This window comes from Lactuca sativa, chromosome 4 (assembly GCF_002870075.4).
Source record: "Lactuca sativa cultivar Salinas chromosome 4, Lsat_Salinas_v11, whole genome shotgun sequence".
Classification (NCBI taxonomy): Eukaryota; Viridiplantae; Streptophyta; class Magnoliopsida; order Asterales; family Asteraceae; genus Lactuca; species Lactuca sativa.
The window spans coordinates 233,753,753-233,825,841 of record NC_056626.2 but is presented as its reverse complement, the minus strand read 5'-3'; the positions used below and the strand labels follow the sequence as shown (position 1 = coordinate 233,825,841).

At 36.5% G+C, this 72,089-nt stretch overlaps 2 protein-coding genes across 3 annotated transcripts; both read left to right on the top strand.

The window, feature by feature from the left end:
* The first annotated feature begins 4,105 nt into the window (after positions 1 to 4,105).
* On the top strand, positions 4,106 to 4,931 carry LOC111917448 (probable serine/threonine protein kinase IREH1). The gene is made up of 3 exons (XM_042901710.2): positions 4,106 to 4,111; positions 4,207 to 4,695; positions 4,755 to 4,931. The coding sequence occupies exons 1-3, from the start codon at positions 4,106 to 4,108 to the stop codon at positions 4,929 to 4,931; spliced, it is 672 nt and encodes a 223-aa protein (XP_042757644.1).
* Positions 4,932 to 36,682: 31,751 nt separating this feature from the next.
* LOC111917445 (inactive protein kinase SELMODRAFT_444075) lies at positions 36,683 to 41,998 on the top strand. Of its 2 annotated transcripts, none has more exons than XM_023913136.3 (8): positions 36,683 to 37,040; positions 37,158 to 37,300; positions 38,315 to 38,409; positions 38,506 to 39,329; positions 40,158 to 40,318; positions 40,405 to 40,481; positions 40,584 to 40,707; positions 41,636 to 41,998. In XM_023913136.3, the coding sequence occupies exons 1-8, from the start codon at positions 36,839 to 36,841 to the stop codon at positions 41,780 to 41,782; spliced, it is 1,773 nt and encodes a 590-aa protein (XP_023768904.1). In that variant the 5' UTR covers positions 36,683 to 36,838; the 3' UTR covers positions 41,783 to 41,998. The 2 variants fall into 2 exon arrangements, with proteins under 2 accessions (XP_023768904.1, XP_023768903.2); XM_023913135.3 differs by having other exon boundaries at positions 40,584 to 40,905.
* Positions 41,999 to 72,089: the final 30,091 nt, after the last annotated feature.

Here is a 72,089-nt window from a genome sequence, read left to right as displayed (position 1 = left end):
AGAATTCCAAGAAAGGAGAATTGCCAATCCAAAGCAATGCCAAACTGAGTAAGATTCAGAGTCCGAGTACAGAGGATGAGATAGTTGAGATGAGTCAAATATCGTATTCTTCTGCTGTCGGCTCTATCATGTATGCTATGACTTGTACTCGCCCTGATGTGGCTTTTTCTTTGATCATGGTCAGTAGATATCAGGGGAATCCTGGTAAGGCTCATTGGACTGCGGTGAAGAATATTCTTAAGTACCTACGAAGGACTAAGGATTGGATCCTTACCATTGGTGGGAGTGATGACTTGAGGGTAATGGGGTATAGTGATGCTAGCTTTCAAACTGACAGAGATAAATTCTGCTCTCAGTCGGGCTGGGTATTTACCCTAAATGGACAGGAAATCACTTGGAAGAGTTCCAAACATGAGACAGTAGCTGATTCAACTTTTGAATCAGATTACATAGCAGCGAGTGAAGCGGCAAAGGAGGCGATATGGCTGAAGAACTTCATCGGAGATCTTCGAGTTGTACCAGCTATTAAGGGGCCTATGGAGATTTTCTGTGACATCAATAGTGCGGTTGCCTTAGCTAAGGAACCAAGAGATCATGGAAGGTCCCGACACATTGACAGAAAATATCACTTCATAAGACACAAGATAGAAGAAGGACTCCTCGTGGAAAAGAGGGTATCGTCATATGAGAACCCTGTGGATCCCCTTAGGAAGGGTCTGACGAGGGTTAAGCATTTGCAGCATGCAAGACGCATCGGGTTGAGGGACGATATTAGTTTTACAGATTAGATAGTTATTTCTAAAACTTGTAAAATGTAATCGACATTTTATGATAAATAAAAGTTGTGATTTATTTATGAGTAAGGTGTTGCTATCATTGTCAATTATTTACTATTGTTTCAGTTTTGCATGTTTTGACTTCCAGAATAATAAATTTATTCAAACTTTCCACATCGGTCATACGTCGGAAGTAGGTATGAATCAAGATTGTCATGAATTGGGATTGTAGATGGCTAAAGGAGTTCAGACATGGTAATGGTTGCAACAACATTCATGTGTGCTCATAAGTTATGAGTATTGGAATAAACCCACGCTCACTTGCATCACTTCATGGAATTTGTATCGAGTGATCGTGAGACGGTAATATCATACACTACTAGAAAACAGACCTTTAATGAAACGCTTTTTACGACACACACTGATTAATGATATGCATAAGGGCGTGCCCTAAAAATAATGTTAGATCTTTAGAAATTTGAAAAATTTAGGACGCGTATTTTTAAGTGCCCTAAAATTAGTGTCTGACAAAACAAAAAAAAACACGTAGGGTGCTTATGTTCAACGCATGTCGTCTAGAAATGTCTCTTTATAATTTACAAACGCGCGTTCCTATTAAGAAATGGGGACTAAAACTAGGGTTTTTTTTTTCAAGAACGTCATTTTGAGGTCTAACCTCTTATTCTTCTCCTCCGTCTCCCTCAAAAACCCTAGTTTCCATCTCCATTAATCTTCCCTCACCGGCGATCTCATCTAAAACCTCGTTCTTACGATCCTCATCTTATAATTCTTAAACCTCGCTTCAACGCCCCTTCTCACAAAATCAAAAAAATTAACGAAGAAATAGGGCTTTTTACCCCTGAAATCGGACCTCACAAAATCCTTCATAGAGTCGGCGATTGGGGCTCTGTGACTACTTACGCTCACAACAACAATGATTTTAAGGTTTTTATCCCTGAAGGGAACAATGGTGAAGGTATTACATCAGATGGTTGACTTCTAGGGCGTCGTCACCTGTTTCGTGCGTAAGGAGGGTTAGCGGATGAAGAGGTGGAAGATTTTTTAAACATGAGGCTAAAGAAAGATAAGAAGATTAAACGGTACGTATTTATTTTTATATTCATCTTCTTCATTTTTTTACGTATTTGAGCTCGTTTTTCATCCATGTTTGATTCAAACTTCAATCTATCTTACCCGATTTGTTTGCTTATGTTTTATTCTTCAGCACACTTGCTATCGCCATTATTGATTTCATGGTTAGTTAACTGATGGGTTCAAACTTGTCACATTCTAACATTAAAAATTAACCTTTCGTGTAAGATTTGCATTCTTTATGAAATTGAGTATAATGTTGGTATTGAATTTCCAACCTCTATAATAAATCTTTTGGATCACTACTGCAAATAAATGAAATTTTCATTTTTTTAACCAAACATCCGATTCATCATATGGATCTAAAGCTACATCTGCATCATATTGGATTTATAATAAGATCAGGATAAGAAGTTAATTTCAATCTAAAAATCCTATGCTTTGACCAAAAACTAACAAGAACCAGTGATCAAAGGCTAGCTGTTGGTTACTCTTCTTTTACCAAATGAAATTGGGGCATGTTAAGCATACATAGAGGTATACATTGGATTAAACATATATACTTTGAAGGCTTTTTTAAATGTTGTATAAACCATTCTGCATCATGAAATGTTTGTAGCTGTAAAATCATGTTTTTAGATAATCAATGGATCTGATACTGATTCTTATGAACTTACGGATGACAACTATTAAAAGGGCACTTTAGGATGACAATGAACCAAATTCTGTTCAATTTATTTATAAGTTATTATCAAGGTTGATGTTAATATAATAGATTTTATTATCAGTCTAGTAATGGAGATATTATTTATGACTCAATAACTAAATAATAATATGTTTTAAAATTTTAGGAAGAGTAAAAAGAAGCTTGAAGAACTGTTACATCAATGGTCAGAATGGCATACTCTAGAATGCTCTTTATCTAAGGCAAAATTTATTTTTCCAACAACAATTAAGTTTAAGAAATTCTCACAGTTATTTCAGAATGAATCAACTTGTTGAATCTTTTTAGGGTTCTAATGAAGATCTTTTTCGGTAATAATTGTTTTGTGTTTTGTGAGCAGTTAATAGATTTTGGGCTGTCAAAGGTGGGTCTAATTAATAGTACAAACGATTTATCTGGTCCAGCAGTGAGTGGCACATCACTATTGGGTGATAATGGGACTCAGTCATCTCTCTCATCTCCATCTCTGTCTGCTACTAGGACTCAGAAAGAAAGATGCAAAAACCGCTCTGCTGTTGGACAGCTCCAGACTATTTGGCACCCGAGATTCTTCTGGGAAATGTACATGGTTTGTTCACAACTAACTTGATATAATAATGACACGAATTGCTTATAAAATCTCATGCATTAAAATGTTTTATTCAAATATCTTTCAGGTACATCAGCGGATTAGTGGTCTGTTGGTGTAATACTATTTGAGCTGATTGTTGGCATTCCTCCTTTCAATGCAGAGCACCCTCAGGTGGGGTTGGGGTTGGGGTTCTACTTTCATTTCTTTGTTAGTTGCTATAATCTTACCTTTTCTTCACTGTTTTTTCAGATGATATTTGACAACATTCTCAACCGTAACATACCCTGGCCTGCAGTGCCTGATGAAATGAGCCCTAATGCCCAGGATCTCATTGATCAATAAGAGAAACTTTTTAATTATCATCTTTAAAATTTAAATACATTTTTCTGAGTTCAATCATTATGAAGATTACTGACAGAAGATCCCAACCAGAGACTTGGAGCTAGGGGAGAAACTGAGGTCTACTTTCTTCTTTTTCTTGACCAACATTAATCATTGTGAATAGGAAGCTGAATAATTTGATAAATGCAGGTGAAACAGCATCCATATTTTAGGGATATTAACTGGGATACCCTTGCCAAGCAAAAGGTGCATGAAATACATTAACTATTAAACTTTGCTTGATCTAATCATTTAAAAAAAAGTAGAAAATAGAAACAAAGTTAGTTATTTCATATTATTTTGTATTATTTGTTAGGGCAGCAAAACTCGTAATATTTCTGGTACATCTGGTGGCCTGTGGAAATTCTAGCTGTTAGAGATACTTGGTTTAAAGCATATGATAATTTTATATGTTTGTAGTTTATTGAGCATTTGTTGAAATGCTGATACGTCTAGCTTTCTAATACTTACTAGAAGACGATCATTCAATAAATTATTGTTTGAATCAATTATGATGATAGGGCGTCTAAAGTCAAGGGGATACTCTGGAGTACACCAGAGATGAAGGTAATAATGATACTTAATTTAACATTATCTTACTTAGTTAGTTAGTTGTTTATGTGTAAGTGTAACTGAAACATTATATTTTTCTGTGTTTGTAGACATCATATGATTGTGAGAACCCTAAGGAACTGGACGACAGGCGCCAAGAGCTCCCCATGGGTATCTTGAAACAGCTTCACACCCGAATGCTCTTCATACTCACAAGATGTACAAGGCTCCTGCAGTTCCATAAAGAAAGCAGATTGGCTGAAGATGAACTTGTTCTTCAACTCCGTCAATCCCTTCATTCAGCAGATAAACGTATTCCTCCAAGACCCTCAAAACCACCATCATCATCATCATCAAGAAAATATTTCAGTCAGGAACAACACGGGATGCTGGAACCCAAGAAAGAAAAACCCATACTTAAAGCTCACCCCTCCATGTCATGTAGGACCCACTTTGGTCCTAAATCTGACCAAGGAATGACCACATCATCTGTTGGCAGCATGACTCCTTGGTCGCCATTGATGACACCAAAAACCAGCCAGATAGACTTGTTATTGGCAGGGAAGGGTGCCTATTCTGAACATGATGACCTTCCACAGGTAGGTAATAGGTTCTTACTTGTTATGAGATATAGGTACTGATATTGAAATATTTGTAGATGAATGAGCTTGCTGATATTGCTCGATGTGCTGGCAATACGCCATTGGATGATGACCGATCTTTGTCGTATCTGCTGATGTGTCTTGATGACTTAAGAGTCGTGATCGACCGGAGAAAGTTTGATGCCCTGACCGTCGAGACATTTGGAGCACGCATAGAGAACCTTATTCGGTGATAACATTTTTATAATAAACATGTTTTTTATGAGGTGTGTGTTTGTTAAATCATAAATCATAAATCATAAATGTTAACTATTAGTCGTTACAAGCAGGGAGAAGTATTTGCAGATGTGTGAGATGGTTGATGATGAAAAAGTTGACATCGCAAGCACGGTTATCGATGAAGATGCTCCATTGGAGGATGATGTGATACGGAGCTTGAGAACCAGCCCTATACATTCCGAAAATAAGGACCGCACTTCCATTGATGACTTTGAGATTATAAAACCGATTAGTCATGGAGCATTTGGGCGCGTCTTTTTAGCCAAAAAGAGAACCACATGAGATCTTTTCGCTATAAAGGTACCTCACCCTTTCATTCTTCAATTGTTTATTATATATTTATATTTATGAATTTTTTTTTTTTGGCAGGTTCTTAAGAAAGCTGACATGATCTGGAAGAATGCGGTCGAGAGTATATTGGCAGAGCGTGATATTTTGATATCAGTCCTCAATCCTTTTGTGGTAATAATATATAATTTTTTTGGTCTTTCTTTAGAAAATATAATCAAATATGAAATACTTAAATTGTGACAAGTCCGTTTCTTTTATTCTTTTACTTGTCGCGAAAATTTGTACCTTGTCATGGAATACTTGAATGGCGGTGATTTATATTCGTTATTGAGAAACTTAGGCTGCTTGGATGAAGATGTTGCTCGTATATACATTGCAGAAGTGGTATGTTTTTATTTTCATTTCATTTCTTATCAAGACATCGTACCCTGAAAAATCTATCCAATGCCAATTATATGATATAAACTGGCTAATAGAAAGTAAAATTATAGGTCTATAGTTCAACAAGTAGTAAATTCAATTTCTGCTCACCAAATCCCTAACCCTAACACCCTATATATAATATTATTCTAACTTGCTAACCAAAAAACTTAGTCAATAGGTTGTTACGAAAGAATAAAAATAACACTAAGCCCCCTACAATGCAAAATGTTATTCTAACAACCTTTTAGTGCTTTAAATAATAAACCTCTTCCATAATGCAAATTTGTATCATTACTTCCATTTTTTTTCTTTTGTGGGGGATATTGCTATAAATATAATTGGGTAGAATAGATTTTTGAAAGTAGGATGCAATAAATTATAATAGACAGACAAATTAATGGAAGTTTGTTGAATTTAAATTAGTTTGAGTTTTGATATAGTGTGCACTGCAGGTTCTTGCTTTGGAGTATCTACATTCTCTGTGTGTGGTTCACCGTGAGACAGCCTGACCCTTCAACTCCCAACTTAAAGGTTCGTTGTGTTTTTCTTTTCTTATTCATAGTATAATTAATTGTAACTTTCAGTGATAATTATTGATTTTTTATTATTATTATTTTAATTATTCAGATTGATCTGCTAGCTGAGATTGGTCGGTCACCTTGCATTCTGTCGGAAGTTGATGCATCTCTGAAAACTAAGCGAATGAAAAAAGATGTGGACGAGTATCTAAATGTACTTTAAAACTAAAACAAACTATTAACAATTCTAATTCATTTCAGACTCTTAATTAACTTATAATTTTGTTTTATTATACTTATACAGAAAAGGCCATAAGGGACTTCTTTTGTCTGAACTAAAGCAGAAACTTCTTATTTCACCAAGTGAGGCAGCAAGGGCAGGAACACGATACAATGTGACATTAATTAATTCCCTTGTTCTTTATGTTGGAATGCAGTTATTTTTTTTTGGTTAATATAAATTTTTTTGGTATGCAGTTCCTGTCATAGTTGCTTCAACTGCTCCTTTTGACAAACAACCAGAAGTTGATGTTAGTGATGAAGAGTTTCTACAATTTGACACAGTTGCAATTCCTGTCAAAGTTACTTTAAACAAGGTGTCCCCTAATAGAAATGTAGTATTAGGTTATATATAGTTAGGGAAAACCTCTTAATAACGTTGTACAGTCAGATCCCCTTTACACTTTGTTACTTCTTATTTATGATTATATTGGATTTAAAATTAGTTTTCATGCTTTATCAGGGTGCTGCAAATATAAAAGTGGCAGGAACAGATATGAACAACAAGAGCAGCCGGTCACATAGTGTTTTCACCTGCTGGTTCTCAAAGGTAATTTGGTAGCTTAAACCATTGAGCTAATGATGATGCGATCCTTTGTTTATTTGTTTTCAGAGGTCAAGTATTGCTATCAACCAATTAAAATTTCGTTCACCAATGGCGTAATTAAGGTATCAATATCATCACTCTTACTTATTTGTTTATATCATTTTCATGAAAATGTTTATGTTGCGTATTATATATTCATATGCCCAGTTGTGCTTTCTATATAGCAAATGTTAAACTTGGTCTTTGTGTTTTTTATTCATAGATTACAAACACCAATTTCTTTCAAACAACAGAAGATCTAGAGTTTAATTGGGTGATTAAAGGTGATGGATGTAAACTTGATTCTGGAACTCTCAGTCTACCAACATTAGAGTTTAATTGGGTGATTGAAGGTGATTTTGGTTCTTGAAACGAGACTCAAGATATCATATTTTGGCATGGCTAGATGCTTTGGAGGAAACGAGACTCAAGCAAAAGTAAACATACAGAGAGTTGTTGGCACATAGTAAGCTAGATGATGCAATTGTATATAAATAAGTTCATTTTTTATAACATTTATTCACTTTTGGAATAATTATTTGTATTTGACATATTAGTGAAATGAATTATCTTTGTTATTTGTTGTATTTTATTTTGTATTATGATATTTTTAATGTATTATTTAATTTAAAAATTAGTAAATCTATAAATAATATTTTTTTTAAACATTTAAAATTATGATACGCAAAAATATGTGTCATCTTCATTTATGACATGGCCTTTCTTGACAGGGGCTTTCTTGATACGCATTGCGTGTCATTAACACGCGCGTCGTAAGGTTACGACACACGAATGCGTGTCGTCTTCCTTTATGACATGGCCTTCCTTGATACGCATTGCGTGGCGTAAAGGCGCGTCGTCATTGCGCGTCGTAAATGAGCGTCGTAAATGTGCGACGTCTATAGACGACGCGCAAAAGCACGTCGTCTCTCTTTATGACAGGGCCTTCCTTGACGCGCATTTGCGCATCGTCTGAGCCTTTTATGATGCGCAATGAGCGTCATAAAAGGCTGTTTTTCTAGTAGTGATATAAGTATTCAAACCTAGAGATATGAGTTATTGCCTATGAGTTGGTTGTGCATTAATTGCACGAAAACGCATCAGTAACTAGGAGTTATAAAACGTGATTTTGTGTATAATTCAACAAGTAGTAGAACAAGCATATGAGTCAAAGTTTATCTGTTCCTTCTAGAAATAGAAGCGATATCTGGGCCCCTCGATGATTTTGTTTTGACCCATGTACCGGGCCCGGTCAGAACTAAATCGATGTGTTCGATTAAGTTCTTTGTCAAACAAATCAGAAATCAAGAAACAAACTGTTGGATAATAAGTAAGACATTGTTCCATGTATTTTTCCGGCTGATATCATGAGAATAGAGGATTATATGATCACTTATCTAAAATGGTGCTTCATTGTTCAACAAAGTTTTCGAGAGCTACGATTTCCGGTTGGTTCCTGATGTAATATAAGCAAATACAGTTATCAGACTTATCTAAGTGGGAGACTGTTGGATAAGTTGTCTAAGTCCATAACTTATTTGGTATATACTTGACCTCACCCGACATGGTCCATTTGGTTTGCACTTCACCCGAACTATTTATATGGGTGATATTTATGAGAATAGTATGTTTATGATTTATTAATATATTATAAGTTATAATATATTAATATGAAATCATATTATTTATATGTATTGATCTTAAATTAATTATGAATTAATTTAGTGATAAAAAAGGAGACTAATTAAACATGGGCTATTATATTTATATAGTGTGGGCTAACACTCGTTAGAAAATGGGCTAAGCTTAAATGGGAGTCCATGGATGGTCCGTGGAGCTTTTAACCCATGGATCCTTGGAAGAGGAAAAGACATGGGTTATTAGCGATTACCCTAATCATCTACACTATATAAAAAGGCTTGTGATGCTTGAAATGACATTAAGTGTGTGTGCATAAGAGTGGCCGATTTCTAGAAGCTAGACATACTCTCTCATAAAGTTTTCCAAGTTTGTGGTGTTTTGTGATTTCCATTTAAGGCGTTCACATTATTGGTGTTTGGCTCTCAAATTCCAAAGGAATCAACTCACAATCAAAGGTATGTAATTCTTCTAATTCTTTTACGTTTAAAAGTACCCCATGCCATGCTAGATAGGTTATGAATCTTGGAAAAATTATTTTGCATGTATCATAGTCAAACATAGATCCAAGGTTTCTAGGGTTGCATGAAAACCTTAGGAGTGTTAGTTTGCTCAAAACCCAACGAAACAATGGTTAAAACAGATAAGATAAAGATTCAATATATGTAACACCCCACAATGAGGTATAACTCTTCGGACCTTAACCTTTTTATTTATGTCAAGGCTAATCCTTATTATGAAAAATGTGGCATTTGAGTATGTCGGGCGCATGCATGTGTACGCACAGTGTACTCATGTACTTAGCATGATCGTAGAGGCCACCTAGTACTCTGGGCGTACTAGGCTCAGAATGAAACCCTAATATCTTCTTGTGTCCCTATTTAAAGAACATGATGGCCTCATTTCTAGCCACCATTATCTGCATCAAACATTTTCCAAACCCTAATCTCGTTCCTTTTGCTTGTGTGAGTGTTTGTGGCTCATTTGAGTGTTCTTGTGAAGCTTTTGGTGGAGAAGGAACCTTAAAGGAAGGATAGTGTGTGCTTCTAGCTCTTGGATTTGAGTTCCACTTCAGTTAGGGCATCTTCCATTGGTATCAAGTTTAAAATTTGTTCATAGTTTGTTCTAGTTCTTGTTTTGGGTCCTTTTTAGGGTTTTACGTCCCAAGTTTTAAACTTTGTGAGATTGGTGAACTCCAGAGCTATTCTTTTATCCTTTTAGGTGTATTAGAGTGTCTGAACCCATAAAAATGAGAGCTTGGTCGTCTAGATCTCTCCATGAATGAGTTATATGGACTTTTGTGTTGAGAAAGTTAGGGTTTTTGGGTTTGGGTCTTGACCAGCCATGCTAAGGCTTAAAGTCAGCAACTTTACGAATCAAGAGGCCTTATTTAGCTCGGATCAATAGTTGGAATGATTGTCTTAAAGGATTAAGACCAAGTGAAGTGGAAAAGGGAGTCAGAGGAGTGAGCCGTGCATACTCCCTGCTACGCGCAGCATAGCACTGACAATCCTCGTCGCATGCTTAGCCCGTAGTACACCCTACGTAGAGGGTTATACACCTAATGTCCTCATTGAGCGTTGACTTTCGTTGACTTTTGAGGTTTTGGTCAATTTGTGGACTTTTGGCGAAGGAGGGGCAAAATGGTCTTTTTACCCTCCTAAGATTTAGTAGAGAGGCTCGGTCTACCATTTTATGGTTATTAATATTAACTATTAATTAGAGTTAAATGTGACATATTTTAGGCGGAGCCTAAACCGGCAGTTCGGGTGCAAGATTTGTTACTTTTCTGCGTGACGTAAGTCTTCTCATTACACTTACGTATGTGGTAGTTTATGTGTGACCGGATGGTCTTATTTGTGTTATTGACCGGAGGGTCTTATTCATGTTATTGACCGGAGGGTCTTATCTGCTTATACTGATATATATGTTTTATGCATTCGGTCTTTGTGACTTATGTTGTTATATTATTTTGTGCATATATATTGAGTTATGATCGGAGTGTCCATACCGAGACGCGAGACCGGAGGGTCTTCACTAAGACAAATGATCGGAGGGTCCTTATTGAGATATAGAAACAATAGGCTAATTACTTGTATATGTGGTACTTTTAGGGAACTCACTAAGCTTCATGGTTACAGTATTGATTAAATGTGTTTCAGGTACATCTCAGGATCATGGGAAGGCACCGGTATGATTTTACACACCCGCTTGATGATAATGGTTTATGTGGATTCTGGGATACTCTGACTTTTTTTATGATATTATGTATTTGACAATTATATTTTGACATGGGTTGATGTGATGCACAATGTCTTTGGGAAGTTTAAAATAAAAAATTTGTTTGATAATTTGAGTTGATACAAGTTGGTATCAGAGCCTTGGTTTGAGGGATTCGGGCACGCCCTCAGGTATGTCTAGACTTAAACTAAGGAGTTGATAAATTTTCAAAAGAAATGATTTTTTAAATAGATTTTTCCAAAAGAGTAAAGGACTTTAAGAGAAAAGCAGGTTGGGGCTGTGTGTACAAACAACCAGAGCCCGAGCGGTGATTTCCCAAAACACCCTTACTTGATTTTATTATGAGATGAGCTGTTATTTCAACTGTTAGAACTGCATGCTAGATTATAGGCTAGGTATCTTCAGGATGTATGAGCTAGATTTGCCTGATTTGTGATGCCTTAGCCTAGGGAGTTGTGTCCTAATTTGAGCAGTATATGATGAGTGCCTAGATGTTATTTTGAGAATTCTATAGAGTGAATAAATAGATATCCATGTTGGATAGGGTACTTGTGACTTAGGGTATTAAGAGGAGGACTTGGTACAAATACAGATTGGCATGGAAGGTAATATTGGGCTCGTACTACTGAAAGCACCTGATTCGTATGCGACTCAAGAAGAAATATTAGGATGCTAAGGAGCTTGCAGGAGTGTATAAGTGTTGGGTGTGTGCACTTTATCCTACTTCTAATGAATTTCATGTTTATGTTTCAGAGAGAGTATGGTAGTTACCCGAGGTTCAGGCTCCAGCGACCCCGAGAGGCCGAGTGCCAGTGATGCGGAGATCTGCAGGATCATTGTTAAGGAGGTGGCCACAGCTGTCAGGGAGGCTATCCCTGAGATGTTCGGGTTTATTAAGACTATGTTGATCGAGACTTTTGAAGAGAGTTATGCTTCCGTCTCTGATATTGCCACTGTCACAGCCACCGCAGTCGTGTTTGTTGTGAGGCCACAGATAGGTAATTCATTGATGTTTCGGGAGTTCAGCAACACGAAGCCATATAGTTTGATAGGACCCAGGACCCGATTGTTGTGATGAGATGGATCATTGATTTTCAAGGAATGTTTTTATACTTGTTCATGCATAGACAATTGCATACACAAATTCATTTATTCATGTTCACCGATTCCTAAAATGATTAGATTCGTGTTCACTATTACTAATCCTTTAGCAAACAAGTTAATTCAAACAGTGATCAGTTGATTAAACTAACATGCTTCCTAGTGTTCAGTTCGTATCAATCAAGACTTGTAATAATAGTTAATCAAATTACTAATTCAATTAACCTCTTGTTGATGGTTTATCACACAAGGCTCACACATTAACTTACTTATTTACGAGTTAATCCTAGTTTCACATTCGTTATTCCTAGACATATAATCTTGATGGTCATCAAAATCATAAGAGACAAGCAATCAAGCAGATGTTCATACAACTCAATTTACTTGACAATTAATAGCAAATAATTATCATTAACACGTAAGGATCTTTTAACAAGCTTGTCAAGATAAATTAAACATGAATAAACAATCCAGTATAGCAATTAATCCAATAATCAAGGTTTCATTCAATCATAAACACAAAGTAAAAGGTTTTTACACCTAAATCAGAAAGTAAACACATAATAGTATCACAGTGGAATGCTAAGCATGATCACGTTAACAACCCACGTGATTACCGACATGAATCCGCTCTCCAATCCCTTAGATCTTTGCTCCTTTTAGCTTTACGGCCTTCCGGCCGCCTTCTAGACCCTCAAAACGGCAGCTATGAAGTTTTCTTGTCGCACAAGTCGAAGTGAAATATCCTAGATTATGAAAAATGGTGGAATGATATTGGGTATTTATAGTTGAATGGAGATGGAATTAATATGGAATATTAGAGTTGGATTGGAATTAGGAAACTAATGTGGCTTAGAGATTAAGCAAATAAAAATAAGGTAAGTGGTGCTTGGGGAACAAGTAACTTGGAGGGAATGTCCGTCCAGCTTTTATGCTTCATCTTCAAGGCCGATTTTGAATAAGATAAGTTCCGAATTAGCAAAAAGGCCCTCTCACATAAGTCGTAGGAAATTTCATCTAGTTTCCAGAACATTTTGAATCTTGTCAATTGGACTTATGAGTCGTCAGATATACCCGAAAGACTGAAGAGGGGTCAATCTGCCAGCAATTTTTTTTTTTTTTTGCATCTTTTCAGCTTCATTCTCTTTCTTTTGCATTCCATCTCCCATTTTAACTATAATTAAATATTTCAAAGCTTATTAAGTATATTTTAGTTCTAAATAATAATAATAAAGGCTAAAATATTAAGATATGTTATACATAAATATATATAAAAATACGCATATCAACATGTCTACGGAGTAGGCACGTGTGAGTTGGTACTTGAGCATTTTGAGAAGGGATATTTGGGATTTTGTGGCGAACTCATCATATCAGACATTGGCTAAGCTGTAGACCAATTCCAAGAGGGGGGAATTGAGCTGGAGTCCCAAACGAGAGAGGAGGGAGACAGGAAGCTAGTTCAGTCGTAGCCGGCGACTAAGCGACCTATGCCCGCTGACTTTAGTGCAGGAGGCCAGAAGGACCTCACTTGTGGCAAGTGTGGTAAGAGTCACGAGGGATCTTGCCGATCTGGGATTTGCTTCAAATGTGGCAAGGAGGGACACATGGCAAAGGATTTCCCCAAGGGATTTTCGGTTTGCTTTCATTGCAACCAGACTGTCCACAGCTCACTAAGGGCTTAGTCCAGACCCCTGATCCTGCTACTTTTCATATTACTGAGGGTCATCCGGTGAAGGGCAAGGCTCCAAGAGCTAATGGGAAAGCTTTTCAGCTGACTACAGATGGGGTCCGCGAAGCACTTGATGTTATTGTTGGTATTTATCTCTTTATTTTGTTGTTGATTTGAATTGTTTATGCTTATATTGTGTTTCTTGTTAGGTACTTTCCTTGTGAATTTTGTGTCTGCTTTAGTCTTATTTGACTCGGGTGTGAGTCGATCCTTTGTGTCCTTATCCTTTAGTCATTGTTTTAGCACCAGGTGCGAGGCCTTGAGTTGTCCATTGATGGTTTCCATGGCTGACGAGCATGCAGTTTTTGCTACTGGTATCTTTTAGGGCTGTGTTTTGGAGATTTTTGGTGTCGAGTTTCTGATTCATCTGATGCCGATAGTGATGGGGATGTATGTGTTATAATAGGCATTGATTGGTTGAGCCGTTTTAGGGCTTTGATTGATTGCGAGCGATATATGGTGACGATTCGAGACTTAAGTGAAGGAGTGCTTACCATCTATGGCGAGGGTACTAAGTTAGGATCAGCCTTTTGTTCTGCCGCCAGGGCAAGTTAGAGTTTGCAGCATGGGTGTATGTGTTTCCTAGCTTATGTGGTGGACACTTGGGTTGTGAAATAGGGGTTGATTTCTATTTCCAATGTTTCGGTGGTATGTGAATTTCCTTACGTTTTCCTCGACGAGTTAGTGGGTGTGCCTCCCGAGAGGGAGGTGGAATTTTGGACTGATCTGGTTGTGGGGGTGGCACCTATCGCCAAGGCCCCATATTATCTTGAGCAGACCGATATGCAGGAGTTATCCTCGCAGCTTCAGGAACTGTTGGGGAAAGGATTCATATGGCTAAGTAGTTCGCAGTGGGGAGCACTGATCCTTTTTGTCAAGAAGAAGGATGGTTCACACCAGATATACATTAATTACCTATTTGACCAGTTGCAGGGGGCGTCTTGGTTTTCAAGATCGATTAGAGATCTGTATATCATAAGATGAGGGTTCGTGAGGAGGATATTCAGAAGACGGCCTTTCTGACTCGTTATGGGTATTACCAGTTCATGGTGATGCCTTTTGGGCTCACCAACGCATCAACAACATTCATGGACCTCATGAACTAGGTGTGTAGGCCCATGTTGGATCGATCGGTGATCATTTTCATTGATGATATTTTGGTATATTCGAAGACTATGAAACAACATGAGGAGCATCTTTGGGAGATTCTTGAGGTGTTGAGGATGTGAGGATGGAGAGGCTTTATGCCAAATTCTCCAAGTGCGATTTCTGGTTACGGGATGTTTAGTTCTTGGGACACCTCGTTAATCAGAAAGGTATTTTGGTTGATCCAACCAAAATTGAGGCAGTAATGCGGTGGGAGGTGTTGATATCTCCATCCGAGATTCAGAGCTTCCTTGACCTGGCTGGTTATTATCGGAGATTTATCAGGGATTTCTCTAAGATTGTTGCTCCTCTTACCAAGTTGACTAGGAAGGATGTTGTTTTATTTAGGGGCCTGAGCAGCAGGCATCATTCAAGACCCTTTGTCAGAGGTTGTGTGAGGCTCCAGTGCTAGTCCTCCTGGAGGGGGTGGAGAACTTTATAGTTTATTGTGATGCATCCATATCAAGATTGGGTGTTGTGGTGATGCAAAAGGGCATGTATTAGCTTATGCGTCGAGGCAGCTGAAGCCTCACGAGGCGAGGTATCCCACTCATGATTTGGAGCTGGGGGCAGTGGTTTTCGCCCTCAGGATTTGGCGTCATTATCTCTATGGTGTCCGGTGTACCATTTACATGGACCAAAGAGCCTGAGGTACCTTATAGATCAGCATAAACTGAATATGAGGCAAAGGAGGTGGTTAGATGTAGTGATGCACTACGATTGTGAGATCTTGTATCATCCAAGCATGGCTAATATGGAGGCCGGTGCCCTGCGTCAGAGAGCAGTGAGTGCCCCGATACGAGATGTATATATGAGGATGACAGTGATGACTCCAGTTTTAGATGTCATCAAGGAGGCCCAAGCAGAGGCCATAAAAGAAGAAAACCATATGAGTGAGCGGGTGATCGAGAAAATTTAGGCTTTTAGTATAGACAGTAGGGGCTTTTAACTCTCCATGGGCGAGTATGGGTGCCATATGCAGGTGGAGCCCAGCGGATTTTGATGGAGGAGACCCACAAGTCAAGGTTTTCTATCCACCCGGGTGCCAAAAAGATCTATCTTGATCATAAGAATACTTATTGGTGGCCCTACATGAAGAGAGATGTGGCATGGTTTGAAGAGAGATGCCTAACCTGTCGAAAGGTCAAGACGGAGCACCAGCGCCCTCATGGCAAGTTGCAACCTATAGAGGTTCCCTATGGAAGTGGGAGTAGATTTCTATAGATTTCATTACCAAATTGCCGAGGAATGCGAAGGGTGTGGGCAGTATCTGGGTGATAGTGGACCAGTTGACAAAGAGTGCTCACTTCTTGGATATAAGTGAGAACTCTTCCACGGAGAAGCTGGTCAAGGTCTATGTTTGAGAGGTGGTGGCTCGCCACGGGGTTCCAACATCTATAATGTCTGACCGAGATGTGCGCTTTACTTCCAGATTCTGGAAGAGATTCCATGAGGATTTGGGTACCCGGCTAGATTTTAGCACTGCATACCATCTGCAGACGGACGGGCAGAGCGAGAGTACGATTCAGACGCTTGAGGATATGCTATGCGCTTACGTTATGGATTTTGTTGGGATTTGGGACTCCTACCTACCCTTGGCTGAGTTTTCTTACAACAACAGCCACCACTCCAGCAACGGGATGCCTTCCTTTAAGCTTTTATATGGAAGGAGGTTCTGGACTTCTGTTGGGGAGAGGTCGGATAGAGAGTTATGGGGAGCACTGAGGTAGTGCTCAAGATGATAGTGCTTATCCAGAAGGTTAGACATAGGTTGCTAACAGCCCAGAGTCATCATAAAAGTTACGCAGACCGGTGGCGTTCTGAGCTAGAATTTCAGGTCAGTGACTTTGTTCTCCTAAAGGTATCACCATGGAAGGGTGTGATCCGATTCAGGAAGCGGGGAAAGTTGGGCCCCGGAATCATTGGTCCTTTCAAATTGATTTCTCGAGTGGGAAACATAACTTATCGGTTAGAGCTTCCTGAAGAGTTGAATCAGATTTATGATACCTTCCATGTATCCCAATTGAGGTAATGTGTAGCCGACGAGATGGTTGTGGTTACTTTAGAAGACATTCAGGGTGATGATTGCCTGAATTATATGGAGAGGCCGGTGGTGATTTTAGATAGGAGAGTGAAGACCTTGAGGAACAAGGTGGTAGACTTGGTGAAGGTGCAGTGGCAGCACTGTAGAGGTTCGGAGTGGACTTGGGAGCCAGAGTCCGAGATGTATGAGCAGTATCCATAGTTGTTTCTGGAGAATGAATTTGAGGGTGAAATCTGATTATAGTATGGGAGAATTGTAACATCCCAAAACTTAACCTTTTTATTTATGTCAAGGCTAATCCTTATTGTGAAATAGGTGGCATTTGAGTACGTAGGGCGTACGCATGTGTACGTGCAGCGTACTCATGCACTTAGCATGATCACGGAGACCACATAGTACGTTGGGTGTACTAGGCTCAGAATGAAACCCTAATAACTTCTTGTTCCCCTATTTAAAGAATATTATGGCCTCATTTCTAGCCACCGTTATCTACCTCCAACCTCCTCCAAACCCTAATCTCATTCCTCTAGCTTGTATGAGTGTTTATGGCTCATTTGAGTGTTCTTATGAAGCTTTTGGTGGAGAAGGAACCTTAAAGAAAGGATCTCTTATGCTTCTAGCTCTTGGATTTGAGTTCTACTTCAGTTGGTGCATCTTCCAGAGGTATCAAGTTCAAAACTTGTTCATTGTTTGTTCTAGTTCTTGTTTTGGGTCCTTTTTAGGGATTTAGGTCCCAAGTTTGGAACTTTGTGAGTTTGGTGAACTCCATAGCTATTCTTCTGTCCTTTTAGGTGTATTAGAGTGTCTTGACCCATAAAAATGATAGCTTGGACGTCTAGATCTCTCCATGCATGAGTTATATGGACTTTTGTGTCGAGAAAGTTAGATTTTTTGGGTTTGGGTCTTGACCAGCCATGCTAAGGCTTAAAGTCAGCAACTTTACGAATCAAGAGGCCTTATTTAGCTCAGATCAATAGTTGGAATGATTGTCTTAAACGATTGAGACCAAGTGAAGTGGAAAAGGGAGTCAGAGGAGTGAGTTGTGCATACTCCCTGCTACGCGCAGCGTAGCACTGACAATCCCCGACACATGCTTACCCAGTTTACGCCCAACGTAGAGGGTTGTACACCTAGCGTAATCGTTGGGCATTGACTTTCGTTAACTTTTTAATTTTTTGGTCAATTTGCGGAGTTTTAGCCAAGGAGGGGCAAAATGGTCTTTTTACCTTACCGAGATTTAGTAGAGAGGCTCGGTCTAGCATTTTGAGGTTATTAATATTAATTATTAATTAGAGTTAAATGTGACATATTTTAGGTGGAGTCTACACTGGCAGTTCGGGTGTGAGATTTATTGCTTTTCTGTGTGAGGTGAGTCTTCCCACTACACTTACCTATCTGGTAGTTTATTTGCGACCGGAGGGTCTTATTCATGTTATTGGCCAGAGGGTCTTATTCATGTTATTGACTGGAGGGTCTTATCTGCTTATACTGAGATATGTGTTTTTATGCATTTTTTCTATGTGACTTATGTTGTTATATTATTCTGTGTATATATATTGAGCTATGACCGGAGGGTCCATACCGAGACGTGAGACAGGAGGGTCTTCACTAAGACACATGACCGGATGGTCCTTATTGAGATATAGCCACAAGAGGCTAATTACTTGTGTTTGTAGTATTTTGGCGGACTCACTAAGCTTCGTGCTTACAGTTCTGATTAAATATGTTTCAGTTACATCTCAGGATTGCAGGAAGGCGCCGACATGATTGTCCACACCCACCTGATGATTAGGCTTTATGTGGATTATGGGATACTCTGACTTTGTTTTTTGATATTATGTATTTGACAATTATATTTTGACATGGGTTGGTGTTATGAACTATGTTTTTGGGAAATTTAAAATAAGAAGTTCGTTTGAAAATTTCAACTGTTACAATATATTTAGAAGAATAATTTTACATTGTTGAAAGTGCGTCACTGGAAGTTTAAAAGTGAACACTAAGTTTTGCAATCCTATAAATTTTAGAAACTTTATAGATTATAAAACTATATTGAAGCAAAGTACACAAATGAGGTATGTTTTGAAATGTAAGCATTAGAGATGTCTTGTAAACACATTTGGAGTAGAAGGTTGTAAAAATATCATGTTGGGTTTCAAGAAAAATATTTAAGTATCCCTCATAATTGTCGTATGGCTTTCTCTCAAGTGTTGCAAATAGCTCTTAACAAGGTGGTCGCTCACCCTGAGTTTATGGAATCATGGGTTAGGCTGTTCCTTCTTCCCCGATGTACTTTGCAGATGTTCAGGCCTAAGAATAGACAAGAACGTAGGTCTGGGAACAGGAAATCGTTACAAAATCATTACATATTGAATTCTTTAGCCACATGGGTGAAAGAGGATGGTAGTTTCACATTAGTTGAAAATATGTTCGACAATGCAGGTCTTGGCTCATCGGGCCAAAGAGCTGATCACTATCAGGATGGCAGAACAAAGGGCAACACCAACATCAGGCAATGTCTCTGTACGGTTTTTGATGGGCATTTTACAACAACAGTGAAAGTGTTGTGCTCCTCTGGTGTTGCTTCACATGACAGTAACACTATCAAAGCTTTAGAGGCTAAGCAACCATACAATCCAACCCCATCCATGTCGAGCACCATTTATTCTGAGCCTCCCTTTATAGTAGATATTGACAATGTCCTTGGTTGTATTAAATTGGTTCCTAAAGGAACTTTATGTGGGAGAGACTGCTTGAGAGCTCAACACATTTTGGATGCTCTATGTAGGGAGGAGTCTGCTATAGCTACAGATCTCTTACATACCATCACCGCTGTGGTTAATCTGTGGCTAAGGGATGATGTCTGTCATGTCTGGCATAATTTGTAGCGTCTGCACCTCTTACTTCGCTCCTAAAACCTGACAATGGAATCCGTCCTATTTTTGTAGGCACTATATGGAGGCATTTGGTCTCAAAGGTTGCTATGAAATGAGTCGATAAAGAAATGGCACAATAACTTATTGACTTTCAATTTGGAGTAGGTGTGTCGGGTGGCGCTGAAGTTATACTTTATAGTGTCAATAGGGTGTTAAGTGTACATCATCATGATGGATTTCTTGCAATGCTTACGGTGGATTTCTCGAATGCCTTCAATTTAGTGGATATAACTATCTTACTTCACAAGGTTAGGGTGAGGTGCCCCTCCATTTCCTTATGGGTCGAATTCTTATACGGACATGCAACAAGGTTGTATTTGGGATATAAGCATATTTGGTCCACTACTAGGGTCCATCAAGGCGACCCTTTGGGACCACTTCTTTTTGCTCTTGTACTGCACCCACATATACATAAAATTAGAGACAATTGCAAGCTTCTTCTTCATGCTTGATACCTCAATGATGGGACCGTCATTGGAGATTCAGAGGAGGTGGTCAGAGTATTGGACATCATTAGGGTGTCAGCCCCAAGATTGGGGCTTGAACTGAATATCAAGAAAATTGAGCTATTTTGTCCTTCATGCGATGGTAAGAAGTTTCATACATGTTTATTACCTACTAAAATTGGGCGACCGTCAGTGGGAACGAAGCTTCTTTGGGGAGCTGCTAGTAGATATACGAGTTTTATTAGTGGGTTAGCCTTGAAGAAGGCTGCCAAGGTTGTTGATTTGATGCACCTTCTACCACAGTTACATGACCCCCAAAGTGAACTCCTTTTGCTTTGATCTTGCATGGGCATCTCCAAACTTTTCTTTGGCCTAAAAACATGCCAACCGGTTCACATGGAAGAGGCTACATTGTATTTTCATAAAGGGTTACGTAGGATGATTGAGGACATTATGGTTTGCAGGGGTCCGTTCTTTGGGGACCTTCAATGGCGACTGGCTTCATTACCACTTAGGTTCGGTGGTTTGGGGTTGTACTCAGTAGTAAAGGATTCCTCCTATGCTTTTGTGGCCTCACGAGCTCAACTGTGGCTGTTACAAGACCACATCTTACGAAATAGCGGCATATGTGGTATGGATTCAGATTATGTTTGTGCTTTGGATTGTCTTCGTGATATGATTTCAGGCTTTTATTACAACGGTTTCACTAATAAGGACATCGCCCCTCCAAAATCCCAACATTCATTGGCGAGTGCCCATTTTAGTAATATTGTCCAAGACATGGAAGTTCACTTCGACATGAAGATTTGGTAGAAAGAAATTTTTAAGTGTCTAAGGGCCCCACATGCTCAGGATTTTCTTATGACTATTCCTATTTACGCTCTTGGCCAACATATGTCGCCGGTGGAGTATTGTGTCATCCTCAAGTATCGCCTTATGATCCCTTTATTTCTGGCTGACGAGACTTGGCCTGTTTGTCGCAAGGCATGCTTGGACTCCTTTGGGGAGCATGCAGTTCATTGTAAAGAGCTCTTGGGTTTCAAGCACCAACACGATCTGGTTAGGGATGTTCTTTTTGACATATTTAGGTGTGTTGGGGTTTCTGCCAAAAAAGAGGCACTTGTGAACTTTCTGACTGACCCATTAGAAGGGAGATCAGCACTTAGACCAGCTGATGTTTTAGTATTTGGATGGGCTGGAGGAAAACATGCATGTATGGATCTAACAGAGGTTTCCCCTCCTGTGGGCTTTGGGAGTGGGGTTTTCACTGTTGGGCAAGCTGCGTTAAAAGCTGCATCAAGCAAAGTGACAAAACATGAGAAAGCGTGCATGGAAAATCAACACATGTTTATACCCTTTGCTTTTGATACTTTCGGTTTCTTTACGCCAGAAGTTGTGGAGCTAAAGGGGTTGCGGCACAACTTGTTTCTCGTTTACCTGCTATGTCTATGTAAAACTTTCTTCTTTATCTAAAAATATAAATTCAGTTTAAGTAAAGTACAATGCCTAAATGAGAAGTTGTCAAAAGAGTCAAAACAAGAGTGGTTTGAAAGATCCGATGAAGCTTTTACACATAATATGAACTTCAATTTCATATGTTTAACTTTTATTTCATAGAGTTTAAACATTTTTATAAAAGAAAATGTTTCTGAGTTTTTCAAAAACATGCCAAAATGGTAAGCAAGGCTTAAAATGGTCTATGTGCCCTTAAAAAGCACATATATCCATTGAAATGGATATGAAATGAAATTGAAATAGCAAGTTTAAAACCAACATTGGGTAAATTGAGCTTTGAAGAAAAGTGTTAAATTAAAGCAAGTTGTCAAAAATAAAGTTGGTTGTTTTTAGCAAGAAATATAACTTACATTGTTAGGAAAGGTATAGTAAGTTATATGAAGTGGTTACAAATTACTATACTTACGAAAGATAAAACCAGTGAAATGAAATAGGTTTTGGATTGAAGATTATAAAGTAAGGAATAGGTAGGTTAGTGTAGCTGATCGTACCTAAATACTAAGGTGAGTACCGGTGACTTTTTCCCAAAAATAAAGGACATAATAATGATGGGTTTTGAACAATACATCATTCATATGCTGTACATGCAAACCCTAATAGCTTTTGGATCTAGTTTGTATAATGAACATGCAATTGAATATCCAAAGCTATAAACACTAGATCTAGCATACAATTAATCATATTAACATAAAATAGGGTTTAGATCTTACCTTTGATTGTTATATAGCAATAACAATCAATCCTTAGCTTCAGAAAGCTTAGTGTCTCAAATGTTGCACCTCTAATGGAGTCACAAACACCACTAAACAACTTGGATGAAGTGGAGAAGAGAGGAGGCGCCCAAAAACGTCTAGAAACCCTAAGGAATCAGTTGTCCATGTTTTTGGTGCTCTAGGGATCCTTAAATAGTGAGGCTATTAGGATTATCAAACAAGGAAACTCTAATTTGACTGCTTAGGCCCTAAGCAGCCCATGGATTCCTTTAACATATCCCTTGGACGATTTTTAATGGGCTTCCCCATAGAATGCGTCCAACCTATATATTATTAGGTAATCCATAGCCCAATTGTAATTATCTTATAATTACAAATCCAGTCCCCTAAGTTTAATTAATCTCTTTTAGCCACAAAATTAATTCTTATTAATTCTTGACTATTATTAATTAAACAATACGATTTCTCTTTTAGTATATTATTCATATAATATATTAATAAATCATAATTAATCCTCTTTCTCCATAAATCATCCTATCACGTTGCTTTGGTGAAGGCAACCCAAAAGGACCATGCACAATCGGGTCAAGTACATACCAAAATAGTTATGGACTTAGACACTAATCCAACAGTCTCCCACTTGGATAAGTCTAATAACTATTTTGCGTATAACTTCAGATCCTGATTAGCAATCATAGCTTTCAAAAGCCGCTATCAACTCTGATCTTATCAGAAGCGTGTCCTTTAGATAAGGGATCATATATTCCTCCATTCTAGATATCGTATAGACATGAGGCATGGATTTTAATCATTCTCTCTATACTGTTTCCCGACTTCCGATTTATGACGACTGACAACTGACTACAATTGAACACATCAACTTAATCTCGGCTTGGCCAAGCGCTTATGTGCCATCACTAAATCATCGATGGGACCAAAGATATCGCTTTTATCCCACTTTGGGTAAAAGGAATGGATAAACTTCGACTCAAATGCTTGCTTGCATTCACTCATTGAATCACACACAACAATAAGTTTTATGACACCAAGTTACTGGTGTTTTACTTATTATCAATGTGCAACTGACCAGCAAATAACAACTCACACGTCTCAGTTTCTAGAATATACAATATTATCGACTCATAATCACTTGTGATAAAATCCATGAAGTGATTCTAGTGAGCATGGGTTTAATCCAATGCTCAAAATCATATTCGTAAGCACTCACGAACGTTGCAGCAAACCTTTGCTATGTCTAATACACTTTAGACAATCTACAAACCAATTCATGACAGTCTTCATTCATACCTACTTCCAACATATGAACGACTGTAGACCATTCGAATAATTTGATTATTCTGAAATAATTAATTATTCAGGAAGTCAAAACATGCAAAGTGAAACACAAGAATAATACTAATCCTATATGGTCCCAAACCTTTGAGTATAAATAAAACGCCTTTTATTCATCACCATATCGATTACTCATTATTTTTTGTTTCTGTTAATTAACTTATTACTTGAATTATTACTACAATTGTCTCATGCTCTTAGCATGCACACATTATTTACCTATGATCCTTACATTGTGAAATAGATCAAATGAACACATTCCAATCATACTCATTTCACAACTCTCAATCCTTATCACAAGTGTAAGAATATCAAATTCTTGCCACTTATAGAATATGTTATATTCTAACGTTTCATGCAACGATCCTTTCGTAATGTCGCTGCACTAAAGTCACAATGACTATCTCCAATGAAATTACAAAGTCCTCTATTGGAGATTGTTACAAGACAATTCCATAGACGTGATGTCTCTCACTCAAAGTACATTCCTTTGAACATCCTTTTGCATAAAATTTTCTAATCTAGACATAGACTCTCAATATACAACTCCCAATATGGAAACATTTCCATATTTGCCATATGATAACTCATTCTTAATAGAATCTTATCTATTCATAATAATGTCGATATGGTCCATCCAATACCATATTTCCAACTACTCACAAACGACCAATCTTTAGCGAACTTTGGATCGTCTTTGATAGTTGTTTAATTATCTTATTCAAAACCGATTCTTGTCCTTTTTCCCTCTTAATGCGCTAGACATTTGGAAAATTTTAGAATGGTCAAATATTATAGCACTTGCAATCGATCCTATACCCGAAGCGTATGGGACACGATGCATAATGTCTTACATAAAGATACAATACTCTATCAATCTTCTGCCATAATATTTTATGTGTCATGTTCTTACAATTCGAACTATGAAGAGGGATGTCATAATCATAATCGAAATTTAAGAACACACTATGTATCCTTTGACTAAATTTATTAAAATTTCTTAATCTAAGCTTTAGATTTTGAAACGAAGTACAATATTCTCTCCCTTAATTATAGCAAAACAACTTTTCAACCCTTACGACTTTGCAAAGTATAACTTTTGTTTTCTATAATCAATATTACTAACTTGCAATACTTGCCTTAATAATCATACAAGCATAACATTTATGCTCCCACTATCATGATGATTATTATCATATAAGCATAACACTTATGCTCCCACTATCTTCTTAAAATCTCTCTTAATGAAAGCATTTCCTCACAGTCATTTTCATGAAGGAGGGAATCTTATGACACTTAGATTTTATGGTGTATGTGTTCCTATCCATGTGAATTTGCCAAAACCAAAGTTTGCGACAAATCCAAACTCATATGGACCGAACTTTCTCAATCTTGATTTCTTGCCTTATGGTAACACGAGTGCCCACCATGTCTTCCAAGTAGTTTAGCAACTTACCCTTACATATGAATGTAATTTCCATCGATGAAGGTGCTTTCTCTTTATGCATTCAAATGATAACTCATAGAACTCACATGCATAATTAACTCAATTGGAATGGCACAAAAACAAAATAGTGTCAACACAATAGGTTGTAAACCTGAAGTCGTGTGCTAGTGATGATCGATAAGGTTTATTCTTGATTAGTTATTGAACTTTTTCAAGACCATTAAGACTCCCATTGACTCCTTGACATATAATATTCTCTTGTCAAGCAACATTTCTTGACAAACAAATATTCAAGAGTCAGTGTAGCTTTTATCAAGACAAAACACTTCACGAAATTGGTCCTAGTTGGTCTTTGTCTTATCCAAAACATCACAACTTACCAATTTCAAATGTGCAAGAATAAGAAAACCTTTGTCTAAATTCCACATTTGATGAATGTTATAAACCTTCTTTAGACTTGTCACTCAATTCACAATCTTGGAGTGTAACTCTAAGACTTGATATTGGAACGAAGTATGATTGACTTCTTGATTTAACCATTTCCACAATTCTTGATTCCTCTTCTCATACAAATGCACTAAGACTCACTTAGAGGATCAATTGAGACATGGTTCTTAATCATTAAGTCTTATCATAAAACACAATAAAAGATACTCTCCCTTCTTCTTAGAATGGAGAAACTTTTATATTTCTACCTCCTTGATTCTTCTTGTTCGTTCTGCTATTCATTGAAACTCTCAGAATTACACTTAATCTTATAAGTACAATCATATTTACTAAACTTTAGTAAATCATGACGAATATCTTTGTCACTCTTGTGGTGGACTTGATCAATACACAACCTAGTGTGCTCGATCTCCTAGTCCTTCACTTGACACTTTGTAAAAGAATTAGTCTAATTTCCAAAATATGGAGTCTCTCATTCATCACGCAACCAAGTTGTATGCTTCCAAGTTTCAGTCCGATTGAAACATGGGCGATGAGAAACTCTCCCTATTTGGTAAATTCTCGACATTTCCACAAATAACCTAATTAAGAATCAAATCCATTATTGCTAATAATAGAAACCTTCAAACATCAATTTCTCATACACGCCATTGCAAGGATAAATAAATAATATAAAATCAAAATTTATTTTATTGCAGAAAAATTTTTCCTTACAATGCAATTCAATTGAAAAACTATGTTAATACATTTTCTTAGCAATCTATTCTAACTCCAAGTAGTAGCTCAAGAATCCAATCTTCGATTGAAATCCATTTGTTCACGATTAGATTCAGCTCACTTCTTCCCTTAAGCTTCCTCTCTTTGATCCTACAAAACATCAAAATGTAATCTTTATCACATCATGTATTAAGAATCTAGAATAGGAACTTAAAAGAGTTAGTTAATGGATTTTTCCTAAAGTAGAGCCATACGTCTTGACTCTCCCATCTCTTAGATCTCTCAGGTAAATAGGGCAGCTTCGTCTCCAATGCCCCTTCTCTTGGCAATAAAATCAAATGGGCTCTTTTGGAATGGCACAAGGAACTATCTCAGAATTTTACCTTTTCTGGATATCTAATGTCACCATCTTCAATATCCATTGAAGTTTGGGAGTTTGATTCACCAGACAAATTTGCTCGACCAGCTCGCCAAATCATTGCAGATTCAGCAGCTATAAGCAAATAGGTCAAATCAATGAGGGTCACGTCATGATCCATCATATAGTAGTCTCTAACGAACTCACTATATGATTCGGGAATCGACTGAAGAACCCAGTCAACAGCCAACTTACCTGAAATCTCGACACCCAACATCCTTAACCTATCAATGTGTGACTTCATCTCTAAGACATGTACACACACAGGTTTCCCATGTTTACTTGCCAAAAGGGCTTGAGTAAGCTTGAACTTTTCAAGCCTTCGAACTTGTGGGTTAGGGAGAACAATTGGAGGAGGTGGAGGAAGTGAAGCATGATCTCTTGTTCCTCGATCGAATCGTGGAATATCATCTTCATGTGGAAAGCTTGTTCCACGAGATTTGGGAAGACCATAGTTGTCATACTTTGACATCTACAAAACGGGAGAAAATTCAAGTTAAGTTGATTAGAATCCTTGATGTGACACCCAAATGAAAACCGAGGCTAGGATCCAACACAATACTCTACAACCTAAAAGAGGGATGTTGTAATCTAGTTGCAGAATATTTGAAGGTAGGTAAATGATGATTTACCAATTTCCACCATGAAAAACGAAAAGGAAATTTAAGTTTCAAATCTATTGAAAATTCCTAGATCTTTTGAGATTCATTGAACTTTTCAATGACATGTTTAAATCTCGATATGCCCCTCGATTTGTGACCGGGATGCCGAGGATCACAAAACAGGGTGTGAATAACCATGCAAACTTACATGGTGCCCCCAATGTTACAGTCACCTATTCAATGTGCCGGTTAACCACACACGCTCCACCGAACTATGACAAACATTGAGTCGCCCTTTGCTACCTTTGCTTAGAACCATTTAGTGCGTCGGTTAACCACACACGCTCCACTAACGTCTTCGCAAGGGCACAAAGTGTAATTTCATGGAATTGCATCAACTCACTTTGGCCTAAAGTAACTAAGATTGGGAATTTTGTATGCATTTAGTTACTTTATTATTCATTATACTTTAATGATGAGATGGTTTGCCCTATCCTACCCGTTTGGCTAACGACCCACCACCAATCAAGGAAGCGGTGGGTGAGAGTGGACACTCATTAAACGGCCATTTTATAGGCCATAACCTTATACCCCCCTTATAGATCGACTTCGTGAATGAGGCCTACTAACGGTAAGACTAGCAGTTTAAGTTATACATATATAATATTAGACTTTTAATGTTATATATAGTATAAGGGTTTATTTTACGCTTTTAAAATACTAGGTGGTCTAATTTAATAAATTATACTTTTAATTTAACTAAATGTAAACCAAAACTTTATGGATTTATTAAATCTCTTTTAATTATACACCTTAATTAATTAATAAAACCATAAGGGTGTAATTTGAACTTTTCAAAATACTAGGGTTTTAGAATTTAACATTTTCAAAATTAAACTTTTAATCAACTTTTAAATTCCAAAACTTGAGGGCAAGTTTTGAAACATTTCAAAACATTAGGGTTTAACTTATTTAAATTTCAAAAACAAAACTTTTAAGTTCAAATTTAAACTATAAAACCTAAAGGGAGTAATTTGAAACTTTTCCAAACTTTATCAAGAATATTCTATATCACAAAATTCAAATAAGGCAATTAACAATTAATTGGTGATTATCTAATTTGACCTAGTCCAAATTCTTGCAAAATAATTCATCAAATAACTCAAATAATTAAACATTATCTTATAAGGCAACAAATATTTGATTAATTGGTAATTATCTTCTATTTTGGTAAAGATATTCACCCAAAATCAATAAAAATTGGATTTTATATATCAAAAACATTTTTGGTAATAATCCTAAGCCAAAATAGCAAGAAAATCGCGAAAAATCAGCTGGCAGACTCGCTGACTCGTTGTGTCAGCACTGGACTCGTCGAGTACCCAATGGAATCGGGGAGTTCAGCCATGGACTCGGCGAGTCCAGCCCTAAAACTCAAAATTTTCGATTTTCAGTTAATGTTCAATCAAATAAGCATCAAATACATCAAACAAACAGCCTTGGCTCTGATACCACTGATGGGCTTTGAGCAATACATCATTCCTATGGTGTACATGCAAACCCTAATAGCTTTTGGATCTAGTATGTCTAATGAACATGCAATTGAATATTCAAAGCTATAAACCCTAGATCTAGCATACAATTAATCATATTAACATAAAATAGGGTTTAGATCTTACCTTTGATTGTTATATAGCAATAACAATCAATCCTTAGCTTCAGAAAGCTTAGTGCCTCAAATGTTGCACCTCTAATGGAGTCACAAATACCACTAAGCAACTTGGATGAAGTGGAGAAGAGAGGAGGCACCCAAAAACGTCTAGAAACCCTAAGGAATCAGTTGGCCACGTTTTTGGTGCTCTAGGGATCCTTAGATAGTGAGGCTATTAGGATTATCAAACAAGGAAACCCTAATTTGACTGCTTAGGCCCTAAGCAGCCCATGGATTCCTTTAACATATCCCTTGGACGATTTCTAATGGGTTTCCCCATAGAATTCGTCCAACCTATATATTATTAGGTAATCCATAGCCCAATTATAATTATCTTATAATTACAAATCCAGTCCCCTAAGTTTAATTAATCGCTTTTAGCCACAAAATTAATTATTATTAATTCTTGACTATTATTAATTAAACAATATGATTTCTCTTTTAATATATTATTCATATAATATATTAATAAATCATAATTAATCCTCTTTCTCCATAAATCATCCTATCACATTGCTTTGGTGAAGGCAACCCAAAAGGACCATGCACAATCGGGTCAAGTACATACCAAAATAGTTATGGACTTAGACACTAACCCAACAAATAAATGGTTGTAAAACGTTGTATAGTGTAGAGGCGGTTTCGCACCCTTTTATGGGGGTCAAAGGTTAATTTATAGGTTTAGCTTGTGGCGTAATAAGATACACCCTTGATAACAATGAGAATGTTGGTAACGCTATTAAGGACTCAAGTAAATGTATGAAAACGATAAGGGTCGAAGGAGTATTTGAAATTATAGGAAAGATTCGTACAACGAAGTTGTGCGATGTTTGATCGGTCATGAAAATTTAAGGTTGAAGGTTGGTTAGGAAACATGTTAGTAATTTAAAAAGTTTAAGATGATGGTATACTTGTGACAATCACCGGTGCATCTGGCGGCATCGAACTAAGACTTGTAAAAAATATATTTATCATAAAGGGGATGGTTTGTGCTTGAATACAAAGTAAAGATGGTAAGGTAAGAATCACAAAAGATAAGGGTTTGGGTCAAAGAGATATCCTAAGTTAAGTTTTAAGCTTAAGGTGGAGACAACCTAAAGCTAAATTTCTAGCGTAAAAAAGAAGTCTCACGTATCAATAGCAATGGGCTAAACCTTCATGCCTCCTCGTGAGTTATATCAGGGATGCTCGCCAATGGTATCCAAGTGACTACTCGTGGCGACTCATCTACCTTCTAAAGCGATGCTCCAATTGTCTTTCGTGTCGGTATCAAAATGCTTTTCCTAGTTGTAACTCTAGTATGAAGGCGATGATGAGGTATTGAGGTATAATTGGTATCGGTTTCAACTTAAGATTATTACTAGTGGCTATCTAGTTACTAACCTTACGTCCAGAGTCAATAACTATCGGGAAGTACTCGTTCTCAGTACTATGTGGATTGTTCCTAGAGTGGCTAGTGATATAACCAAATTGGTTAGCCTAACACTTGATAAGGGATAAGAATATTTCAAAATAAAGGCATTGTGATAAAAGTGAACTTAGTTTCTAAGTGTACCTAGATGAATGCCTATAATATGAAATGCCCATATGCACACTGGATTTTTTTTCTTTGATTTTTCAAAAGTTTGAGTTGAAAATTGTTTTTAACATAATTCTACTATAACGGTTTCCAGCATCGCATTAGTTTTCTTTAATTAAGCATAGTTGGCCAGGCTATACTTAATTAGAGTCCAATAATGCGTACTCGACTTAGTTTTACCAGTAGTATGTCCAATATTTTGAAAATCATTTTGAAAATTTTTGGCTATAGTTGAGGTTCTCCAAAGGAAAACCGGTATTCTCTATAACCTTCGGCTCAGATACAATTTCCTGTCACACCCCGCTAAAGCGGCAACACGGTGCACGACAGTACAAAGGGTTTCATAGAAAAAGATAAAGACAACACCAACCATAGTATTAAAAAATTTATAGTTTACAATGAGTTTGAACAACTTCAAAGAAAAATATTACAATACATTTGAAAAATAACACATGCAAATGATCCTACAAGTGATATGTCTCTATATGCTACTTGCTCGATGATTCCTAAATAAGCATGTAAAACGAACGTCAACTATAAAAATAGTTGGTGAGTTCACAGGTTTACAAAAATATTGGTTTCATTAATCGTAATCAAGTCTTGATAGAAGTTTCCATAAATAAAAGTATACTGCTAAAATGAGTAAATAAGTTTGCATAAACAAAGTTCCTTGTCATCATGAGAAATAAAGTACGTTGCCAAAATGAGATGCAAAGTTCATATTCTCATTATAAATAAATTTTGTTGCTAAAATGAATAAATAGATTCGTTGTCATCATGAGAAAAAAGTATTTTGCCCAAATGAAATGCAGCGTTCATATTCTCTTGGGAAATAAAGTTCGTTGCTAAAATGAATAAATAGGTTTGTTGTGTATAATGATTATACCATGAGTTCACAACCCAAGCCTAATGACCGAGGGTGCCCTCTTCCATGTCTGTCGCTAACATAGGGAAATATGGTAAAATGCACTCAAGCTAATCGTGCGAGTGAGGAGTTGTATACCTCCTAATAGCGTCATCCATAATGACCATGGACTCAAATGAGTTAATGAGTTGTATGAACTGATTCCAGGGACTTAACCGCGATAAGACCTCATGAATTAACAATATCATACACATACATAGCAAATCACTTTTGATACAACTGAAAATAAGTCCAACGAACATAATTGAATAAACGACATGATTTTCCACCCCAAAACATTTAAAAACCGAAAATAGGGGAAGGCATGAATACTCAAAAAGATGCATGAAGGTATTTGTGATACCTTGAGCTAACTTCCCTCACGTCCAACTATCGATTCCCTACGATAAGGTTACACACTAGTAAGTCTCTAGTCAAAAATCTAACACCAATATACTTAATTTATAAAATAGAATTATGCCAATATTATGTCAAAATAATGTTATGTATAAGTTACAAACATTTTTATGTAAATTCAAATTTCCATGGATCATTTTGTTAAATAACATACTTAAGTGAAAAATCCTATTTTTGGCAATGTCAATTGAAATGTAACTATAACATTTTAGAATGTATTTTAAATGGTTAAATATTCAAAACTAAATCAAATAAGTTATAAAATTTCCTTAACTTTACATTTCAGTTTTAACTGAAGTCAAAAACATTAAAATATATTTTCTTTAATTTTTTATTTGTCTAACTATTTTTCACCAATTTAATTCATTGAAAATATCATAAAATTGGGGAAATTAGTAAATGATATTGGAAAATTATTAGAATTGTTGTGTAACTGTTTCACAGTATTCCTAAACTGGGAAAACTATTAAATTCTACTTTTGATCAATAAAACCTAGTTTTTGTAATTTAATTGTGTTTTACACCAAGAAATTCTAATTAAATAGCAAATAGTAATTAAAAATAGTAAAACTTTCTTTGTGTTCCAATTGAAGTCAAAGATTTCCAAAAAATGTTTTATGAATTTTAGATATTTATAGATATTTTTCCCATATTTAACCACTTGACTTCTTCGCAAATTCATGGGAAAATAGTAAGCAGTTAATAAAAATTTTCAATCCTTTTGTAAAACTTATATACAATGTATATTATCTGGGAAAAATATCAAAAGTTGTTTTCATATAGCAGACTCTGGTATTCCTTTATGTATATTAAATGTAAGAAAAATAGAATAATTAGTAAAATGATTAAACTATTATTCAAAAATTTTGTACAATTGTAATTTAATTTATACAAACTGGAAAAATAGCTAAATCGGTTTTTAAATAACTTAGCATATTTTTATGAATTCTGTGCTTTTATTCTATTACGAATGCAAATAATATCAAACAGTTTATAAAACTTACCAAAAATTTTATTTTTGTTTACACTGTAGTACAAGATGTTGTAATGATTTTTTGTGATTTTTAGATTGGTTTAAGTATTTTTCCTTTGTTTATCCTTATAAATAAGCATTAATTCATGAAAAAAAATACTAAACAGTAAGAAAAATTCCTAAAACTTTTTATTTATAGTTAATATCTTTTTGAAAATATTCTGATAAATTTATATAATATTTGGAGAATTGTAGCTATTTATTATAAATTAAACCCCTTAAACAATTATTAAATCAGTAAAAATAAGAAATTCTCACGGAAAAATCCGTAAATTTTTACATGGAGTCTTGATGATGTATAGAAGGTTTGAAAATTATCAAATCTGGTTTTTTACATACATACATGTATTTTACAAATTATTTTCTTCAACAAAAACAGAATCGAACTCAATAGAAAAAAAATCATATAAATGCATGTAACTTTATAAAATGTCTTTACTCGATGTATGGGTAGTCCCAAAAGTTTCTTAGAATTTATTGAGTAAAAAAATATTTTATGTGAATTATTACTCTATTTTCTTGTAAAAATTACAATAAATCGTGAACAATGATTTATTTTTTGAAAATTTCCAGATCATATTACTTTGTTTTTTGGATTCAAGGAAAAATCGGATTTATGCAGAAAATGAGTTTTAGATATTTATTTGTGAATAAATCATTTATAAGCATTCTTAACAATGTACTTTGATCATCAAGTCATTAAGCTTGATGTTCATTACCTGCATTTTGATTTGAAGACCATGAATGAACTTATTTTGTTCAAAATAATGTTTCTAAATGAAAAACTTGAATTCATGTGGTTTTGGATCTTTAAAACTTGTAAAACTCAAGTTGATGGATTTGATTTAGGTTTTGGTTATTGGATTTCATCTTCTAACAACATGCATGTTGTTTTTGGGTGAAATCCTACCATCATCATCATCAAATTTGACATGCATGAACATGCATATGAATGTTCATAAAGAATGATGTAGAAGAATGAGAAAAATACAAGAAAACATGATATTTTTAAGAAAAGTGAACAAAATATAAGGAAATTGATTTTACCTTGAAGAATGACTTCAAATGATGAAGATTATTGAGTAAAATGAGGTATATTTGTTGGAAATTTGGTGGGTTTTGGAGATAATTAGCATTTAGGTCTTCCGAATCCAAGGTTTCAACCGTTAAAAATCAGTGACTTATGTATTAAAAAGGTTGAACCACACTCAAAGTTTTCATTAAAAAGGTTGAACCACACTCAAAATTTTCACATCATTGTTGCAATCAGGTATGAGTAGGAATTCAATTTTTCTTTCGTCATTCCAGGGTAATAATTATAGAAAACTTGTATCTGCAAGGTGAAATGTAAATAATCAGAAAACTAAAGATGTGGGGTGTATCAATTAAATTAGACAAGGGTACTATTGGAAACAAATATATTATTATCTTATTACATTATATGTTAAATCTAATTTACTAAAAGAGAAAACAAAATTTCCCAACGTCGCCTGTGATCTTCCCCAAATGATCCTCACCTTCTCCGATTCTGGTGTCGGCGATTCCGCCTCCCCCACTACCGACGCCGGCGATTCGCCTATTCAACACCGCATCTTGGTCATTATCGTAGGTCACCACCTACATCGATCATCTCCCTCGGTCGTTATCAAAAACAAAGAAGAAGCTGAGAGTTCAATCCTCAAACGTTGATGAATTCATTTATGTGTCACTTCCTTGCAAATTGCAATTAATCACTCATTCATGATGTTAACCGTAACATCTTAACTTGTTCCAGAACTTTGACCGGTTTTGTGAGTTATAGGGTTGTAATAATTCAATATGATTATTTTTCAATCTATTTTAAGTTGTTTTTGTAGTCCTGAAACCATTTTAATTTATAAATTTAATACAAATGTTTATCCATTTATTTGTTTATTATAACATTTTACTTTTATTTTTTAACAAGATTCTGAATTGGACATGACCATTAAAATCCTAGATGCTTATTAAAAATAAAAACAAATAGAATCCAACAATACAAACAAATAGGTAAAATGGAAAGATGTTTTACTTTGTTTTTGTGTTAAAAATGATTCTTACCATATACCTTCTTAGACAGATGATAAAATTTCACATAAAAATCCAAAGCCATCTCAAACCTTGACAAAACGAAGAATGTAACTGTTAAGAAATGCCATTATGATTATTTATGATTATGAGTGGATTATAAAAAAAAGCCAATAATTTGAAATAGCAATACAAGAGTAGATTGAATATAACCTTCCACAAATAAGCTCATGATTAGTTACTCAGAACAAAATAGAGACGACCTATAACATAGAAACTCATGGTTGCTTTCCAAGGTGACCATATGCAACCCAACCATGATGGTTTTAGCACTTCTGATGGCGGTCTTAGATACTTGATTCTACAAAAAAAAAAAAAAAAATCGACATATTAACATGCTTGGCAGATGAGGCCACATCTAAAACACTAAAATCGTGGTTCAAAGAATAAAATTTATAGAGAGAAATGAAATGGAGGATTACTGTGGTGGCATTTAATAATTTAATCAAAATGTGGAGAAGATGAATCATATTGTCATCGCCGTCAAGACCCAAAATTACCATTATATCCATTGAGGACACACTATTTTAATAAGAAATCCAATTAGGTCTATGGTAAGAAAATAAAGCAACATTCAGAGAAAGAATATTGTAAAAATTTTATCTGAGCCATAAAATCTTTTATTATGTGTCTATATTCCTTGAAATTTTGTAAACAGAGAATATAAGATTTTAGGATTCGAATTTTGAAATTGAAATGACTAGATAAACTGAGTGTGAGTTTTAATGGGGGATAGTCGGAGATAACAATACGTGATTGGGGAATAAAGAAGGAAAATCATTTAATTGGTGGAAGACTATCGTTTGATTACTTATGAAACATTAATGTTTAATGTGATTAGTTTCTCAAACGGAAATGTAATATGTGTATTGAATGGTAATAATAAGTTGATGGTAAATGATGTAGTATGATTGATACCTCTTAAATTTCAAGAAATATCTAAAATGCTTTATATAATAGTAAAAAGATATCAACAACGGAAATTTCTATTGGAAACCTGACGTTAAAGGCTAACATCAAAAAATCAATGACTAATTTAGTGAAGGACTTAGCAACCGAATTAGCTTGTCGCAAAATATTTTGGAATCACGTGGCTTCTGTTACGGTTTCGTCGGTAACTACCATCGCTGATTATTTTTAAATGAACAAAAATTTGTTTCAACCAATATAATTAACAAAAACCAGTCTAGTAGATGCTTATCCTAGTGTTAATAAATTTTGTTTATATATAAAAATTATATTTAACTATTTAGAGGATAGTTTTTACTTTTTACATATACTCCTAAAAATCAACGAAAATTATACACAAACACCGAATAATATAACAGTAGTTTTACTAGTTTAAATAGAAGTGACACCAAAAACATGGGCGGGTATAATCACGCATATAGACAATTCAGTCGGTTACAACTGTAGTATCGACTCAAAATTAAACTTCCTCCAAACCCCAAACCCCATTCCTCATCACTCCATTTGTTTCTTCAATTACGTTCTCATTTTTTTTTCTCGGCGACCTTCATGAACGATTCTTCGATGTTCCCGCCAATAAATGAAGCGGCAGCTGAAAAATCACGCCGTAACTTACCGGAGAACGTGATTGTCGCCGTGAAGGCGGAGGAGAAGGTCGTCTCAAAAGCAGCTTTGGGTTGGGCTCTTACGCATGTTGTTCATCCCGGCGATTGTGTTATCTTGCTTGCAGTATATCCCGGTGTCAAATCAAGTAATTTGTGTTTGTTGATTTGTTTCATCATCGACTCTAGTATTTGCTTTTGATTTCTAATCGAGGGTTTGGGGTTTCGATTAGGATCTCAGTGGGTGGTAATTTTGTGATTCTCAGGTCGGAAATCATGGAGCTGGCGGCGGTTGAGTGGAGATTGCCGGAACAGTGTCGACTGTGTTAATCTTAATCTACCTGATCGGATATGTCAAATCTCAGAATCATGTTCAAGAATGGTGCTCCAATTTCAAAATCAATTCGAGGTATTGTATTTATATGCCATGTAACCCTCTTTTCCTGTTAGATCTGAAATGTGTCTTCTCGGGGAATCTTTTTGCAGTTTTTTTTTTTTGTTTAATTTAATGATAAAAAAAACATCAAATAATATCAACCTAAACATTTATTTACCCTTAAAAATATGAACTTTGTATTAACTGAATCAGAACAACAGATGAACAAAAACAAGATCTATTGAAAAAGATGAAATAATACCCCCTTTTATGGAGTTTGAGCGCGACTGTATATGGAATCTGGATAATGTTAAAATATATCTTCTCTCTTCATGTCAGACATAAAGGTTAAAAAAATGAAATTGACTTTTTGGTTAAAAAAATGAAATTGACTTTTTAACGAACTGTATATATTTTCTCCAGAAATTTCACTTTCCACCCCTTTAGTTTTAATCTTTTAGCTCTAGTAACTTTCAACATCCAACTTCCTTTCAGCTTTATACCCCTTTAACCACCTTCCTTGCATTTCAACCCTAACAGCTATTTGACTTTTTGAATGAAACCCTTTTCCTTAACAGTACAACTGCAACAATTTACTTCACCTGGCTTTAGTCCTTTAAAAAAACCCAACACCACAATTAATTTGGTATTTTTTTTGTTGGTTATTTTCATAACCAAAACATAAAACGCGGAAGCGTAACTTTAGATCTATATCTCGAATCTGATTACAAGAAACTAAACAAGAAATAATGCATATTTTCTTGTCTTGAGATCTTTAGATCTGACGAGTAGGGTTGGTTTTCAGTCAATCTCAAAAACTCTCTCTAAAACCCCATCAACAGTTTTATATAATTTCTATAATAGTATAAAATTAATTATAACATTATTTATATGTATATTTATTAGTGGTCCCAAAATATCCAACATTTTTATTTTCTTTACCTCAAATACAAGATTGAAATTATATTATTATTTGTAACATTTAGTTACAAATAATAATATAATTCAACTGATCAATTGATGAAAAATTCACTTCAATTGGATCAGGTAATGGTGCAAATCAAGGTCGTGCCAGCTTTTCCTTCGGGAGCTGTGGCAGCTCAAGCAAAGTACAATGCCGCCAGTTGGGTCATACTGGATAAGTAAATAGAAGTAAAACTATCATCTCATTTTTTTTTTTTTCATTTCTCTTGAAACCTTATTCTTTCAACATATGTAACTAATTTTTTCGTTATTAGGAAACTAAAACAAGAACTTAAACACTGTATGGATGAATTACAATGCAACATCGTAGTAATGAAAGGGTCCGAACCAAAAGTCCTTAGACTCAATTTAGGCCACTCAGATGACCTACAAACCCCGTATTTTTCAACAGTTTCATCACCAAGTGTCGACCCTGAAACACTCTTAGGCCATGGAATAAATCATTCTACTCCCGTCAGTAGTCCAGAAGAAACCTCCGTTTTTTCTCCACAATCATCTACCAAAAACCTTTTCCTTATCTACAAACAAAACCCACTTTTCGAAACCCTAATCAAATCAAAACTCAAAAAACCCAACAACCAAAACGACAAACTTATCCCAATCGACTCTTGTAGTGAAAAAATCATAACTCTGTCTCTCATACCAAGACATTACGATGAAGATAGTTATAATTCGGGAATAAGAGAAGTGGTTTCTTTAGGTAAAACGTCATCACTACCACCTCCACTGTGTTCCCTTTGTCAACACCAAGCTCCTGCCATGGTCAAACCTTTGCGACAGTTTTACTATAGTGAGCTTCAAGAATCCACAGATGGGTTTTCTGAATCAAGCTTTGTGGCAGAAGGTGAAATGTGGGTTGTTCATCGAGGGGTGTTAAAAGATGGGTTAGTGGTTGCGGTCAAACGGTCAAAGCTTTATGGGTCTGATAATGATGTTGAATTTTGTAAGGAGGTGAGAGTGTTGAGTTGTGCACAACATAAAAATGTTGTGTTGTTGGTTGGGTTTTGCATTGAAGGGAATCGAAGGTTGTTAGTTTATGAGTATGTGTGCAATGGCTCCCTTGACATCCATTTACATGGTATATATCTTATTTTGAGTAAATTACATTTTTGGTCCCTGAATATAGCTGATTTATTCAATTTTAGTCCCTACGATGTTTTCTTGTGGAAATTTTGTCCTTATTTAATGATCTTGGTCCCTATGTTTTCTAAGTTAACAAATAACAACCTTAGCTCTTACGTTTTTTATGACCATTTTGCCCTTGGAACAAAACTGTTATAAATAGTATTATACCACATGGGCCAAATTTGTAACGAGAGTTCAATTTTGGTCCAAAGAAATTTTCATTTGTAACTTTGGTCCTTATTTTGAAGTTTTCTAATGAAATTGGTCTCCATGTCTTTTTTTATGACTGTTTTACCCATGGACCAAAATTGTATAAATAGTATGGGTTTATGTAGAAAAGTCTCATTATGTCAGAAATTTTTTGATGTAGTTCTAATTTTTTTTTAAACAGAAAAGTCTCAATTATTTAATATTTTGCCCAAATTAACGAAAAAATCTTTATTTTTATTTTCACAAGAAATGACATATTAGTATGTAAAACTAAATAATCATGACTTTTCTTTCAAAATAAAAAAAAGTAGCACTTTATCAAAAACATTCTCAAAATAATGAGACTTTTCTCTATAAAACCATAGGGACCAAATTTGTAAATTTTTAATTTTTATACCTATTCCACGCTTTAATTATGTTTTTGATTCCCAACATAACAATATTTTGGACCAAAACCAAAAAAGCAAGAACCCAAAAAATATATAGTTTATTCAAATTTCAATAATCTGGAATTTCGATCCACAATTTGATAAAATTTCAAGATTAAATTTCATATTTATTTGGATAACAGAGAACAAGAAAACACATTTAGATTGGGCATCACGTTTGAAAATAGCAATTGGAACAGCAACAGGATTACGTTATCTTCATGAAGATTGCAGAGTGGGGTGTATAGTTCACAGAGACATGCGTCCTAAAAACATCCTTTTAACTCATGATTATGAACCTTTGGTAAAATATTCAAACTTATCTCACTTATAATTAAAATATATTAATTTATTAAATTAAAACCCTAATATGTGTTTTTATTCATCAAGGTTGCCGACTTTGGGCTCGTTAGCTTGCACACTGAACAAGACACATTCGATGAAGAACGAGTCATTGGAACTTCAGGGTATTAATTTATTAAATTGTATATCCTATTCTTTTAATGATTTAATTAACTAATAAATAAATATTTCAATCTATTGTAACGAAAATAATGGCTATATTGTAGGTATCTAGCACCAGAATACTTTAATGGAGAACCAATAACAGAAAAAGTTGATATATACGCATTTGGATTAGTATTACTAGAGCTAATCACGGGTATAAGAATAAGTGAACTACAATGTTACAAGGCACGTGATTTTTGGCATGATATTTATGCGTCACAAGAAATGGAATTTGTACATCTTTTAGCGTATAAGCATAAATTGGTTGACACGCGTTTAGGCTCTTATCAACCTTCAAATTTTCCACTTGAATTGCACGCTATTGGTCATGCTGCCTCCTTGTGTCTTCAAAAAAATCCAGAATCTAGACCCCCTATGTCAAAGGTTTTTTTTTTTTTTTTTTTTTTTTTTTTTTCCTATCTATTTTTACTATAGTTGTTACATGTTAATGTAGAGTAAATTACGAAAATGGTTCCTTTGGTTTTTGAGTTTTACCATGTCTAGTCCAAAATTGAAAATTCTTCAATTTGGTTCTATTTCAAGGTTTTATATTGATTTTGGTCCTTATTTCATTGTTTTATCGATTTTGGTCCTTAGAACATTGAAATAAGGACCAAAATCGATATGTAACTTTAAAAATAAGGGTGAAAATCAGACAGTCTTAGGGGCCGAAATCGATACGAAAGCTTGAAAAAGGACCAAAATTGAAAAGCAAAATCGGTTTTTGGACTAAACAAGATAAATTTCAGAAGGCACCAGGACTGAAATCGACGCGAAACCTTGACACAAGGACCAAAATTGAAAGAAAAAGAAAAGTTCTAATTTTAGACTAAATGCGATAAAAATTAGAAAGCATGGGCAATAAAATTCATATGGAACCTTGAAAAAGAGCCAAAACTGAAAGAAGGTTTAAGTTTTGGAATAAACACGGAAAATCAAAAGAGACGGGGACCAAAATGGACAGGAAACCTTGAAAAGGACCAAAATTAAAAAAAAAAAAAAATTACAACACGTAAAAGTGAAAAATCAGAAAATACAGTGATCATTTTTTTACATCATTTGTGATTTTAATTATATTTTGAAATAACATTTTTGTTGATGTTAAAATTGGTAGGTACTTAAAGTGTTGGAGGGAGACACAAGGAGTCATTTGGTTCTAGACATGAACTTAGCTGGAAACAGAAGTGGGCACATGCAAAAAGCTGTCATTTTCAATGAGAAAATTGACAACATGGGGCACTATCGGAGACTGTCCTACTGAAATTGCAACATAGTTTTATTTATTTGTGTATTATAAGTATATCGTCTTATTTTCATTTCTTTCTATTACAATTTTCAATTATTTATATATTTGTTATTAAGGTGTTGTGCTTTGAAAATTTTATCCAATTATAATGTTGTACTTTCAATTGTTCTTTTATGTACATTTGAAAAACTCAACCAACTTATAAGAGTGAAAGTTGCTTTCGATTTGCCATTACATTACTATAATTGGTCAAATAGTTCTTTAAAGTACAATGTTGTGCTACGATAAAACAAAAGTGGGATGCTATCATAAGGCTTGAGGGAGTGGCCGCACCACCCCTCTTGCCAACAACCTCGCCAAGAGATGCTACACCACCCCTCAATGTTCTCTATGAAGCTTGTTGGGAGGAGCTCACTTAGTTGTGAATTGTTATTTTGGATCCTAGCCTGTAGTTTATTATGGGTTAAATATTAAGGATTATTGTCATCTAATTAAAACTATTCTTTTTCTCTATAGATGTCTACTATTAGTGATGCTTCTATTCCTTTGTCGTCTACCCACCTCTCGAGTTTCTCCCACTCTCTATCATGTCCAAGGTGACCTTTGATGGCACCAACTACAATGATTGGATGTGCAACATCAAGATGGCTCTTTGATTCGAGGGCAAAGAATATGTCATTGAACAAAAACTTGTTGAAATCGATGAAGTGGTCTACTCCAGAACATCTAGCCTCCTACAAGAAACACTACGATGATGCAACAAAAGTTGCTTGCATCATGGTCATTACAATGGCTCCCGAATTGCAAAGGTTCTGTGAGGACTATTGGGCATATAAGATGAACAATAACCTTGTGGAAAAGTACCACAAGATAGCTCGTCAAGAGAAATATGAACTGGTCAAGTCCCTCATGGCTTGTAAGATGAAATAGGAAGAGTTTGTGTGCAACCACGTGCATAGAATACAAAGATAAGTGAAACTCTGTGTTAGGCTCAATGTGAATTTTGTCGAGGAGTTGGCCATTAAAATGTTCTTGAACTCCTTGCGAAGTTGCTATCTTCAGTTCATATTGACCCACTAATGTTCCCATTCTCGTCATTAGGCAAAACAAAGGGAAGAAGAGGGAGGTTGCTCCTAAAGCTAACTGGAAGTGCAACACCCATTTTAGGTCGTCTAGCAATGGCCCAAAAGCCTAGCACAGTTCAGACATTCCAGCTGTTAGTGATCCCAATAGGTCACTTGTTTATATTCCAATAACAAGGGCTATTGGAAGGGGAGCAGCCCTAAGTACTTGCAAGACATCAAAGATGGAAAGGTGAAGCCATCGCCAACATGTATAAGCACTATTCAAACTAATAACTCATAATCTACTCGTTCTTGGGTCCTTGATACAAGATATGGTTTTTACATTTTTTCTTAATTATAGGGGCTAAAAGAAAGTAAAGATGTCAAGAATGTGAGGATGAATCTGTTAGATTAGGTGTCTAAACCTATAACTATAATTGGTATATACTTGAATTGATGGTAGCACATTCCTTTTAGGTTGCCTTCAAATCTAGCAATTGGACAGGATGACTTTTAGAGAGAGAGAGAGAGGTTAATTTATTATTTGATTAATAAATTGAAATAAGAAGTTTATTAATATATTATGAAAATAATATTACTTAGAAAAGTTATTGTTAGGGCCATGATCCTCAACCCTCATCAAATATTCAGGATCCTCAACTATCTCAGGATCCCGACTATTACTGTTATCTTTATTTACTAATATTTATAACGGTTATATTTTGTTCTTAATTAACACATGTGCATAAACAGTCAAGAAAAGACTTTTCTCAATGGAGATTAGTTTCAACTATGTTAAAGACCCGAAATACAAAGTCAAATAACGTTCATGAAGCTGGTCATGAAGGATCCCGGAAATATCGAACATCTTGTTGGCTAGTTTAGATTATAAATTGACACTTGTATCTAGCACACAAGACACTGTTTTATCTCTGAGCTAACTTTACGAAATTACTCGCTTGTTCTTACTGAAATATTCTCTGTAACCACCATTTTACGTTAATAAAATCATCAAGACAGGTGATCATTATCACCTCCCAAGGTTTTGTGTTGGAGATCCTAGCAAGGATCAAGGGCTTTCCTTGTAAACCATTGTGTCATCCTCTTTATCATTGTTATTGCACAATTCGAACATCACAGCTTCTCATTCAATTTGGTTGATTAGTATTTGTAATATTTTTTACCAAAAGAATTTGGGGCCCACCGTGGGGCCATGGTGTTCAAAATCCTCGAAAGATCATGTCTACACAACCAATCCTTTCTTCGTCCTCCGCTCCTTCCATTCCAACCAAAAACCTACCACCTCCTCCAAGTGGACCCCCTGGTCAGAGGAAAACGCCTGACACTTCGAAGAAAAACACCCTTCCGGTCACTAACCAAGGAAGTTTGGGATCCTCAGGACCCCAGGATCTGACTGCCTCAGTCATTACTGCACAACTCTTCACTATTATGAGGAAAATAACGCAACAGGTGACCCAACAACAAGAGGAGAATAGAGAACTGCTTAGAGAAGTGGAGAGGATGAAGGCAGAATTTCATAAATCCCAGGAAACAATGCCCATAATTGTACAACCAAGGATCCTGAACTTTGATGATGCAGGATGCTCAGGAATTCACCAGAAGGACACAGTTCCTACCACTATGGCGTCACCTAAGGGGGTAACTATGGAAAACCAAGCATATATGATCAATAATCTCAATGTGCCTTTCAATACTCCTAGAAACCTTGATTATAGTAACTTCTTAAACAACAATACTATTCATACTAACTCTATTAATGTTGATACATGAATAAATCCAAACATGGCTAGGAAACTTCAACAGTTGAGACAATTGATCTCAAGCATACCCGGGGTGGTCCAACCCATACTAGAAGCATCTCCAACAAGTCACATGATCTCGAGATTTTCTCCCGCAATAGCCGATACCGAAGTTTCCAAAACACTTCCAAACCCCTGGCATGAAGCCTTACGATGGAACTATGGACCCTGAAGAATACGTAGCATAATACCGAGAAAGGATGGAGATCATTCCCATCCAGTACACTTGAAGGAAGCTTGCCTATGCAAAGGTTTCAGTTCAACCCTTATGGGATCAGCTCTCAAATGGCTGCTAGTTAAAAGTCCTTCCATATCCTATTACTTCATTTGCACAATTAGTCAATATTTTCAATAACGAGTTTTCTTGTAGCAGAACCTTCGAGAAGATTGCTAGTGATCTCTATCAGGTGGTTCAGGATCCTAAGGAATGACTTAGAGATTTTGTTAACAGGTTTGGCTGGGAAGCTTTAAGCATCCCCAACATTGACATGGTGACTATTGTAGAGGCCTTCAAGATGGGTCTAAGGAAGGATTCACCCTTCTATGAAGATCTTCTGATTAACCTATGTAAGAGATTGGACGAAGTTAGGTGCCGAGCATTGAGATTCATAAGGCTTGAAGAGGATAAAGAAATCCAGAAGAGGAGCAACCCTTCAACTCAATACAAGAATCTCAACAGGAAGGCCGAATCCTCGGCCACAAGATCCTACAAATCAAAGCCTTATTCCAAACTGGATCATCACAGGGTTAATGCCCTCGAAGATGAAAGAGAAGAAGAGGAACTTCCTAAGATCACTGACTATTGTTTTTCTGTGGATGTTTCAGGTATAATCCATGTTATGCAGGATCTCAAAAACAGAGCAAGATGGCCAAAGAAGGATAACAAGTCCACCAGTTGGAAAGACAAATCCAACTGGTGTGCTTACCACGAAGACTTCGGTCAAATAACGGAAAATTTTATAGCCCTAAGAAAAGAGATCAACTACCTCCTTAGGAAGGGGCGAATTAAAGAGATCCTCGATAGAAAAAGAGAATAATCCAAGGAGAACAACTAGGATGGTCACAAGATCCCGGAGAAAACAAGATCTCCACCCCCAAACGCCAAGATAATTAAAGTTCTCTTGGGCGGATCTAACATTTGTGGCACTTCTTACTCTCCGGATAAAATACACACCAAGGTCTCTAAAACAGAAAAGGAGGATAGACCACGAATGAATATCATGGTTAGCAACGACAAGGAAATTCACATTTGACAAGACAGACAGGGAAGGGATCCAGGATCCTCACCATGACGGACTCGTGATAACACTGTACATGGCTAACCACTTTGTCAGAAGGATCCTTGTTGACGAAGGATGCTCAGTTAACATCGTACTCCTAGACGTACTAAAAAGGATGAACATCCCAAAATCAGATATAATCAAGAGATCCTCGATCCTCATAGCATTTAGCAGGGAAACGAAACACACAATTGGGGAAATAAAGCTACCAATATACATAGATGGGGTAAACTCTATACAAAATTTATGTGTTATTTACACCTTATCTTCTTATAATGTGATACTAGTTAGACCGTGGATCCACGAGATGAAAGTGGTTCCATTAATGTAGCATCAGTGTGTAAAAAGGTCTACTCCATGGGGAACAGTGAAGATCATGGAAGACCAACAAGAATCGAAGGAATGTTATAAAACCTCTATGAAACCTGCGACAAAACCCCAACAAGCATAAAAATTAAGGCAAGGGACACGACATGTTCTAGAAACGAAGGAGCAAGATATGAAGGAAGTGCCCCTGGGTATCGAGAATCCTGAAGCTAAAGTCCTCATAGGATCCTCAAGACCTGAGCAAATCAAGCAAGATCTGTTAAACTTCCTTTGAACAAGAAGCAAGACATTCACATGGAAACACAACGATATGATAGGTATAGACAAGAGTATTATCACTCACAAACTTAATATTGATTCATCTTTCAGACCAATACACCAAAAGAGAAGGAAGTTTGCACCTGAAAAGAATCAGATCCTCCAAGAAGAAGTAGAAAAGCTTCTCAAGACAGGAATGATCAAGGAGGTGAAGTTCCCAAGATGGCTAGCTAACATGGTTGTCGTATAGAAGAAGAATGGAAAATGGCGAGTATGTGTGGACTACACAAATATTAAAAAGGCAAGTTCTAAGGATCCTTTCCCTCTACCACACATTGACTCTATGATAAACACAGCGGCTGGCCACGAACTCCTGACCTTCGTGGATGCTTCATCAGGATTCCAACAAATCCAGATGGAACCATCCGATCAAGAAGATACGACATTCATAACAACAACAGGTATATATTGTTACACTATAATTCCTTTTGGTCTTAGAAATGTAGGTGCAACATATCAAAGATTGGTGAATCAGATGTTTAAAGACAAGTTGGGGCACACTATGGAGGTATATATTGACGACATGGTGGTGAAGTCAATGAAAGCTGAAAATCATCTTAGGGAACTCAAAGAAGCATTAGACATCCTAGACGAATACAATATGAAGTTGAATATACTCAAATGCCACTTTGGGATGAAGTCGGGCAAGTTCCTTGAGTACATGGAAACCAAGAGAGGAATAAAAGAAAGTCCGGAGCAGATTAAAGAAATCATCGAGCTGAAATCTCCATCTTTAGCAGAAGACATCCAAAGGCTAACCAGAAGGGTAGCAGCACTCAACAGGTTCATTTCAAGATCCTCAGAAAGATATAAACCCTTCTACGATATCTTGAAGAAGAACAAGAGGATCGAATGGACTGAAGAGCAAGGAAAAGCTTTTCAGGAACTCAAAAAATACTTGAGTTCTGCGCCATTACTGGTAAAGCCTATAGATGGAGAACCAATTCTCCTCTACCTCTCGGTATCCTCAAACATGGTAAGTGCTGTCCTGACCAAAGATCTTAACGAAGACCAACATCCTATCTACTATGTAAGTAAAAGTCTTATGGATCCCGCTACTAGAAAACTAGCCTTTTACGACACTCATTGCGCGTCGTAAAAGGCTCAGACAACGCGCAAATGCGTGTCAAGGAAGGCCATGTTATAAAGAGAGACGACGCGCATTTGCGACGGTCATTTACGACGCGCAATTACAACGCGCGTTTACGACACGCAATGCGTATCAAGGAAGGCCCTGTCATAAAGGAAGACGACACGCATTCGTGTGTTGTAACCTTACGATGCGCGTGTTAATGACACGCAATGCGTATCAAGAAAGCCCCTGTCAAGAAAGGCTATGTCATAAATGAAGATGACACACATTTTTGCGTATCGTAAATTTAAATGTTTAAAAAAAATAAATTTATATATTTATTAATTTTTAAATTAAATTTGCATTTAATTTCTCATAATAGATATAAAATACCAAATACAAAAAAATACAATCCATTGCATAATATAAAATAAAATTTCATACTCAAAAAATAAAATAAATTGCACAAATTATAATGTCATACAAAGAATCATTCAAATGTTAAACAAAAATAATACATTGCTAATATGGGTTATACATTCCTATAAAACTAACAAATAATCATACAACTCTATTTCTTACTGGAAAGGAATGCTAAACATGATTACAAGTCTCCCTTAATCTTGATTACTTACCTACTTAAGTAGAATGTTGTTGTTGAGAAGGTTACCTAGCAACAGAGAAAAATACAACACCTCTCCCACCATCACATGAACATCATTTACAGAAAAAGGGTTGTCAATTACTTTCATTAAGACTTTCATTCAATCACAAAAATATTAAATAAAAGGGTGAAAAAAATAATATACTTTTGATAAGTTGATCTCGCTTAGAGCAAACACAACTAAAGCATTGAACAAGACCCTAGGGCCTTCATTTAATGTAAACACAATGCTCGTCTGCAAAATTGAGGCGATAAAATAAAATTTGAATATTGTTTGGGTAGTTTATATATGATTTTATAATTTGATTTAAAATACAATAAAATAAATTATCTTTTTTGTTACCTTATGGGCCTTGTCAATTCCTGGGATTATAGGTTCTCTTGCTAGTATTAGATAATGAGTTATGTTATCTAAATCATCCTGAACATTCAATATAACAATTGTAAGACAAAAGGAGAAATGTATATTTGAAAATACTATGAGATGTAATTTTTTTAATGTTATCAATCCATAAATTAAACGCAACAAATAGTTACCTATCTTTTTTAAAAACTTTTATGGGGGTATAATGACCGAAATGACCTTGTATTTATATACATGTCATAACTAACTACTATTTAACATAATATTAAAAGGTACTAATTGTAAATTCTTAATTCACCTTATGATCTTTTCATGTTGTGTCTCATGAGCATTCACAAGCATCTCAACTGCCTTCTCACTAGCGGTTCCCACCATTAACAACCCCATGCTGATACCCGCAGCTTCACAGCACTGTCTGTCTAGACACATCATACAAAGGAAACAAGGGATTGTGTGGGTTTCCTCTTAATAGAACTTACACTACTTCATAAAATAATGAAAGAACATATGATAGATTCGCTTGAGCACTTGTAAAATTCTTTTAAGAGCTCCATCAACTTCACTTTCATCCAATTTAGTTTAGATAATTATTTATTACCTCGGCATCTTAATTCTTTACAACTTGAAGCAAAAAAAATGATATCTTTCCATCAGTATGTTGTCCTTTGTTGGCCGATCAAATCTGGATAAGTTTTAAAAAGATACAAATTAGCAAACATACAAGGCTTTCATTATAAATATGAAAAGTGCTTATAAAATCATTAGTCAAAATACCCGTATTTCTTGGTGGTCACTACACAACGGAACAAGAACTGAATAAAATAGTTACTTACACAGAAGTGTAGACTTTCTTTTTGGACAGCATCAGCAACACCTGCAATCAGAGAAGTCTTGTAAGAATACCCTTTTTCCATAAAAATGTTAATGAAACTATGAAAGAAAGGATGGAATTATAAGAACAAGAAAAGTCAAAGTCTTGACTCGCCTTCATCCGTGAAAAGTGCATTGTACAGTGGTCCTTGTGTGTTTGTTTATTTATGTTTGAGGATGATAAGATGACCAATTTCTCATAGAGCAACAATCTCTACGACCTTTTGGTGACTGGTCAGTTGAAGTTGCCCTATATGAGTTGTTGTAGGAGGAACCTGATTTACAAGACCAGACATTGATCCATATCAAAGTAGTTACCCCTGTTTTAAAGAAATTCAATAAAAGAATATAGTATTTTCATTTTTGAACTCATATAAACTAAAAAAAGAAACAAATATTACCTTGTTTGGCATGCAATAATCTCGTAAAAAAAAGTAATAGAAAGAAATTAATGGAATAAAAAATTGGTAGTTCTATAATTTCAAGTTTAATAAAAGTGCAAATTCAAGAAACAACAATATACTTACATTTATTTCACCAAATAAAGAGTAATTTCCAACCTATAAAAAGAATAAAATAATTCTTCTTCTTTTCTCATGTTTATTCAGGATTGTATGCAATTTGAGATCTTTTTAAAGCTTCTTGCTAAATTGGAAAAACACAACGAATTATTTTGATTGAAAGCAAAACTTATTACCATGGTTTAACGTCACGAAGATCTATAAATAGGGTAAGAATTTTCTAAGCTTGTTATTTTCTGATGGACAAATTGTAGAGAATATACTTTTCCATGAAATTTTTTCCTAAAAATATGGACTTTTGAAGGGGGAGGTCTTGAAGGTGGTGGTGCTTTGGTAGGTTGTATAAATGGAGGTATCTCTGATACAGTAAGCCATATATCATCAGATGTCTAGCGTATGACAGAAGCTGGCATAACCATTACTCTCACCTCTTGAGCATTTGTTCCTTCTAATAGCCTGCATTTTATCCTGTCTAATCCCTGCATTTTTTTTATTTTTTTATTAAATCCAACAGAAAAAGAACCATCCATAAATTAGAGAAATAGCTTAAACAAACATACAGTGTCATATTGTTGTCTGTGCTGAGCGGAAGGAAGAGAATGAAAATCTGCATCCAGAACCGCAATCAGATTGTTCAGTGAAACTAAGTAACAACATAACAGCCACAGCATCAACACATGTTATTGAAATGACAAAACTGCCCTTCACTAGCTAATTTTTTAGGCCTAAAGTTTTTTTAGATTAGAAGGATCAAAAACATCACTTGGCAAATCAGAAGGATCAAAAACAACCCTTTTTTCCTTCTCTATGTCAGAATCTGACATGTTTATATCCTCAAAAGTCGATCCTGGTGTAGGTGTTGGATTGTTTTTAAAGTAATCAGTTCACTTTCGAGACCCACACTGTTTGCATAGGAGGCTGTCCACCAAAAGTTGATGTAGGATTCCCAAATATCAGATGCAGAACAACAAGCTCTAAATAGGATTCCCATCTTTAAACTCTCCATCCAGTAATTGAAGGACCTTTATCTGGCTCTAAATAGGATTCCTCGGATTCTATCCTATTTCCAGTGAAAAATGTAGGAAGCAACTTAGTCTGGAAATGAAGCTGCAGGGATGTTGTACTATGCGCATCAGAAGGAGATCTATAAAAGAAAAAAAGAAATGCACAACTATTATATATACACACACTGTAAATCTCATTTTATGCTCAAGCATGCATCAAAGTCTTTTTATAGAAATATGTAGTGGAGATGAAAAGCATACACCCATGAAAATGAGAAAGAGATACAACCTTGGTAATGTACCAAAGATCTGTTGAGATGGAAGCTGCACCCCATCTTGCACCTATCAGAAAGGAAGTAAATGTTAATAAAATCAAAGGATCGTATGATAAGCAAATAATTTGCCAACTAGATTCATAAGTTCAGAAAGAAGACATGGTAGTTGTTGGAAATTAGTGGTTATTTGCAAGTAGCTAAGTTTTCATTATCCCACATTGGTGGGTGGATGAAAATAAAATGTGCTTATAAGTTTTTTCTCCTGTTAAGCATTCAAAGGCCTTAATTCTTGTTGTTCGCTTCCATTTTTTTGTTGGTTTATGCTTTGTATCTAATAAGCTTAATGTCAAATTACCTTAATTCCACCAGTAACACCATGCGTAGTCAGTGATTTCAACTTCTTACGAGGTTTGCTTGAAGTAGACTCCTGAATTTCCTTTAATTCCTGAACAAAATCACAAACAGTTCATTGACTTTCTGTCGTTTTCTTTAAATAACCAAATGTACCCCCACATGCATGTAAGCAAAATGAAGGGAGAAGTAAGAAAAAAAAATTAGAAAATGGATTTTTCTTTCATTTTTTATGTATGAGGATCTATCATCTAATAAGGACATTAGTTTTGTTAAAAGATAATAGCTCATAAAGCTAATGGCCATAACATTGAAGGCATTTGATGGAATAACTAACAGAAGCATCAAAGGATAATCAAACTCCAGTAATGTCTTGCATAGACCATTTACAAGAGTTAGATGAAAGCCAGATTCAAAGTGAAGTTCCATAATTTTTTAGGCATTTCTTTTTGAAGGACAATAAAAGGGTTGTAGCTTTCCTCGGTCATGTTTGTGACTCGGGGAAAAAGCCAGACATATATGTGATGAAATACTAAACTCATCACTTCATCTAACAAGTTAATATTGTCAATAGATGCAACTTACGTTGACATGTAGTTGTAAACTAGTGTGTTATTGGGTGGGAGTGAGTTAATTTCCATCACAAGGAAATATTTAAAATCTTTTCTTTTCTGAGAAATTATATATCCTCCTACATTTTCTTCCTATGACATTTAAGATGGGTAGGAGGATATTTAACTTCTCTTTCTTTTATATTCTAAACATAATATTCAATTACCTTTATTATTTTTTCACTAAATTTAAACGATGTGGAAGATTTCATCATCTCCCCAAGCAGGCTTGACGTGAACTCCAATGTTTTATCCACAAAAGATGATTTTGACATCTCTGCAATCTTGTAAATGTCCTCCTATTTATTTTTCATAAACACTAGAGCCAGTTAACAAAACCCAATCATTACACTACATATAACAGAATTAGCATCACGTACAAAAAGGTTCTAGATTACAATGGTTTATTGGACCTTGGATAATCTTTTTGCTTATGTGAACTTACAAAAGTATCATATGTATAAGGCAACAAAAATGGGGACTTGAGATGTATATCAATCATAGAGATATTATTGTAACAGTGGAAACCCATAAAATCAACTATTATGATAAACCAAGTCACAATAGTCCTATTCATCTTATACCAATTGCATAGGCAGGGATATGGTACAAGATATGTAGGCCCTCCATATGTTTCACAAATGGAGAAGGTTGGAAGGTTGAAAGGTTAAGTACCTTCAACAATTACAATAGCAATGACAGAGCCACCACAGGTAGGGTCAAAGGCAACTGCAGTAACTCTAGAACCCCATGTAGTTGTTGCTGCTAATTGCGCTGAAGCTTCAGGACTCACATATGCAGAAAAATTTGAAACAGGAGAACAATGAAGGGCAACCATGTCACTATAATCTTGCTCTGTTAGTTTCTTCACTTGTTTACTTTCTGAATCAGAGTATTCCTGCCAGCTACACAAATAAGAAGCCAATGAAGCAAAACCATCCCAAGAAGGTGGAGTAAGTGAAGAAGGGATCTCATTGGTGGTGCTAGTCTTTGGAGTTGCTTGAAATCCATTCCCAAATCCAGGAGTCACCTTTTACAAATAATTGCTGAAGAGATATCAAACTTTCAAGATTTTCCATTAAACTTTTCTTTACATCATCACTAGAAGACTTTAGTGCAGGCTTCAGTGTTGATTTACAATCCATCCGAAGCACCTCAGCAAGTGTTAAACCTTTGTCATTCAACTCATACTAGAAGTCATTTCCTAGTTTCAACCTAAAAATTCAACAAGAAAAGAATAAATTAATAAGGGTTGTGATAAAGATGATTCATATGTCAAAAAAGTGTACCTCCTCATAGTCTGGTTGCATTTGATTTGAAGTGCCTCAAGCTCCTTTAAATTTGTCCCTATGACAACATTAGGATCCTAACATTTCTCCTTCTATTTGTTCCTTTCAATATCTGCCTCTCCTATATCTCTTTCCACTGATTGTAACTCTCTCTTCATCTTTTCTGCATCTCTTAAATTCAAAGTCTATTCGTACTGCTTTGGATAAGTGCAATTGGGTTAGAAGGTATCTGCAATCAATCATGAGTTATAGTCACAAATAAAGGATATGAAATCAAGTACATGTTTAGAGATATTCATATTTCATAATTCATATCAGTATTCATATTTCATAATTCAAGAAGAAAGAAACAGCTCTGATAAACTTCATGTAAGAAAAATAGAAAAATAATATATACCTTTTTTAAAGGAACCATGTTTGGGATACTCACACTTTTGGTTCGAAGATGGGGTTCAAGAATATGGAAGCTTAAGCTGGTAAGATTGTGAAGCAGTGGTGTGATTTTAACAGTGGTGTGTATCTATGATTGCAACACAGAGAGGGAGGAGTGTGGTGGTTGAGCGATGTTAATAGAGAATAATGACGACGGAAGGCGGTGGTGGACCTGGTGGTGCATTGCAGGTGCGGTATAGTCTGGTGGATGAGTTGGTGGTGGTGTTCATCCTGGTGGAGGGATTAGGGTTTCTAGAGTGAGAGATGAAAGAAGAAATTGGGGTAAACGTCTGCAAAAGGAAGCATGTAATCAAGATCTTTGAAGAAGCGTATCTAGAAGGAAGCAGGTCAAGGAATAGTGCAAGAAAACTGTTGGCAAGTATTCTCAAGAACAGCAGAGAGATGAGGAAGGTGAAATTACAGCAGCGATGAAGTAGATGAATGGAAATCAGAAGCCCTTTTTCTTGATTGAGATGATGAAGTCGAGAGATGGAGATGAAATCGTAACCTTCGATCTTTGATTGAGAAGTTGCACAACAGTGTGAGGAGAACGAAAGATGCGTGAAAATGCTTAGGGCAGGGAGGGTAGCGGGTTTTTCTAATTTTTTGGCTTTTCTTTTCCCGCTTGTAACTAAGGAATGCGCGTTCATTAAAATTATAAAGCGACACCTACAGATGATGCGAATTTAAGATACAACGCCCTCCGTGTTTTTAATTTTTTTTCTTTTGACACTAATTTAAAGGCACGCAATAATGCGTGACCTAAATCCTTAAATTCTCTGAAAAGATAACATTTTTTTAATGTCACTCTCGTTTGTGTAACATAAATTAATGAGTGTCGTGATTTGCGCGTCGTAAAAGGCTATTTTTCTAGTAGTGTCCTGAAACTAGGTACTCTCACCTTGAAAAATTTATTCTTGCCTTAGTAACTGCTTCTACTAAATTAAGACGTTATTTTGAAACACACACTATACATGTGAAAACTAATTATCCTATTAAGAATGTCATGAGAAAAAAAATTGTCAGGAAGGATGCAAAAATGGTCGGTGAAGTTAAGCACGTTCGACATCATATATGAACCAAGATCCGCCAAAAAGTCACAAGCGTTAGCAAACTTTGTGGCTGACTTTAGAGATGATCTACAAAACGAAGTGTACTTGGAAGCCAAATAACTCCTAGAAGATGAACACTTGGGAAAATGAACACTGTTCACAAATGGAGCTTCAAATAAAAAAGGAAAAGGGCTAGGGATCATACTAAAATCGCCACAGGGGGACATCCTACCCCAGACAGTTAGTTGCAAATTCAACACTACCAATAACAAAGCAGAATATGAAGCACTCATCATGGGACTACAATTGGCTAAGGATCTTCAAATCATGGATCTTCGGTTATTTGTTGATTATTTATTATTGACTAATCACTTCAATGAATCTTACACAGTGAAATGTGAAAGATTAGCACTATATCTGGAGATCCTCAAAAAATTAGCTTATGATTTTGAACACTTTAGCCTAACCCAAGTTCCCAGAGAAGAAAACACTGAAGCAGACGCATTAGCCAACTTAGGATCCTCCCTAAGGATCCCACCATAAATGAAGATCCCTATCACCCATATAATAATTCCAGCCATAGAAACCTTCCCGAAAAATCAGAGGATCCCTAACAACAAATAAGCATAGAATCCATCAAAGATCCTGACCCTCAGATCCCTCCTCAAAGGGATCCCCACAAACAGGATCCTCAAGGAAGTTCATGATCATGGATCCAACCCATTATGGAATATCTCCAAAATGGTACGATTCCAATAGAAGAAAAAAGAGAAAGAGCATTTAGAACAAGAGCCTCAAGATTCATAATAATCCAAGGTAAACTCTATAAAACATCTATGGCATTTCCATACCTTAGACGCTTGGAAGATCCTGAAGTTGCAGAAGTCTTGAAAGACATACATGAAGGATACTGTGGCAATCATACTGGGGGTAGATACTTATGCTCCAAGATATTAAGAATAAGATAGTACTGGCCAACCATGTAGAGAGACTCTTTCCTACATTCTCAAAAGTGTGATGCTTGCCAAAGACATAGCAACATCCAACATCAACCAGCAGAACTCTACATCCTGTTAACTTTCCTTGGCCATTCATGAAATAGGGAATGGATATAGTGGGAAAATTACCAATAGCTCTAGGGAAAAGTCTTCATGCTGGTGATGACTGATTATTTCTCAAAGTGGATCGAAGCTGAAGCCTTCGTTTAGGTAAGAGACAAAGAGGTAATCTCATTTATTAAACGTTATATCTTGACCAGGTTTGGGATCTCGGCTGAAATCATATGCGACAATGGATCCTAATTCATAAGCAAAAGGACAAGAGACTTTTGCAGAAGTTGGGGAATCAAAATGATAATGCCCACTCCTATTCATCCCTAAGCTAATGGTCAAGCAGAATCCAATAATAAAATCATAGTAAACAACTTGAAGAAAAGGTTGGATAATAAGAAAGGAAGATGAGCAGAAGAGCTTCCTTTCGACTTATGGGCATATAGGACTACTTCCAAAATAGCCACAGGTCAGACCCCCTACTCCCTGATGTTTGGGACAGAAAAGATGATCCCTACCAAAGTAGTGATCCCGACATCAAGATATTTGCTCCAAAATCAAGAAAACAATGGCAGGATCCTTGCCCAAGATCTTGATACTGTTGACGAACTCAGAGATCTTGCCAAAATATGCATCGCTACGCATCAACAAAGGATCACCAAGGCTTACAATAAGAACATAAAAGTTAGAAGGTTTCAAATAGGAGACTTTATATTAAGGAAAACATTCCAAAACACCAAGGATCCTGGTGCAGGTAAATTAGCTCCTAAGTGGGAAGCACCATATCTCATAGATGATGAAGCAGGAAAAGGAGAATACTGGCTACCAACACTCGAAGGACACGTTCTGCCATGATCCTAGAATGCTATACATCTCAAAGCATACTACATATAAGTAAGGTCGATTAATCTTCAACAAAACCAATGTACACATGTTCCTTACATTGAACTTTTCATCGTTACTTCTTTCTCCTCGATTACATTACTAACTTAAGCATCGAAGGGTGGTTAGCTAGATTAACTCCTACCCTAGCTAACGTTTTCGATGCAGAACAATGCACATATAAAGATCTCCATAAGCAACGATCCCAAAACATGAGGATACTCGAGGTTAAATATCCTAGAACACCAGGATCCTCAATCTTGAAGATCCTGAAACATAAGGATCCTCATGATTAAAATATCATGAAACATAAGCCTCCTAGCACACAAAGATATCAACATCTTATATCAACGGTATGATTTTTAAACTATTACATACACAAGCTAGAGACTGATTATCTCTCCTACGTTTAAGGGTACTTAATCCCCTCTAAGGTTTAAAGAGCTAATTACCTCTTTCACACGAACTAAGGTTTATACACCTCGCTTGAACGCATGATGTCTAACTATGGGATACGGATAATGGGATCATTTCAAGATGCAGTGGCTTGTCAACTCTCTTATCCTTGAACATAAGTTAAGATCCTTAAGTTTTATAAACTTTTCCATGTTATCCAAAATTTAGGATGCTACCCCAGTGATTACTTAAGTTTTATAACATTTTCATGTTATCCAAAAGTTGGGATCTTACCCCTGAAATAACATAAGGTTTATAACTTTTGGATATAGTGTCTAAGTCCATAACTATATTTGGTATGTACTTGACCCGACCCGGCATGGTCCATTTGGGTTGCACTTCACCCGAACAATTTATGGATAATCTGTTGAGAATAGTACAAGTTATGATTTATTAATATATTATAAGTTCTAATATATTAATATAAGATCATATTATTTAATTGGTATTGATCTATAATTAATCTAGGATTAATTTAGAGATCAAAGATATTACTAATTAAATATGGGCTTCTATATTTATATAGTATGGGCTAAGGCTTATTTGGAATGGGCTAGGATTGCATGGAAAAGTCCATGGATACTCCATGGAGCTTTAACCCATGGATCTCATGGAAATGAAGAGACATGGGTATTAGGGTTTACATGGATGTAACCCTAATCCACCACACTATATAAAGAAGGCTTTGGTTCTTGAAATCATACTAGTTGACACTTGTTGAGGTGAGGGCCGATTTCAAGATAGTAGTGACTATTCTCTCAAAGTTCCAAGGTTTGTGGTGATTTGTGATTTCCATTTGAGGCATCCACACTATTGGTGCTAGGCTCTAAAACTCCAAACAATCAACTACAACTACAAGGTAAGTATTTCTACTAGCTTTATTTGATTCATGTTCCCCATGGCATGCTAGTTAGGATATGAACCTTGGAAAAATAATTATTTGCATGTATCTTAGACAAACATAGATCCAAGGTTTATTAGGGTTGCATGTACACTTAGGAAGTGTTAGAATGCTCAAAACCCATCAGTGGTATCAGAGCCTAGGCTTGTTTGTTTGATACTTGATGCAAAATAGTTGAAAAAGTCGAAAAACTTGCTGTCTGCCTGATGAACTCGCCGAGTCCATGGGGGGACTCGCCGAGTTCATGTGTATCTTCAACCTACTCACCGAGTAGGTTCATGCACTCGGCGAGTAGGAGCTACAGAGTGCAGATTTTCGACTTTAGTTGCTGGAAATGGACTAGAAACATTACCCTAAACTGTTTTGGTACTTGAAAACTTGTTTTAGATGGTGTAATGTCTTTGCTAATCCATTTACAACAACTTGTTATCAAAATTACAAAGTTTTATGTGTAATTTTTGATTCATGAAAGTGTTCATATTCATGTTCTTGATCTTATGATGTTTAGATGATCATAGGAATTATTTGTAACATATGTGGTAGTTTAATTCTTGATCATAATATGTTTTAATAGAGTCCATAACTTGTCCTCAAGTTATGGAAAACCAAAAGTCACTTGAATTAAAAACCATTAAAAGAACACAAGAGTTAGAAAAATGAAGAGTCTTCATTTTTATTACTCTATTAAACTCATAAGTTACAAGAAATGAAAAGTTTTGAAAGTTTACAAAACTTGCCCTCAAGTTTTGGAACAAGTAAAGTCATATTAAAAACTTTAGTTCTAACCCTTAGAATTTTAAAAAAGTTAAAATTCAACCCTTATACTTATAATATTATAAGTTAATAATATATATATATATATATATATATATATATATATATATATATATATATATATATCGTCTTACCGCTAGTACGCCTCATTCACGAAGCCGGTCTATAAGGTGGGTATAAGGTTGTTGCCTATAAAATGGCAACTTAATGGGTGTCCACTCTAACCCACTGCTTGCTTGACTGGTGGAGAGTCGTTAGCCGAAGGGGTAAGACAAGGACTTATAAATTCTCATTAAAAGTATGATGAATATTATAAAGTAACTAAATGTTTTATTAAATTCCCAATCTTAGTTACTTTAGGAAAAATGTGAATAAGGTGATAATCCATGAAATTACACTTTACACTTTGTCTAAGTCGTTAGTAGAGCGTGTGTGGTTAACCGGCACACTAACTTGGACTTAACAAGGTAGGTAACGGGTGACTTAATATTTATCATAGTATCGATGGAGCGTGTGTGGTTAACCGGCACATCGATTGAGGGGTAATTTATTAAGGGTACCAAGTAATTTGCATGGTTACTTCACACCTCGTTTTGTGATCCTCGGCATCCCAGTCACAAAACTTGGAGGGCACACTCGAGATTGAAACATGCCTTTGAAAAGTTCATTGAATCTCAAAATAATCTAGGAGTTTCTAAGAACCAAATTAAATATTTTAATATTTCAACTTTGGTGGAAATTGGTGAATCGTCATTCACCTACCTTTCAAATATGTTATTACTTAGATTACGGCATACCTCTTCTAAGTATAATATATTGTGATTGGGTCCTAGCCTTAATATTACATTTAGGTGTTTTATTAAGGACTATCTCTATATCTAAACTAATTCTTTCTTTCTTCTCTTACTAGATGTCTGCAAACAACGCTACTTCTGGCTCTAATCCTAGTGGCTCCTTTTCTCTTATGAACTTGTGTGGGAAAGTCACTTTTGATGGATCCAACTTTAATGAATGGATCAGAAACATCAGAATGATTACATGCTACGAGGACAAGGAATATGTCATCGATAAGGAGCTTAAGGAGATTGATGAGACAGTTGCTACTCTTCATGAGATCGCTAAGTTTAGGGCACATGAAAGGGATGCCACCAAAGTGGCATGCATCATGATGGCCACTATGACCGCGGATCTCCAAAAATCCTATGAAGATTTCTACCCCTATGAGATGCACCAAGACTTGATGGAAAGATACCATCAAAGTGCTCATCAAGAGAGGTATGAAATCATCTCCTCCATGATAACAACTCGCATGAAGGATGGTGAACCCATCACGGGCCACATGCAAAAAATGCAAAGATTTGTGGACCGTTTGCTGAAGCTTAATGTGAACTTCCCGGAGGAGCTAGCAATAGATATTATTTTGCACTCCTTACTTTCATGTTATGATCAATTCCGTATGACATACCACATGAACAAGGAAGAGGTCACTCTCAGCAAACTTCAAGGACTCTTAAAGACCGCAGAATGTGGTCTTAAGGGTAAGGGTTGTTACTACTCCTACTCCTACCAACTCTGCCCCTGTCTTGGCAATCGGGAAAGGACGAGGGAAGAAGAGAAAGAGTTCTTCGAAGGGTACCAAGGTTAGGACCCTTGATGGCCCTTCTTCAAGTGGAACCAAGAAAGGTTTCATCACTCCTTCTTCTGACCCAAAAGAGGCTGAATGCTTCTATTGCCATGAAAAGGCACATTGGAAGCAGAACTGCCCAAAATACCAGCAAGATGTGAAGGATGGGAAAGTTAAACCCAACCATGCAGGTATTTACACTATCATTTCTAATAACTCACCCCATTCTAAATCTTGGGTCCTTGATACCGGTTGTGGTATTCATATTTGTTGTGACTTGCAGGGACTAAGAAGAAGTGAGAATGTGGAGCAAGGAAGAATAAACTTAATCATGGGGAATAGGAAAGCTTTACCTGTCACCAAGATTGGAGTTTATAATTTATCGCTAAGTAGTGGGTTTAGTTTAGATTTGAATAAGTGTTGTTATTCGCCAGAAATGGCAAGAAATATTATTTCCTTTCATGCATTGTATAAACAAGGTTTCACATTTTCATTTGATAATGAAGTTGGTTCGATTAATGCTTTCTTTAATAATGTTCTTTATTTTAAAGCATTACCTTGTGATGACGTGTATGAAACAGTATCTGTGGTTGATAACTTAGGAAATAATGTATTGTGTATTGATTCTGTTAATAATAATAACTTGGACAAAGCATCATTATGGCATTGTCGTCTTGGACATATAAGCAAGAAACGCATAGGCCAACTCCAAAAGGACGGAGACTTGGAGTCATTTGACCTAAAGTCAGATGATAGTTGCGAATCATGCTTACTTGGGAAAATGACAAAGTCACCCTTCACAGGTTCTTGTGAGAGGGGTGAAGGTTTGTTGGACCTTGTACACACGGATGTGTGTGGACCATTCAAACATGCCACAAGGGATGCTAATCGTTATTATTTGACTTTTATTGCTGATTACAGTAGATATGGATATGTCTACTTGATCAAGCATAAGTTAGAGACTTTCGAAAGGTTTAAGGAATTTAAACAGGAAGTCGAGAATCAATTGGGCAGGAACATTAAGATGCTTCGATCCGATCGAGGTGGTGAGTATCTTAGTTCAGAGTTCCTCGACTATCTTAGGGAATGTGGGATTGTCTCACAATTGACACCTCCCAGGACACCACAGTTGAATGGTGTAGCTGAGAGGCGTAATCGAACCTTGTTGGATATGGTTCGTTCCATGATGAGTCGAGCTTCGCTACCAATCTCATTCTGGGGGTATGCCTTAGAGACTGTTGCCCATATTCTTAATCTAGTCCCTACAAAGAAAGTTGCCAAAAATCCTCACGAGATGTGGACTGGTAAAGTACCCAACCTAGACCACATCAAGATTTAGGGTTGCGAGGCTTTTGTGAGGCGCGAGACTCATGACAAGCTAGAACCCCGAAGCGAGAGGTGTATTTTCATCGGCTACCCACAAAGATCCTTTGGTTACCTCTTCTACAGACCTAGTGATAATGTGGTCTTTATAGCAAGAAGAGGGGTCTTTCGAGAGAGAGAGTTTATAAGCCAAGGAGACAGTGGGAGGCAAATTGATCTTGAAGAAATTCAAGAGTCAAGTGGTGAAGGAACTTCAAACGCTAGCCCTCAACTTGAGGAGGAAACTCCTGTTGAGCCAATTGACGAATCTGTACCTCTGAGGCGTTCCACGAGAGTTAGGAATGCACCTGAGCATTACCATGGTTTCCATATTTCTGCGGAAGTTGAGACACTTATTAGTGATGAGACACTAGTAGGTCTGGATGAGCCTAACAGTTACACGGAAGCCATGGCAGGCCCTGAGGCTGCTAAATGGAAAGAGGCTATAAATAGCGAGATACAGTCCATGTATGACAATCAAGTTTGGAACTTGGTTGAGAATGTACCAGGTCGTAAGATTGTAGGGTGCAAATGGATCTTCAAGAAGAAGACCGACATGGATGGTAATGTACACACTTATAAGGCTCGACTAGTTGCAAAAGGTTATTCTCAAACTCCGGGAGTTGATTATGATGAAACCTTTTCACCAGTGGCCAAGATAAAGTCTATTAGGGTTCTGTTAGCCATTGCTGCATTTCATGACTATGAAATATGGCAAATGGATGTCAAAACCGCTTTCCTTAATGGAAAGTTGGCTGAAGATGTTTACATGGTTCAGCCAGAGGGTTTTTTCAGTACAGAGTACCCCAATAGAGTGTGTAAACTCGAGAAATCCATTTATGGATTGAAACAGGCACCTCGCAGATGGAATCTTTGCTTTGATGAGAAAGTCAAGGAATTTGGCTTTTCAAGGAGTGAAGATGAATCTTGTGTCTGTATCAAGGCTAGTGGGAGCATAGTCAGCTTTTTGGTATTGTATGTGGATGACATACTACTCATAGGAAATGACATCCCAACCCTGCAGGAAGTTAAGTCCTGGCTTGGGAAGTGTTTCGCTATGAAGGACCTTGGTGAAGCTGCCTATATCCTAGGGATAAGGATTTTGAGAAACAGGAGTAAAAGACTAATTGGACTTAGTCAAAGCACCTATGTGGACAAAGTGTTGAAAAGATTCAACATGCATAACTCCAAGAAAGGTGAGTTACCCATTCAGAGTAATGCCAGATTGAGTAAGACACAAAGCCCTAGTACTGAGGCTGAGATAGCAGAAATGAGTCGACTACCTTATGCTTCAGCTGTAGGATCGATCATGTATGCTATGACGTGTACTCGACCTGATGTAGCATTTTCTTTGAGCATGGTTAGCAGGTACCAGGGGAACCCTGGCAAGGCACACTGGACTGCGGTAAAGAATATCCTCAAGTACCTGCGGAGGACTAAGGACTGGGTCCTTACCCTCGGTGGGAGTGATGACTTGAGAGTTGTAGGGTATAGTGATGCTAGCTTCCAGACTAATAGGGATAATTTCTGCTCTCAGTCGGGCTGGGTCTTTACCTTAAACGGAGGAGCAATCACTTGGAAGAGTTCCAAGCAAGAGACAGTGGCTGGTTCCACTTGTGAATCAGAGTATATAGCAGCAAGCAAGGCAGCAAAGGAGGCTATATGGCTAAAGAACTTCATCGGAGACCTTGGAGTTGTACCAGCTATAAAAGAGCCAATGGAGATTTTCTGTGACAGCAATAGTGCGGTTGCCTTAGCCAAGGAACCAAGAGATCATGGGAGATCCAGGCACATTAACATAAAATATCACTTCATCAGACATCGAATAGAAGAAGGAATCCTCGTGGCAAAGAGGGTATCATCAGATGAGAACCCAACAGATCCCCTCACGAAGGGACTGAGTAGGGTTAAGCATCTCCAGCATGCTCGGGGCATAGGGCTGAAGGATGATATAAGTTTTGGTAGTTAGATAAATTATGAAATTTGTAAAGTGTAAGTGACATTAGATGATGAATAAAAGGTGTTTTATTTATGAGTAAAGTGTTGCTATCTCTTGTCGATCGTTTACTATATTTCTTTTGCATATTTTGACTTTCAGAATAATTATGTTTGGTATATCATATTATTCAAACCTCCACAGTCGGTCATATGTCGGAAGTAGGTATGAATCAAGACTGTCATGATTGGTTGCAGAGGTCTAAGGTGTTGGACAAGGCTACAACAATCATGAGTGCTCATAAGTTCTGAGCATTGGACTCAACCCACGCTCACTGGAATCACTTCATGGAATTTTATCTCGAGTGATCGTGAGACGGTAATATCATATAAGTCTTCAAACCTAGAGATATGATTTGTTACTTACGAGTTGGTTATGCATTGATTGTACGAAAACGCATTGGTAACTCGATGTTATAAAACGTGCCTTTGTGTATAATTCAATGAGTGGTAGAACAAACATATGAGTCGAAGTTTATCTGTTCCTTCTTGGATTAGAAGCTGATATATGGGCCCCTCGATGATTTTGTTTTGACCTATGTACCGGGCCCGGTCAGAACTAAATTGATGTGCTCAGTTAAGTTCTATGTCACACAAATCGGAAATCAGGAAACAAATGCTGGGCAATAAGTAAGACCATGTTCCATGTATTTGTCCGACTGATATCTAGAAGAGAGGATTATATGATCACTTATCTAAAATGGCGCGTTCTAGTTCAACAAAGTTTAAAGAGCTACGATTGCTGATCGGTTCCTGAAGTTATACTTGCAACTATATTTATTAGACTTATCCAAGTGGGAGATTGTTGGATATAGTGTCTAAGTCCATAACTATATTTGGTATGTACTTGACCCGACCCGGCATGGTCCATTTGGGTTGCACTTCACCCGAACAATTTATGGATAATCTGTTGAGAATAGTACAAGTTATGATTTATTAATATATTATAAGTTCTAATATATTAATATAAGATCATATTATTTAATTGGTATTGATCTATAATTAATCTAGGATTAATTTAGAGATCAAAGATATTAATAATTAAATATGGGCTTCTATATTTATATAGTATGGGCTAAGGCTTATTTGGAATGGGCTAGGCTTGCATGGAAAAGTCCATGGATACTCCATGGAGCTTTAACCCATGGATCTCATGGAAATGAAGAGACATGGGTATTAGGGTTTACATGGATGTAACCCTAATCCACCACACTATACAAAGAAGGCTTTGGTTCTTGAAATCATACTAGTTGACACTTGTTGAGGTGAGGGCCGATTTCCAGATAGTAGTGACTATTCTCTCAAAGTTCCAAGGTTTGTGGTGATTTGTGATTTCCATTTGAGGCATCCACACTATTGGTGCTAGGCTCTAAAACTCCAAACAATCAACTACAACTACAAGGTAAGTATTTCTACTAGCTTTATTTGATTCATGTTCCCCATGTCATGCTAGTTAGGATATGAACCTTGGAAAAATAATTATTTGCATGTATCTTAGACAAACATAGATCCAAGGTTTATTAGGGTTGCATGTACACTTAGGAAGTGTTAGAATGCTCAAAACCCATCAATAACATCTTTATGTTACCACATGTTGGGATTTTTTCCCTCGAAAATACACACAAATCATAACATTTTCATAAGTAGGGAGATTTCCCATGAGATACGTCACAGGTTGGGATCCTCCCCAATAAATAACATCAAAATGTTATTAGTCGAACTTATGGTGTTACCCAAGAATATTGTCAAATTTTATAACCCAAATAGGTTATCTTGAGAAGGGAATTCTCCCACATGACCCTCATATTTAAGGATCTTCATCATTAAGGATCCTCATCTTTACAGATCATCATCGTTAAGGATCCTCATCGATCCTCATTGGTGAAGAACCTTATTGTCAGAAATCAACAGTGAACCTAAGTTCTTTTCGAAGTTGAGGTTTATCCTCAGTAAATTCCAAGGTTGAAGAACTTACAAAGCTTAAGGAAAAACATGGAGATAATCAGGTTCCATCTATCCTTATTCTCAAAGAACTCTAGATAAAGCTTAAGGATCTTAAAATTTCTAGGATCCTAAGCAAAAACCATTGGGTTATCAGAATTCAAGCACGCTAAAAATGATCCACTAAGAAAAATTTGTCTCAGAATTATTTGCAGGAACCAAGTTTTTCGGGATCCTAATATCATAACTATCATGCAGAGAACTCAAAAGAGAAATATGAAAGGAAAATACTACCATGTCATTCAAAAAAGGATTACATATCAACCTAGCCAAAAGAATAATTGTCTTACATTACTAATAAAAAAACTACTTAAGCTAATTTTTTGCAGACCTAGACCTTAGCCTGGTCATCATCAGCCGTGTCTTTCTTCTCACCTCCATCGGTCAGCAGTAATACAGGATCCTGATTGATGACGGAAGGCTTGCAAATCAACTTGGTCAGTGCCTCGCGCCAATCGTCCACATCCCAGGAACCTGTATTCTCCAAATCCTCTGCCAACTTGATCTTAGCCTCCGGGATAGCCATCACAACACTTGTCTTCACATCATCAATCGCCTCCTCAAGATCCATGGAATACTCCTCCTCATTCTCAGCTTTCTGTTTGGTCAACAACTCCACCCTCCGGAGGATATCCTCGATGGTGGCCCTCCAGGTTTTCTCGTGCACTTTTAGAGCAAAATCATCTTTCTCAGCACGGATCCTAAGATCATTAGTGAACTGATATAACATCCCGACTCCAATTTATTTCATTATTATTATTTATTATTGAGACTTCATGTGTGACTCGACGATTTGTGAGCCTAAGTGTCGATTAAAGTCCGATTAGACCATGTGGGTTTAATGATCGACTCGACGAGTCAGAGAGATGACTCGTCAAGTAGGTGCTATGAGGTGAAACACTAAATCCTCGGGTTTAGGGCCTATTTAAGGAAACTTATGTCCTCATTTCCACCTCAACACCTACCCTACTCCCTTGAGTGAAACCCTAATTGGCCTTTGAGCTAAGAGAGAGTGTTAGAGCTTATATTTAAGTGTTTTGGTGAAGCATTGGAAGAAGAAGAATGTAGATTCAAGCAAGGAACAAGGAAAGGCTGTGAGATCCAGTAATCATTCACTTGGAGCTTCTGTTGGAAGGTAAAAGTCGTCACCATGCTCATCATGTTGTTTAGATCTTGTTAATGAGAAACTTTTGGGGATTGTTCCATATTTCCTTAAGATTTGGTATGACTTGTGCTTGCCAAGAATTAAGACATCAGATATGGGCCTTGTGAGGTCCATAGAGTCCAAAGGTCCCAGCTTTATCCAACCATAAAGAGTTATTGTGCTTAAACTCCTATGTTAGAGCTTTTATTTGGCATTATAGAGCAAACATGTCATGCATGAACGTAAAGATTGAAGCTTTATGTGACATTCGACCATTAGGAGGCTAAGAGTTTGGAGTGATAGACCTGCCTTAAAACGTCTGAATGAGATTTTGACTTAAGGGACTCGACGAGTCAAAGAGCTGACTCGACGAGACGGATAGGGTATTCCCCGATAAGTCTGGACATGGGTAAATCGGCGAGTTGGCGGGACAACTCGACGAGTTGGGTTAGGTTTTCGCGAGGTTCTGAAGCAACAAGGGTACCCAGCGAGTCAGGTCAACATGGACAGTTGACTCGAGTGTTGACTTTTATTAACTTTTGGGTTTGGTCAAGGCAAGGAGTATGGGGACTGTGGAGGGGTAAAATGATCTTTTACCCATTTCATGAGTTTGAGAGAGAGATTTACCTAGCTTATCTTGAGTCATGATTTAAGTGTTGATTGGAGATTATTATCTTATGTGTTAGGCGGAGGCTAGTTTGAGATTCGTGTATGAGATTATTACTTACTTGATTATGTGGTGAGTCTTCTCACTATACTTACCATGACTGGTATTTATGTGTGACTGGAGGGTCTTTTGTGTTATATTGAGTATTTTGATATATCTTGCATTATGTCTTTGTGATTTATGCTGAGTATTATTATTATGAGCTTGTTGAGTTAGGACCGGAGGGTCCACCCGAGTTGTGGGACCAAACGGTCTCCACTAAGACACATTGACTGGAGGGTCGTATTGAGTTAGCCTCGAGTGGCTAATGTGATGTGTGTGGTATTTGGGGGAACTCACTAAGCTTCGTGCTTACCGTGTTATGTGTTATCTGTTTTAGGTACCTTTCAGGATCATGGGAAGGCACCGGCTTGATCGTACACACACTTGAGTTGGAGATATGTTTTTCGAGGATCCTGGATTCGTGTTGTAAATAGTTTTTGAAACATGTGTTTTGATAACTTGATGTTTGTGGAATTTGTGGTTTTGAAATGAGATAATTGGGTTTTAATGAAAATTTTTGTTTTAAAATTTACGGTTTTACAAGTTGGTATCAGAGCCTTGGTTTGAGGGATTTGGATGCACACTCGGGTGTGTTTGGACTCAAACTGAGGATTTAATTTTTTTTTCAAAAGAAGTGATTTTTCTAAAACGAGAAAGAGTTTTAAGAGAAAATGAGTTGGAGTAGTGTGTATAATCAGCCAGAGCCCGAACGGTGATTTCCCAAAATACCCTTACTTATTTGTGTTATGAGATATTTATGAGATATCAGAAATGCATGCTAGAGAATAGGCTAGGTATTTCATATTCTAGGGCTAGAGTTTCCTGATTTGTGATTCCTTAGCCTAGGAGATGATATTGATCAGTGTTATTTGTTATTTTCACTGAGTATGTGCTGAGTTCTGAGTTGAGGGGTAATCTAGGAGAGGTACTTACATGACCGTGAAAGTAGCCTACTGAGAGAGTAGTCTGATATTTGTGAAAGATAGAGTACTTGTGAATTAGAATCCTAGGAGGAGGACTTGGGGTGACTACAGGTTAGGAGTAGAAGGTAGTATTGGGCCCATACTACTAAAAGCACCAGATCTGCATGCAACCAAGTAAGAATCCATAGGATGCTAAGGAACAAGTAGGTATGAGTGGTCGAGTGTGGGTATGCTTGAGCGAGTCTCTGATGATTTTTATCTTGTGTTTCAGAGACATCATGGTGGGTACACGCCACAACCCCGAGAGCAGTGGGACTAGCGATGATGAGATTCGCAGGATGGTTCAGGATGAGGTGGTCGTAGCCATTCGAGAGGCAATTCCTGAGATGTTTGGGTCTATTAAGACCACCCTAATCAAGACATTTGATGAGCGATATGTTGCGGTTACCGAGGCGGCTGTTGTTGTAGCCACCACAGCTGTCGCTACTGCCAGACCACAGGGAGGTGACTCGTTGTTGTATAGGGAGTTCAGCAACATGAAGCCACCAGAGTTTGATGGGACGCATGATCCAATTGCTCCTATGAGGTGGATCTATGATATTGAGGGATGTTTTTACACGTCTTCATGCCCAGAGCATTTGAGGGTTCGGTTCGCGTTGAACCAGCTTCGCTTGGGAGCGAAGGACTGGTGGAAGTTTGTGACAACTAGTTTTACTCATGCAGAGCATACTGCAGTGACTTGGGAGAGGTTTAATTTGATGTTCCGAGATGAGTATGTTCCCCTAGTCAAGAGGGAACGTTTGGCGCAAGAGTTCCTGTTTCTCAAGCAGAAGACATAGTCGGTGACTGAGGTGCTGTTTGTTTTTCTATAAAAACCTCTTCAAACCACTTATTTGTCACACCCCCGAACCAGACGGCGGAAACGTCCGATGGATATTGTGACTTAATTGAATACCATCACAATGATTATACATGAATCATAACATCATTCATCACCATGCATTGAAATATTACAACCGATATTGTTTACATTCAGTACATTGTTTTAAAACATTACATTTCCAAAACATAAACCTTTCGATACTAGTTAAACAAAACATCATGACATCACTGGATACATTTTCTTCGATTTACCTGTTACCTGAGAATACAAGTATTTTGGAAAAACGTCAACATATGAAATGTTGGTGAGTTCATAAGTAATGTTTGAAAAGAAATGATTTGTATAATTTTGAAGACCACCAGAAAATCCGATATTTTCTAAAAAGAGTATTGTATATAAGAAAAAGTGTGAAGATCTGTAAGTATGCTTGTTGATTTTTGTAAACGTGAATAAGTGTTAGACTTTGTATACATCCCATAGGTGAAAGTGTTGAAAGCCCTAGGAAAACCCGATGTTTTCCTAATACATCAAATTACGTGTCTTATTTATTGTTATACCGATACGACATTTGTTTTCGATAATTCCAAGTGACATTGGATTAATTATGGGTTGTGAGTCATTATAATCACGCATTAATGAAAATGACTAGTTTACAACTACCAAATACAAATGATCCCTTGGGCGTCGTCCGTACTACTCACTTAATCCAACCACCCTGACTTCTCATAGCCCCACAACCGAGGAGAAAGGAGAAAACGAAGCCCCCGTTATTTCCCTAAGTCGTTCAAGGCTATCGTGAATGCGAAAGGCACTTGGCCCGACTCGCATTTGACTTCTCAACTTTGCCAGCAGTACCAATGGTCCCTTGGGGCCCAACAGCACGATAAAGCTATTGAAAATCCTTTTACACGGAATTAGGTCATAGAAGACCCAATATCATGTAAGCTCGTTCCCTTCGGGCCTAAAGATCATGTCATTGGGCTAGCTAGGCCCAACAAGCATGATTTGAAACTTTCAAGCCCAAAGATTGAATATTGACTTCTCGTAAATTTTCGCATGTGTATTGAAGTTCTATTGTTTATTGATTTTTGATTCGTAATTGATTCGAGACCGAATCAATTCGGTTGGTAACGATATTGGTGTTGAAAGTGTATTTGCTATTACGTTTCGCCAGTAGCCGTGGTACCCGTATTTTATCTTAAGGGATTTATTGTTTTAAACATTAGAGTTGATCTTTTTATGCCCCTTCTTGGATAAAATTTACACTTTTAACCCTTTATATAAAAGAATTTCCATTTTAGTCCTTAAACCATTTTTCTTGACACTTTAGTATCAAAACTTGTTGAAAAGACATTTTCAGCCCAAATTTACTTGATAAACAGCTTAAGTCCTTCAAAAATGAAATTTTCTCGGTCGAAACCCTTATTTTCGCAACTTTACAGTTTTGGCCCAAAATGGAAAATTTTTGCATTTTTGATCCCTTTTGACTTTGAAAACATTTTTGACCCTTGAATTAGTTTTATTACACTAGTAATCCCCTGTTTTACAGAAATTCACAGTTTCAGCCCCTCTATTTCAGATTTTTCGCAATTTGGGGCTTATTGGGCCGAAAAGCCCATTTTTAGCCCATTATGTTCAAAATTTACATTTTAAGCCCCTCAAAAGTGTTGATTTTTAAGAAACTTTTATTAGAAAATGTTTGGACTCTTTCTAACCTCCAGAAATTATCATTTGTCGATTTGGACCCTTAACTTTTGTATTTTTAACAATTTGAGCCCAAAAATGGGTTTTATGTCCAAAAATGTTCATCCTAGCCAACTAAATTATTTTTATTGACTTGATTAGTGTAAAATGGTATAAGCTATGTTTATTTCATTCCTCATGTTGTAGATCTCGGTGTTTAGGTATTTTTAGCTAACATATTCATCACATAACACATAAAATCATACGTACAAGCATAAAATCACACTAGGCATACATGAAATCATAGATCTACACATTTGCTTGTATTCTCACCCACAAAAACTTATAAAAACAGAATAATAGGGGGTATGAAGCTCACCTTGGGTGTGGTTTCGGTTTTGGAAGGAAAATGAGAAGAAAATTCGGCCTTAGCAACCCTCCTTGGAAGATCTCGAACTTAGATGCTTCTAAGGTGCTAAATCTAAGTTTGAATGGATTAAGAGGTGATTTTTGGATGAAATGAAGTAGCTAGCTTAAGGATCTAAGAAATTTCTTACCTTAGATGATGATTTTTATGGAAGAAGCCCTTGAACTCTTCTTAGATCTCGAAAATATGGAGGAG

Coding starts and splice junctions, on each gene's coding strand:
- LOC111917448 (XM_042901710.2), top strand. Junction 4,696..4,754: donor AACATGATGACCTTCCACAG/GTAGGTAATAGG, acceptor AAATATTTGTAG/ATGAATGAGCTTGCTGATAT.
- LOC111917445 (XM_023913135.3), top strand. CDS start 36,839: ATGAACGATTCTTCGATGTTCCCGCCAATAAATGAAGCGGCAGCTGAA. Junction 38,410..38,505: donor AGTTGGGTCATACTGGATAA/GTAAATAGAAGT, acceptor TTTCGTTATTAG/GAAACTAAAACAAGAACTTA. Junction 40,482..40,583: donor CGAGTCATTGGAACTTCAGG/GTATTAATTTAT, acceptor GCTATATTGTAG/GTATCTAGCACCAGAATACT.